This window comes from Empidonax traillii, unplaced genomic scaffold (assembly GCF_003031625.1).
Source record: "Empidonax traillii isolate 1590-97213 ecotype Southwest subspecies unplaced genomic scaffold, ASM303162v1 scaffold22:size5013007, whole genome shotgun sequence".
NCBI lineage: Eukaryota > Metazoa > Chordata > Aves > Passeriformes > Tyrannidae > Empidonax > Empidonax traillii.
This window is the reverse complement of record NW_020955215.1, coordinates 2,268,669-2,329,616: the sequence shown is the minus strand read 5'-3', so window position 1 is coordinate 2,329,616 and position 60,948 is coordinate 2,268,669. Positions and strand designations below refer to the sequence as shown.

The 60,948-nt window shown below is 43.9% G+C and overlaps 2 protein-coding genes across 6 annotated transcripts; one reads left to right on the top strand and one right to left on the bottom strand.

Moving 5' to 3' along the window:
- The first annotated feature begins 327 nt into the window (after positions 1-327).
- PWWP2A (PWWP domain containing 2A) lies at positions 328-35,882 on the top strand. 5 transcript variants are annotated; one of them, XR_003573254.1, is made up of 5 exons: positions 797-974; positions 13,035-14,002; positions 31,747-31,827; positions 32,443-32,611; positions 34,938-35,882. XR_003573254.1 is itself a non-coding variant. In XM_027901895.1 (3 exons), the coding sequence occupies exons 1-2, from the start codon at positions 328-330 to the stop codon at positions 14,713-14,715; spliced, it is 2,328 nt and encodes a 775-aa protein (XP_027757696.1). In that variant the 3' UTR covers positions 14,716-14,729; positions 31,747-31,768. The 5 variants fall into 5 exon arrangements, 4 of the variants coding, with proteins under 4 accessions (XP_027757696.1, XP_027757689.1, XP_027757680.1 ...); XM_027901895.1 differs by lacking the exons at positions 32,443-32,611; positions 34,938-35,882 and having other exon boundaries at positions 328-974; positions 13,035-14,729; positions 31,747-31,768; XM_027901888.1 differs by lacking the exons at positions 31,747-31,827; positions 32,443-32,611; positions 34,938-35,882 and adding an exon at positions 24,039-26,700 and having other exon boundaries at positions 328-974; positions 13,035-14,729.
- Positions 33,785-59,630, bottom strand: TTC1 (tetratricopeptide repeat domain 1). Its single transcript, XM_027901919.1, has 8 exons — positions 59,575-59,630; positions 58,397-58,726; positions 49,211-49,271; positions 47,860-47,972; positions 46,676-46,712; positions 44,783-44,931; positions 41,114-41,168; positions 33,785-34,981 (listed from the first exon to the last, which is right to left on the bottom strand). The coding sequence occupies exons 2-8, from the start codon at positions 58,715-58,717 to the stop codon at positions 34,848-34,850; spliced, it is 870 nt and encodes a 289-aa protein (XP_027757720.1). The 5' UTR covers positions 58,718-58,726; positions 59,575-59,630; the 3' UTR covers positions 33,785-34,847.
- Between the last annotated feature and the right edge of the window lie 1,318 nt (positions 59,631-60,948).

Below are 60,948 nucleotides of genomic sequence, written 5' to 3'. Positions count from 1 at the left end.
AATCACCGCCCTCCCTGGGGAGCGGCGCCTCCCTCCGCCAATGAGATGGCGCAGCAGCCCCCCGAGCCCCGCCTCCCCGCTCGGCGGCGGCCTATAAAAGGATAAGCCACGCCCTCCCGTTCCCTTCCCGACTCGGCGCTGAATGAAGCCCCCGCTGGCCAACGGGAAGTTCCCGCGGGGTTTGACGGACGGCTGTGCCGCCCAGTAGGAGCGCGGCGTTGCGGCACGCCCGCCAATCGGGCGCCGCCTGCGGGCTCGGGGGGCGGGCCCTCCCTCCCCGCGGGCCGTGGCCGTCGCTCCCGCGGCTGGAGGGAGGCGGCGGAGAAAATGGCGGCCATGGCTGCGGAGGCGGCGGCGACTGCGGCGGTGCCGGGGGACGGCGGGGCTGGCGAGGCCGAGCCCGAGATGGAGCCGATCCCGGGCAGCGAGGCCGGCGCGGACCCTCCGCCCGCCGTCAGCGAGGCCGTGGAGTCGGCGGTGCCGGATGGCGAGGAGGCCGACGGCGGCAAGGCCGAGGAGCCGCCGCCGGTGCAGCGCGCCCGGAGCCCCGGCGGGACTCGGGAGCCGGACGCGGGGAAGACGGAGGAGCCGCCCTGCAGCCCCGCGGTAGAATCGCCGCGGCCCGAGCCCCGCGCGGCGCCCAGTCCGGGGTGCTCGGAGCCGCCGCAGCCCTGCCCGCCGCCGGAGCCCGCCCGGGAGCCGCCGCAGCCCTGCCCGCCGGCTGCCGGGGGCTCCGCGGGGCCCGGGGAGGAGCCGTCCCGGCCGGAGGAGGAGGAGCCGGATGCTGCCGCCGCCGTGGAGCCCGATCCGCCGGTGCCCGCGGCCCCGGGCGCGGGGGAGGCGGAGGGGCCGGCGCTGCTGCCCGGCTCTGAGGTGCGGGTCACCCTGGACCACATCATCGAGGACGCCCTGGTGGTCTCGTTCCGACTGGGAGAGAAGCTTTTTTCCGGGGTCCTCATGGACCTCTCGAAGAGGTGAGAGCTCGGGGGGGAGCCGGCTGAGCCCCCCACCCAGCGCCGGGGCCGGCAGCCCGCCCGGAGCCCCCAGGGGCGGGATGAGGGGCGGCCCCCGGCACTCTCGGGGGCGCTGCCCGGGCAGGGGCCGAGGGGCGCGGCGGCTGCGGCCCCCCCTGCACTCCTTCCCTTCCCATCCCTTCCCCTCCACTCCCATCCCCTCCTTGGCCCCGGTCCGCCTGGGACCGATCGGCTCCTGCCCCCGGGGAGCGGAGCATCAGCTCCCGGGCATCCTCCTCCTCGACCCTTCCAGCCGAGGGTGGGAAGGGCCCGGGGAATGGGAATGGGAAGATGGGAGAGCTGGGAGAGGCGCGAGCACATGGGCACAGCCTTTGGGCTTGGCTGGGTTTCCACGGCGCCTGCAGCATCATCCCTGTGTGCCTGGGAAAAGGACCCGAGCTACAGATGTTGTACGAAACAGACGCAGAGATCTCTTTTCCCTGTTCGTTCTGGCTTACATTGCCTCGGTAACCTTATTTTTCAGTACTTACTTTTTTCAGAATAATGGTTTTCAAGCCAGGCTGTTGCAGTTATTAGTGCAGTTATTAATTAGTACTAATTGCTCCTTGTATGCAATGAATGAGTTGAAGTTTATTAGTTCTTAAATATCCTTTTGGATGGGGGGATTGTTATGTATCACCAAATAACTTATCAGACAGCGAGCTTTGGGGTTTGCTTCTTTTCATTGCCTTCCTATAGCAAGGGGTTCTTGGGAGACCAGAAATCCTTGTATCTTATAAACAATTTAACTGCCGTTTACAGGTGAAAATACCTCGTTTTGTAGACTTATAAGGACTATGCAAGTACATGAGAGAAGAGTGAAATCTGACCAAGGTTATTATTTAAAATAATCGGTATGCAAAACATGCAGTGCTTTTCTCCCCCGAATTTAAGTTGCATGTATGGACATATGTCTTTTATCACTCATTTTACATGTTTAATAACTTCATGTAATATAAAAAATCTCAAGGCTTCCTAGAAGAAAAGCATTGAGACCAGCATTGGGCCTCGCTATGTGGCTGGGTCTTGTCACACAAGGCCTTTTCTGAAACCCTGGTTTTGGATAATACCATGGAATTAAGTTTTAAATTTGTCAGTTGTTGAGGTATGAGATGCTAAGCTACCAATTTGCCTTTAGAAGCCAAGTACTAAAACGTGCTCTGCAAACTGCACTCACTTGGAGCGTGAAATAGCGTTTCAAGGCGGGGCAGGAGGTGATACAAATTAAGTTGTAATCCTGGGTAACACTGATTCTTTTGTAGGTTTGAAGTTGTACCAGCAACATGACATTGTTGCCTTGGTCAGGAGGGTGAGGCACTTGGTTCTGTGCTTTCAGGGGTGAAGGAAAATACCAGCTTCTCCCTTACTCCTGAGAGGGATTGGACCTTCCCAAACACATGTTGACCGCAAACATCCCCTCGTTTTTCAGAAGTTCTTGTGCACTCCGTGTCCTTCTGTCATGCAGCAGATCTGCAACCTTTTGCAGCAAAAGTCAATTTGCAGGGTGGCTCCTGCTCTTGTGCCTTGGTGGAAGCATCTCCATTCTCCCTGGTTCCATGCACAGCCCCTGGCACAAACCTTTGCAGTGAGAGCTGTGTAAAAGCCATAAGGAAAGGCTTGGGCTGTTCCTCCCAAATTCTCTTTGCAGTGGAGCCACTTATTCCTTTCTCTCCATTCATATGATCTTCCCATGTAACAGAGGTGCTTGTTACGTGGAAATCCAGGAGGTGAAACTTAAAGGCCAAGCTCTGCAGAGGGACTGGACAAGAAGAACTGAGTTTTGAGACATAAGGTCTGTAATGTTTGGCTGGTGACAAGTAAATATTGGTGGATAACAGGAGTCTCTGTTCAGATGCCTCAGAGCAGGAAATGCAGTGGAAAACGAGCTCTATTTCTACTGGTCTGTTTCTATAGTTCAAAATCTTGCTGTCTGTAATAAGTTGAAACATTATGAAAAACAAAGGTGTTACATGAAGGGCCGAATTTCAATCTTACCACTTCAGTGATGACTAAAGGGTATTACTGTTGAGGTCAGCTTTTTATTATATCTCTTTCTTTTTGTTTTGTGTAGCAGCACCTGGACTGGTAGATCATGAACATGTTTCAGGATCTTCTGTATCTGTGGCAGGTCCTGGAAATCTTGTAACAAGTTTTTCCCCTGGACGAAAAACTAAAAGAAGGCCAGGGTTAAATGAAAACCACCTAAATTTCAGCATGCATTTACAGGACAACCCTGGGATTTCCAGCATGGAAGATGGGTGGTTCCTGAAATCCATCTCATTCAAATTCTTGGGAATAATCTTACAAACTTTACTGATATCAAAGGGATCAAAATTGTGAGATTGACAGTTCTTATTAAGTAAAAGTGAAAATTTGTATTAGAATTTACTCATTCAGGAGCTTGAAAAAGTGGCTGATGTGTTCACTGCACATGCTAATAATGTTTGTATACTCAGAAGAAAATAATTCCTACTTCTTTTTGGATCTTACTTTCTCCTTCCCCTCCAGAGCAGTGAAGGTGCTTCTTCCATACACTAAGAAGAGCAGGTTTTAATGACTGTTTTAAAAACCTGTTCACTGCTCTTTTTAGTCTTTTCTGGTCATGTTCTGAATTACTTGAACTTCACAGTGAAAGAAAAGCAAAAATATCCCCATATATTTCTGGTTTTAAAGTTTTTTTGGCTGTTTTTGGGTTTTATTGTTTTTTCTCTTTAATTCCTTTTCCGTTGTTGAGATGATGCACTGACTCTGCATTTCATTCTTGTGGACTTGGATATGAAGTCACTGATATTTGTATCAAAACCCTAATCTTCTCTCCTACCCCCTGTAAATAGGATATCCATTTAGGAGTTTATAACATGAGCACTTTGGTGTTCAGTGGACTTTATTCCTACATTTATTTGAGTTAAGGAGATATTTTCTCTGCCTGTACTAATGGCAGTCTTGTGAACCTGCTGCACAGAAAGGTTTGAGAATCAGCAGAAAGGAGGAGAAGAGAAGGTTGAGTGGAAACCTCAGAGCCCTTCCCAGTATCTGAAGGGGCCTGTGAGGAAGCTGGAGAGGGATCTTTCATCAGGAACTGGAGTGACAGGACAAGGGGGAATGGCTTTGAACTGAAGGGGTGGATTTAGGTGGGATATTAGGAAGAAATCCTTTCCTGTGAGGGTGGGGAGGCCCTGGCACAGGTTGCCCAGAGAAGCTGCAGCTGCCCCATCTCTGGAAGTGTTAAGGCCAGGTTGGACAATGCTTGGAGCAACCTGGTCTAGTGGAAGGTGTCCCTGCCTGTGGCAGGGGGTTGGAACTGGATGAGCTTTAAGATCCCCTCCAACCCAAATCATTCCGCATTTTTATGGGATTTAAAAGTCCTTGTAACCTGCCTGTATCTGGCATTTGCCTGACGCTGTTTGCTTAGGGGACAGGAGAGGTTCATCCCACCTGCTGGCTTGGAATTAGTGCAAATCCTGCTCTGCACCTGGAGGAAGTAGGTGGTACGAAAATACCTGATGAGCGTAGCATTTGCAAATCTTAAAATGTAGGGTTTAGTTTTTGTTTTAGCTTCTTTTTCTGGAGAGAAGATAATTGTTTCTTCATGTTTTTTTGTTGGGTTTTTTTTTTCCCATCCCAAAGATTAGGGGAGGAGGGGGATTAAATTTATATTCTGTTGCTTTGGCAACAGTCAGGATTTGGATTTTTTATTGCTTTATTGTTTGACTTAAAATATTCCTTCTAATCCTAAAGGGGTGATAGACAATTTTCTTGTCTTTAAGCAAGTTCCCATCTGACTTTGTGTTCCTAATAGCTCTTGAGGGAGAAAGAATGAGCAAAAAGTTGTTTTGTGACCTAAAAGTTGTAGATTGCTAAAAGATGTCCAGTGTATTCCTAGTAGGCAGGTGTTTGAAATCATAGGTTTACTGGGGTTTGGTTGTGGAAGATAAGGAAAGGTTTCCTGCAGCAAGGTGTGCATGAACTGTATGATGAAAATAAACTTTTATAGGCAGCTTCCAATTCCTGCAATATTAGGAGCAGTTTTCAGTTACAGCATTCTCTCTTGGTGACTCCTGAATCCTGCTTGTAAGGGGTTCCCACAACTCACCACCTGCTCTCTTTTGTAACTTCTCCGAAGCATAAAGGAGCTGGATGAAATTCTGGCATTTAAGGAACATCCATAGCACTTCTTTGACATTTGTTTTCATTATCCCCAGGGCACCAGGAGCGTAGGTGTGATGTGTGTGTGTGTGGAGGGTTAACTGACTGATTTACATGTATTTTGCTTGTGGCTGACAGAGGTTTTATTGAACGACATAGTGTCAAATGTAGCCTCACTTAAATGATGGGGTTAGAATGAATCACAGAATGGTTGGGGTTGGAAGGGATCTTAAAGGGATTTTAAAGCTCATCCAGTCCTACCCCCTGCCCTGGGCGAGGACACCTTCCACTAGCCCAGGTTGCTCCAAGCCCCTTCCAACCTGGCCTTGAACACTTCCAGGGATTGAGCAGCCACAGCTTCTCTGGGCAACCTGTGCCAGGGCCTCACCACCCTCACAGGGAGGAATTTCTTCCCAATATCCCATCTGAACCTCTCTGTCAGTTTGAAGCCATTCCCCCTTGTCCTGTCACTCCAGTTCCTGATGCAGAGTCCCTCTCCAGCTTTCCTGCAGCCCCTTCAGACACTGGAAGGGGCTGTGAGGTCTCTACACAATCTTCTCCTCTCCAGCTGAACAGCCCCAACTTTTCTAGCCTGTCTCCATAGGGGAGGTGTTCCAGCCCCTCAGCAACTTCATGGCTTCATGAAGTGTTGGATGAGAAGATTTTGTGACATGTCTTTCATCATATCATTTTCTATGATTTTGTAGCTTTTCAGCTCCTCTATGAAAGTAGTATCTCTATCAACATCCGAAACTTTAAGTGTTATTTGTGGTCACTTATCAAATGCTTTTTGAAAGGCTTTCTCTTTTCCAGTTTTCCTCTTGGGAAGTGGAAATAGCTGAAAAAACTGGCCTAGCTTGTAGGATTTTGCTAGTATAGTTATAAAACACATTAATACTGCAAACACTTGCCAGTCTGCTTCTGATTTTGAGCCAGTACAAGGAGTGGTAAATTGGGTGTCTGGACTGTGCCTCAAACTTCTTTCCTGAGGTATCTGTAGCCTACAGCTGTTCTTTGTTGGACTGGGATGTAATACAGTGTTCCTCTGCATTCCAGCAGCGTGGCTTATCCTGCTTTCTAAGGGTTCCTTGGTTGACTTGGCTCAACGTGTTGAGAGATAGGTCAGAGGTGAAATTTTCAATCTGCTTTCAGTTTTATTTTCTTTTGTGGGACTGATGAATCTTGGCACTGAATTGGCTTAAAGTTCATCCATTAATCAGTGGTGTCTTTCTCTTCCGTGTTTTTGGGTCTGACTGGTGTGTGGATGAGGTGTATATTTAAGGTGTATATTGAAGTGTATATTCAACATATTTTATCTTACTAATAACGTTTTGCAATTGTGTAATACTTTAAAATATATCAACAAATTTATCAGCAAAGTGTCTACTCTTAAAAGATACTTTTGGTTTAAACAGACCTTCATCTTACAGGGTTGCCAGTAAAATTGTAGTAGTTAGTGGAAAGCCTAAACTTGAAGCATTTTATCTTTTGAAAGTTTACTTTTACGTCCTTGATAGAACTCTGGGTTATAAAAAACTGAAGGAAATTCTGTGAATGCACTTGTAAATCCTGTCTGATGGAAAGGTGTGTGTTGCCTTCCCACTCTGTGGGGACCACCTGTGTTGTGTTCAGCCTTATCAACTCAGAGCTTCTGTCTCCACTACGGATAATTCCTCAGAGCCTGCATCAGCATCCTGACTCCAGGGACTTCTGGGAGTCACTTTCTTGGAAGCTGAAGCCTTTCAAAGGGCTTCTAAGTCCGTGGAGAGGTGCACTGTGAGCTAATGCAGCCTTGGGGCTCTTTGCACAGTGTTTGGTGGCCATGTGTTGGTTTCTGCTTGGGCAGTGTTTGCAGCAGAGACTAAGGTTACAGCAATCAGGAGTAATTCAAGTCACCTGCTGCCTTGGATACTTCTCACCAGCTTTCTTGGGATACTTCTCAAACTCAACTCTGTGCATGCCCTGCTCTTGTCTTTCCTCTGTCCTGAAAGTGCCAGAAACAAGAGCTTGGGTTTCAGGCCAGAGCACCTGCTTCAAAACCACATTATTCCATAGGTGAGCTTCCCACTGGTGTGTTTGGATGTGGATTGTGACACGGCACTTAGTTTGAACCATCGTATCTTTAACCAAATTTTCCTCCGTGCTGAGGCAATGTCTCTTCTTTCTGTTGTGCTGTTTCCAAGAGTCCCTCACACTGCAATCCTTTGCCATGTTTTGAGAGCTCTAAGTGAAATATGTGTTTTCTAATCTGTTTAAGCTGGTGTTACATTGCTCAGGAGGTGAGTAAAATGTGGAGTTGATTGTTTGGCTTGTGGGAATGCTCTTTTCAGGAAACTGCCACTTAGAGCACTGTGTTCCATTGTTGTGCTTCATCACACCAAGTAGATCCTTCATTAAAAATAGGTTGTTGGATAATCTGTGTTTTGGATACAGATTATTTTGAGGAGCTCTGCAATACTTAAGTGTTCAAAGAGCTATGATCTAACTGCATATTACATTGAATATTATAATTTAAAGCCTCAGTTTAGATACCTGAAATATATACCCTCAGCTCAATATTATTTCAGCATATTATTATACTCCCAGCATTTGGGGTCTTAGAACTTTGATCCATGCAATAAAAATGGCCTCAGTTGTTGCTTGTCTTGGCTTTTGCAGAACACTGAGGATGGTACTGAGCACAAGAGCAATGCAGAAATAGGCAATAGGAGATTGCTGCAGTTCTGACTTAGTGCTGAAGATGAGTTTTGATCATAGTCATTCACAACAGACTTCATTTAACACTTGAACACTAGAAGTTACTGTGCTTTGTTGGCCTTAATTCAGTGTGTCCACAGACAAATGGGAAATAGTTCTGAACTGGTTCAGTGGGTTCTCTCCTTTGGCTCTTCTTGGCAGAACAAGGTGCTTTTTCATTTCTGTTTCTTTTAATAGAGAAGTAAAAGTCAGGCATTGGAGGCTGAAGATGGGAACTTAAGACTTACACATAGTAATGTAAAAACACTTTGCCCCAGGGTGTACTGTTTAGATGTTTATGTACATACAGCTTTAGATGGGATTTGTTCTTTAGCTCATGTTTATTTCTTAAAAAATACTCTTTAACTGTGCTGTTTTGCATACAAATTGAATAATAATGTGTATTCATTGTAGTAATTTTGTAGGATTTAGATTTGAAAAAAGTAGTTTTACTTTCCTTGAGGTACTTAAGCTTTAATGGCTGTAACACAAAACTATATGGCTTTAAATGACAGACTTCTGGGTTTGGTACCCAGACTGGCTTTTAGATGCCATGGCTACCTGTTAATTAACTTGCACTTGACAAGCTGTGAAAATAAAGCCTCATTTTATCATCTTTCTGTCTCTGCACATCCTGGTCAGTTGAATGCTCTTCTCACTGTAAATATCATTGAACTGCCAGAATTGATCTCCCTTACCCCATTAATCTCTTCCTTAAATATAGATCCTGGTATTCCTGTTGCTATTTATGTCTTTAATGAATATGTATATTGAAGGGATATCTATAGCAGAAATATGATTAGATCCTACTGATTGCCCTGGTTACTTGAAAAACCTCTCAGAGATAAGTTTGTTTTTTTTTTTTTTTTTACACCATCCTCTCTTAGAGGTGCATTTTCCAAGCTAAAAAGAGCTGGGACACTTTTACAGGAGAGGAACTGGCACCTTGGAAAACTGGTTCTGATTTTGCACAGGCAGCAGTGCATTGCTTTCCACAGCTGCCTAGAATTAGGTTGAAATACCTCTTTCTTAATTTGTTTCATGTTACACTTCAGTTTTAGATCCCCTGTCAATGAATCCTTCCTTCGAGTGTGATGGTCTGAGGTAGAAGTGTTATGTTAGTCAGGAGTGGGGCTGTTCAGGGGGCAGCTGGAACCTGGGCACTGGGGGATTTTTTTTAAGCCAACAGTAATTAAGTGTATATTTTCAAGAGTAGCCTTTTCTGGATAAAAATAATATTGTGGGGATAGATGAGACTTGGGATCAGTGTATTAAAACTTTGGTTTGTTTTAGAATAAAGAGAAGGCAGTTCCTTACGGTACTTTACCGTGCAACAGGTGACAAACAAAATAAGTGGGTCATCTCAGTGCTGTAGTAACTGAAATGGTTTCTCTTCAAAGGTGATCAGTCACTGACTGATGTGATGATCACTAAATGTCGTGGCACAACTGAGTTGTGTTGCTTGGATTTTTTTTTTAACACATTTTTTTTAGCCTTTTAGTCCTTTTTCATCTCTGTAGCAGATGAGCCAAGTACTTTTGCAGTTTTATGTCTAACCTGCCTACACACGGCATTACTGCCTATTTCAGCATTGTAGCTGGTGTAGCAAAATTTATTATTGTGGTTGTATGAGAAACGTTTGTCTTCAAGGCCCACGTACTAGACATGTGAAAATAGGGCCTGAAATCCCAGGACATGCAGTAAATACTTTTGCTTGCTGTTGAAGTAATTAGATGCTGTGTCACGCTTTGTCTTGAATAGGTTTAAGATCCTGTCTTCATTCTGCTGTTTCTCTTAAGAAAAACAAATTCTTCTTTTCTTGCCTTGTTCTTTGTCTTAATTCCCCCCTGTATCATTTACTGTTTAATTTGTAAGTTTTTCTGCCGTTGTTTTCTCTTCTTAATTTTCATGTCATTCTTCTAAGTTGCATAACTGGAGAACTTGATTCTCCAAGAAGGAAATCGAAAAACTGCATGTTTATGGATGCAGTCTGCTGTTGGCTGAGGCCAAAGAGAGGGCACCACACACTGAGCTGTTGGAAATGATACTCAGTCTCTTGGCCTTTACCACATCTGTCTCGTCCTGCAGGTGGACTGTCTTGGCTAGTTGTACCTGTATGTATTGACACACCCCTTACAGGAATAGGGTTGGGCATAACTGGCACTAAACAATATCCATGAATGTTCTCCAATTCCCCAGTTCACTCATTTTTAGGTAGGCAGGGATGGGAGATTCTAATTCATCTGTTAAAACAGTACCTTTTGTGAGGCACACTTTGCCTTCAGAGATTCAGTCTGGATTGGTTTTGTGTCTTACTAAAGCAGGTTTGCATCTTAGGTAAAAATTCCGCTTTGGCTGTCCTGTTCTTCAGCTTTGGCCTGTGTATTGTGCAGGTGCTTGAAGGAAAGGAGAGTCTATGGTGCAGTATTAATCTTTGACCTGATAGGAGCTGTCACATGCTGAGCTTTCCACCAGGCCTCTGGAGTGGTAATTGTGCTGACTGGGCTTGTGAGGCAGTAGAACAAAAACCTGAGAAAAGAGAATCGAAGTACTTAAAGGGGATCCTTCTGGAGAACCTTGCAGCCCTCCTCATCCAGTTCTTCCTAGTCACTGCTAATAATGTTTAATTTCCTAAATCAGAGTCAGCATAAATGCCCTCTGGGAGAAAGGCTTGTGCACTGGACTCTGGAAATGTCTTGCGAGGGCTCAGAAATGCAATTCCTGAGGCAGAAGTGAGAAGAGTGAGAAGAGTTGTAAGTGATGTTTCTCTGTGTGGGGTTTGCACATTTGATGTCCCACTCCTGTCTAGTTCTACTCTTGAGGTGTTTGTCTGGGCACAGCAGAGATCTTGCCCTACCTTGTTTTCAAGACTTACCATAGATTAACTTTTTCCCAAATCCTGTAATCTTTATCAGGTGATGAAAGATAGGATCTGGATCTGATCATATTTCCTCTTAGAAGCTGAAGGTCTTGATGCAAGGAACACTGAAAATATTGCTAATCTAATTATGGTCAGCTGATAGTTTCTTTTAAATCCCTCCTTGGAATTGAATAACTTGCTCACAATCCTTAGTGGAAGGAAAAGTGTTTGTGGAAAAGCAACTTCTTTACACTTGATGGACTTGTGGGACTTGGGGGAACTTAAAACTTAGTTATGAGTGAGTCCCTGGTGGTTTAATACCAGACTGTAGGCTGGAAAAATGTCTGGATGAGCTGCTGAATGTTTATAAGTTGCTGTAGCCCTCAATACTGCAGTGGACTGTGTTTAGTTCTGCTGCTCCTTTCTGGGAGATGTGTGGAATTCAACTGGAATGGGTCCCAACCTCAGAAACCAAGGGTTGGGGTAAAGAGCACTGGTCAGCCCATGGGCCAGGACGGAGCTGCTCTGTCTATCCCCTGGGCTCCTTCTTCTGTCTCCAGGGCTCAAAGGTGGGAATGTAACATGGAAAAACATGGGCATGTAAATTGTCTCGTGTTGAATGACCCTTCTCTTGATGACAACTTTGTTCGGGTGCCCTTTGCTTAGAGCTCTGCTATTTCTGTTCTCCTTCTGTAATGAAGTGCAAACTGGGTGGGTAGTTTAACCTTGGGTAGGTTGTTTGTTTCACTTAAAACTTTTAGATGTAAAAAGAGGCTTAAGAGATAAGCAGAAGGACAGACAAGTGATGGCTTTGGTTGGGGACAGCGTCAAGAACCTTCTAACGCATATGATGACTTTTTTCAAAACCAGTTTTGAGGGAGGCAACTTGGACAGAAAATATTTACAATAAACTTCAGTTCAATCAGTTGCAGTTGAGCAGCCACAGTGCAACAACACAAAGTAGTGTGAACCTGAGGACAGATCTTGAGGAATAACTTCATTCTCCTGCCAGGCAGGGTGGGATAAACGTTATGATGTTTTAGTGATTTTTAAGATGGAAGATTTGGCATTTGAGTTGCAATTCCTTGTCCACCGTGTTACTGCACTAAGGTCAAACTATTAAAATACCAACTAACAGGAACCACACACTTGGTGTGGGAGTGGGAGTTGGAGCTGGGCAGTGCTCGGAGCAGCACGGGGACAGCTCTGTGTGAGGCTGGGACCTCACTGGGAGATGTGGAGTGGAACCCAAGGGAGGTGAAATAACCTTTTATAACCCCCCCCACCCGGTTCTGTTGATTGAAAGTTACAATGTTGAAAAAGGAGTTTATTTTTAGTTTGCTCTCAGGAGAAGATCAGCATGATGTAGTGTAAATGGATAAAATGCACTGGCTTCCCTTGGAATTTCCCTCCTGGTACAGCCCTTTGCAGAAGGGTTGGTACCTGTTGGACTCCTAGGGGAAAGTTGAGCCAATGCCTAATTCCTGCTGGGATTTTTTATTCTCTTCTCCTCAAATCAGGATCGAGACAAGTTCTGTGTGAGTCAAATGGGGCAGGAAGGATCTGGGTCAGGAGTAATTCTAGTCTGGAGAAAAACAGAGAAAGGTTTTAAACCTTGTTTGCCTGCAGAACAGAGAGCAGTGGTTTGCACTGAGTTGCAGTAAGGGTGCTTTTGCTGGGAGAAACTCAGAACTGGTGGGCTGGCAAGTTTTGGGCTGTAATGCATCAGATGATCAAGTGCTGAGCTTTTGTGGATGAAGAGTGATGGCACTCTGTGTTCAGTGCAAGGATTTATACAGTGCAGATTTGTCTCACTTCAATCTGAAACATTCATCCTTTTCTGCTATGCTAAAAATGGAAGGATTTTGTAAAAGTCACTGAAGATGCCTTCACATAAAATTGACTTAGTATGGAAAATAATCTTGGGTAGATTTGGAGTTGATGGGATGAGTTTGTATGTTTGTGTTTTCTAAAGGGATAAAGTTAATTCTTTTACTGATGTAAAAGATATTTTTGATACATTATCAGGGCATCTTGTTGATGCAAGAGGAACTGATGATAAGTGAAGTTGTGTATTTCTAGTTCTCTACTGACTTTGCTTTAGTGTCCTGATTTTTGAAAGCTTCCCACAAGGCTGGATATGAAGCTTTTGATTTTCCTGGGACTCGTGTCTTTCAAATGCTGGCTACCCAATGCAGACAGGTTTTCGAATGCTGCGTAACAAATGCAGCAAAAGGTCCCTCAAAACATTCAATTTTATTTTTTTCTTCTCTTTAAAGGTTTGGACCCCATGGAATCCCTGTGACCATATTTCCTAAAAGGGAATACAAGGACAAACCTGAAGCCATGCAGCTCCAAAGTAAACCATTCCAAGACGAGGCACAGGTGAAGTGTGAGTCTGACGCTGCAGTCCCTGACGACTCTCCCCTCACACAACCATCAGAGCCCAGCATAGCTAAAAGCCTATGGACTTCTAAACCACCTCCCCTCTTTCACGAGGGAGCACCGTACCCTCCTCCTTTGTTTATCAGGGACACGTATAACCAGTCAATACCTCAACCTCCACCCCGGAAAATCAAGCGGCCCAAGCGTAAAATGTACAGGGAGGAACCCACTTCGATCATGAACGCGATCAAACTACGGCCCCGGCAGGTCTTGTGTGACAAGTGCAAAAACAGCGTTGTCGCTGAAAAAAAGGAAATCAAAAAAGGTGGCAACGCAAGTGACTCTTCAAAATACGAGGACAGTAAAAAGCGAAGAAACGAGAGCGTGACTACTGTGAATAAAAAACTTAAGACTGACCACAAGGTGGAGGGAAAAAGCCAAAACGAAAGCCAGAAAAGGAACGCTGTGGTCAAGGTTTCAAATATTGCCCACGGCAGAAGCAGAGTAGTTAAAGTTTCCGCACAAGCAAATACTTCAAAAGCGCAGTTAAATACAAAAAAAGTGCTCCAGAGCAAAAACATGGATCATGCAAAAGCTCGGGAAGTCTTGAAAATGGCCAAAGAAAAGGCACAAAAGAAGCAGAGTGCAACCTCCTCTTCCAAAAATGCACATTCTAAGGTCCACTTCACGCGGCGTCTCCAGAACACCAGCTCAGGTTCCCTCCCGCCCCGATTGCGTTTAAAGCCACAAAGGTATCGGAATGAAGAAAATGACTCTTCTCTCAAGACAGGACTTGAGAAAATACGGAGTGGCAAGATGGCAACTAAGCCCCAGTCTCGCTGCTCCTCCACCCGCTCAGCAGGTGAGGCCCCTTCAGAAAATCAGAGCCCCTCAGAAGGCCCCGAAGAGGCCAGCAGTGAGGTTCAGGACACGAGTGAAATGCATGTAACTGTTGATCAGGATGAACACCAGACACTGGGCAAGAGAGGCAGCAAAAGCAATATAACGGTTTACATGACCCTTAATCAAAAGAAATCTGACTCTTCCAGTGCGTCAGTTTGTAGTAGTGATAGCACAGATGATTTGAAATCCACCAACTCTGAGTGTAGCTCTACTGAAAGCTTTGATTTTCCTCCAGGCAGCATGCATGCACCTTCCTCCTCCTCCTCCTCTTCGAAGGAAGAGAAAAAGCTCAGTAATTCCTTGAAAACGGAAGTCTTTTCCAAAAACGTCTCTAAATGTGTCACACCAGATGGCAGGACCGTATGTGTAGGGGACATTGTTTGGGCCAAGATTTATGGCTTCCCTTGGTGGCCAGCCCGTATCCTTACCATAACTGTGAGCCGGAAAGATAACGGCCTTTTAGTTCGGCAGGAGGCTCGTATCTCGTGGTTCGGCTCCACTACAACATCTTTCCTTGCTCTTGCACAGCTCTCCCCCTTTTTAGAAAGCTTCCAGTTGCGCTTTAATAAGAAGAGAAAGGGTCTGTACCGCAAGGCCGTCACAGAGGCAGCCAAGGCTGCTAAGCAGCTCACCCCCGAGGTTCGGGCCCTGCTGACGCAGTTTGAAACGTGAACATGGAAAGTAAGGTAGGCAAGAAACCTGGAGGCTCCACAAAAATCCATAGCCTAGTTAGAGAACTACCGTGAAGGACTTGGCGAGTCAGAAGTTGCACTCGGTTGACTGCTCTTTTTATACTAAACTCGTTCCATTTGTAGCGGTTTCTTGACAGTGAAACAAATTGAACATGCAATCAAAATTAGCCTAAAGTGAGGACTTCAGTATTTTTCAAGTGAGAATTTTTTTTTAAAGAGAGAAAAAAAAAAAAAGAAAAAACAAACCTCCTCAACCACCTGATGCATAGGAGCCATAGCCTCAGCTGAAAGGCAGCTGATTTGCAGGGAATTTTGTAGTAGTTTCTACCCATTATATAACTAGTTGCTTTGTGGCAAAGGGTTGACACAAGAGATGAAAGTAGTAGCTGTGACTTTTTTGTTTTGTTTCATTAGGTGGCCCATCAGGGAAGTGTAGAAATGTAAGCCTTGTCTAAATGGTCTTTAAAGATTATTTTAACTAGTCTCTAATGGATTTAGTCTGGCCGCTCCAAGTGGGTTCAAAGCCCACTTTAAACATCTGGAGGCATGTCCTGATCCGCACAGGCCGGGTTAAATGGTGTTAGAGATGGGCTGAAACTTTTAAGGAAGAAGAATTCATGTGGCTTAAAGACCAGATTAAATGGGGTTTTATCGTAGTGACCACTTAAACACTCAACCTTTCTATGCACATGGGGGCACAACTAAATCACTTCAGGGTCGGAGAAGTCGAGGGATGCCTGTAGCTCTAAGACAAAGCTGAGGAGTCGCTCAGTGTTTGGGATCAAGGGCTGTTAATGCTGCATAGGTGTGAATCATACTGGTCTTTCTTCCTGAAGAAATCTTTCAGGCCATTTGCCTGGAGGTTTAGATTAAGAGAGGCTTTGTTTTGAATGTGTAAATATCAATTGCTGAAATTGGTCAGATTTTCTCCTGACTGGTTGTTCCTAAATTCTTAGGATACGTCCTAGTAAATTACACTTTGTGAATTGTTAGATGTGTAATTGTTGCATTTTGGATGTATCTAACTTCTTTTTTTTTTTTTTTTTTTTTTTTTTTTTTTTTTTTTTTTTTTTTTTTTTTTTTTTTTTTTTTTTTTTTTTTTTTTTTTTTTTTTAATTATTTCCATTTAAGGTATCTGTTTGCAGGTCAGAAAATGAGAATATGTAATTGTGTAATGCTCTGAAATGTAAAAAAAACAAACTGTAAATAAAATTGACTAAATCTCAATTATTTGTGTGTGTTTCTCAAAAAGCTTTGAAACAAATCCAGGATGTCAGAGTACTTTATCTGTATGCCGGATTTAGAGGACACTCTTAAAAAAGTAAATTGTCCTTTTTCATGCATTCTTAACGATAACTGCTTGATGTAAATACTATTGGTATACTTCAGTCTTAATTTGGAGATTGAGCAATTACCTGTCCCTTTTGTTTCAGAACCAGCTCTGTAGAGGGCTTTCTGTAAAGTTTATCAAATTTCCCCCTTAATTAGCTTTTAGTCCATTTGTTTGGACAGAGACTGTGGATAAGGTCACTTGTACAGTGGGGAAATGTTTTCAGTTTTCCATCTTTCTAACCCAGTCAGACCCACTCTCCACGGCCACCTCAGCTTTTCTTGCATGTTTTTTGCTCCATGTTGGGGCATTTTCATGCAACTGACTTGATTGTTAGTTTTTTTTTTTTCTTTGAGTTCTGGTCCTTATCTGACCATGTGAATTCCTGTCTCTCCTCCAACCCACTCCAGCTTCAGTCTTGCAGTGCCTCCTGAAGAGTCTCCCACCCTTCATCCCAAAGTAGTTTTCATCCTGGTTTTTCCATAACTGCCCATGTAGGCAATCATGACAGATGTAAAAATTTAAGCTGAAATTTAGGCTGAAATTAGATTTTTAACAGACATGAAAATGGGGGTAAGGATTTAATCATCAAACCCTTAAATATTTTTAACTTCATATGTTCATAATACTGTCTGGTCTTCCCAAAATATTAATTTTCTTTTTACTTTTTAAAATTATTTAATTATTCTGTTGTGCTCACAGAACTATTGGAAGTCTAAAGTGTTAAACATATGGCTGTTCAAATTTTCCTCAAGGTGACAGTCATTAGGTACTAATTAAGCTTCCAAATCTACCTTGGCATTCTAACAGTTCCCAAGAAACCCCACTGGTCAATGCTTTTTGAATGTGATAAACACACAATAAATTTCATAATGTTAAAAAAAAATAATTGGAAAAAAAAATCTGTTTCACTTTTATATATTCTCTCCTGCAAACAGAAACAGTTGATTTTAGTAAAGAAGCTGTATTTTGTTTTTAAAGCAAACTGCTCTTTGGATCCAGAGCCCATGCAAGGTGGGTCAGATGTCTACACCAGTTCCTTGAGGTTTAGAAGCTCAAGTGAACTGGTTTTAATTTTAGGTGTTCTGAGCCAAGTAGTGGTGAAATCAGTATTGATAGTGTTATTTTTTTCTTTAGAAGACCTGGAAGCTTTGTACTCTTATCTCTTAATTTATATAAAACTAGAGTAGCACTAAGAGCTTACATAGGCAAAGTTTGCTCAGGTGTTCACTGGGGTAGCAATAGGCATGAGAGGGCTTTCTTTAGATTGCTTTGTGTTCAAAAGAACTGTTTATGAAAGGCATTTAAAGAGGCAGCTTTGATTTGTAGTTGATCTGTTTGAAGTAGTCTTTCCTAAGTTCTATAGTGAATGTGCTGTGTCGCTCCAGACTTAACAGGTACCAAAACAAATAGATCCAATTTGTTGAAAAAAATTACCTCTTTTTACAGCATCATGTTACATTAGGCTGAAAATATCCTCTTCATACTCATCCATGATTTTCCTCTCACTCTGAATTAGCAAATCCTGTGAGGTAACAGTGTTTGCAGGGGATGAGGTGTTGGGTTTAATGTAAAGCCTGGTTGCAGTTCGTGTCTGTGCTTGTGGCAGGTGAGATGAGCCTCAAAGTCTTAGACAAAACATCCTGGTTTAGCTACAAACTGTGAAAACACTCCCCACTTTTATGTGCCTGCGTGCTCCCAGCAGTGCCCACGGGGTGTGGAATGCTGCTCCTGGAGCTGGGACACAGTTCTAAGTTGGAGTGATGTTTTAAATGACTTATCAATAACTTATCCATAATTCCCGCCAGGAGCTGCCCTGTGCCGGGATCAGGCATCTGTGTGAGGAAGCAATGGGTGCAAACAGCCTCAAGCTGTGCCAGGGGAGGTTCAGGCTGGACATCAGGAAGAATTTCCCCATGGAAAAGGTGGTCAGGTATTGGAAGGGGCTGCCCAGGAAGGTGGTGAAGTCCCTGCCCCTGGAGGTGTTCAAGGAATGACTGGAGGTGGCACTCAGTGCTCTGGTCTGGTTGATGAGGTGGTGATGGGTCACAGGTTGGACTTGATGATCTTGGAGGTCTTTTCCAGCCTAAATGATTCCATGATTCTGCCTTCAGAAGGTAAACAGCAGTAGAAAGGGTGGCTGTTACTTTTCTATCAGCTTAATAGAATAAATTGCACATGATGCCTTTTTGACTTAATGAAATTCCTCAGTGGAGCTGTTGAATATGTATGGCCTTTCAATTTAGGGGGAAAATGTGACAGGGGGTGATGAGTTCCTAGTACAAGAGTTCTCTTCTGAAGATCTTTAGCTTCAGTGAAAATGCTTTGGGAGAGAGTAGTTATTCTGAAACTTAGACAGATTTCCTTTCCCAGGAGTGTTTGAAGGTGTGAGCCCTTCAGGAGTAAAGCTGGAAGCAATGGCAGATGATTGTATGTCTCTGCAGAGGAGTCATACAGGAAATTGAACAAATATTTGTTATTTTTCTAATTAGAGTTGTAATTTTATGTCAACACTTCAATGAGATAATCATCTCTGATAATATTTAGTCTGAAACCTACAGAACCACCAGCTCCCTCCCCAGGAGGGGGGTTTATTGGGGGTGATTGAGGTCTGTGCAAGGCTGAAAAGACTTTTTTTTTTTTCAGAGTATGTTGTAAAATATTTTTTCCAAGTGGTTTCTAAGTGTGATTAGGATTAAGAATAGCACAAGGGAGGAAGAGATAAGGGTTGCTTTTTTGCATTGCTGGCCTTAGGCTTGGTTCTAGTTAACTCTCTTAAATCCTGAAACTGATTTCTATTCGTGTCCTCTAAGCTCTCAGAGTAGAATAAGAACATGAATTTTGTAAAATAAGTCTCAGTAGCTGCTTCTCAGCATTATCATCTGTCCTTATGCCTGTTCTGTGAAGTACAGTGAAAAAATAGAGCTGCCTCCTTGGCTGAGGAGTTCTGGAAAGGAGGAGACTGATCATCAGGGGAAGGCTGTTTTGGTCCATCTTTTTCATTATAATTGTATTCCAATAAATGCCTACAGGAATGATCAAATTCAGGCAGTGCAGGGGGATCACTGATCTGTAGGCACAGACTGAGCTGGAAGGTAAGTGGAGTGAGTTCATGCTTAAAGGGATGGCAGTGTTGTGTCATAATCCATTTGGTAAAATGACTTTGACCACTGAAAAAGGAAAGTTTTGTATAACTAACAAAACTTCTGAAATGGCTGGAGTGGTGAGGGATCACCCATGATTAACATCAGGACAGGCCTGTAACACTGGGAACTTCTGTAGCTGCAAATTACCTAAAGATCCAGGAGATCCAGGCTTGTGAGATGGGGATGTAATATCCACCTTCAAATTACTCTTAATCCCTAATGGAAAGAACCTGTTATGATCCATGTCCTTAACAATTAGGAGGGCAAATTCCTAATGAACATTTAAACCCCCTCAGCTGCTGTTCCCTGTTACAACTTTGTGTTTTGGTTTAAATAGATCCCTCCCACAGTGTCACCCTGTCAGTGCATTTATAGTCTGGATGTTTAGATAAATAAGATCCCTCTGTAAGGTGGCTTTCCCCTGCTTACCCTCCTGGCATTTCCAGGCATTTGTTCTAGTCTGAACTCAGCTGTTTCTGACCTCAGTGGCAAGAACTGTTCATGGTAATGTAGGTGGGTTTTACCAAACAGAAGCAATTCCTCCCTGTGTCAGAAATACCTCTGATTATTGGATTTTAATTGTTAGATCCTGATAGCAGGTTATAGTTTCCTATGATGTACTGATACATTTCAGTCTCCTGTAATACCTGGGATATGGATACCAATCCAGACTGTAATTTAAATTAATTTAGATTTTTTTTTTCCTAAATTTAACTGTGACAAAACTGCCCTTGTGTGAACACAAGGCGAAATAGTTCCCAGACGTGGCTGTGGTGACAGTGAATTGGTGACTGGCTTGTTATTGTGCTTTTTCCCTGCACAGCTTTGTTGTTGCTCCCAGAGTGGGCAGTTTGGGATAACTCCCTGGAGCAGCACTGGCACCTGTAGTGCCAGGTACTAATTGCTGAAGGGAACTCGGATCCACAGCTCCATGTTTTCCCCAAGAAAAAGCAGGTGGTGTTCTTGGTGTGAGGTAGGAATAGCAGGAGCTGGAAAATGGATGTTTTTGATAGCTCAGGGCTTTTGTACTTCAGAAGAGCTGAGCACATCCAAGAGGGAGGCAAATGGGAGCAGGAGACAGTCGTGCGTGTGGAATATCCTACCCAGGGCTGGGAACTGTGACTGCTGTGCTTGTGCCGATGGGATGTGTCATCTTTGATCTTCACTTCCTGCCACGGCCCGAGGGGATAATGTTAACAGCAGTCTGCAGGTAGGAGTTGGCTCAGGGAACGAATCAGGATCCCCTGGAGCGAGTTTAAATTCGGGCTTTGCTCGTTCAGTGCGTGAAGACAAACGGATCCGTGGGATTTATTTGGGCTGCGTTTGACAAGTTATTTCCCAAATCAGGACCAGACATATTTTGAAAAACTGTAATTCAGTTTCTATACCAGTGATTTCATTCCTCAGTCCAGAGGAGGAAGAGGGGACTCTGGGAACTGAGAATATTCCAGGTGTGTAAATACCTGTGGGATTGGTGCAGAGGGGAAACACGCTTCTGGTGAGTCACAGCTGGAACAGGAAATCTTACTGAAAATAAAGACAGGGAGTTAAAATTAAGCACTAGAATATTTATTGCATGTGTTATAGTGAAATCCTGAGTGCTGTTTCTGTAATTCCAGGTTTTCAAAAACAATGGATCAGGCTAAGCTCTGTCAGGAACAGGCTAAATGCAGCCAGCATTTCGGACTGGGAGAAAACAGATGATCTGTGTGATCCTGTCATTTTGTTATTAGCAATCTTGGTTTGGAAAAAACAGAATCTTCGTAGAATTATGCCTATAATGAAGGATTGTTCCCTGTCCCGATCACAGTCCTGCAGGAGTCACGCTTGGTGTAATGTAAATTGGAGTCTGAGGTTCCCCATGCAGGAACCTGCACTGCACCTCCTGCCAGGGGCCTCTGCAAACTCCTGCTTGGATGATGGAATTTATATAACAAAGCAACTTTAAATTAGATTTTTTTTTTTTTTTTTACAAAAATAGATCTAGGTCAGTTTTCATATTTTTTAGTGGTGGTTTTGATGTCAAATATACAATATGAATAGAAAATATCCTCATACATGCCAGGCATGTGCTGTGGATCCGTTGATTTAGAAGGCAAACTGGCGCTCACGAGCTTGTTACCACCACCAAGAGATTCTGTAATAAAGCACAGCACAATTCAGGTGGCAGAATTGTCCTTACCTTCTTCTAACACGTGCAAAATGGGAAAGAAGGTACTGGCTTTGCCAGCAAAGTAAGCAGATACAATTCTGAGCAAATATTTACTTAAATGCTAATTTTGCATCATTTTTTATTTAGCAACATGTAGGGGGTTTGTTTGGCTTTAGGAAACGCTCCTCTTTAATTCTACCTCCACAGTGGTTCAGGATTTTAAAGCATTTTAAAATGGTGGCAGTGCTGGTAATTAGTAGCTCTGGTGAAAAATAACTAAGTCCATGAAAACCGGATTTTTCAAAGAATTTCAGTTAGTTTAGTTAGAAGTTTAGTTAATGAAAAAAAAAACCTAAACCTTTTTCCTTGAGATTTCTCAAGTGTTGAGGGATTTGGGGATAATCTCTTCTGATACATTTATATGAAAAAGACTGGATTTGGCCACATTTTAGAAATTCTTGATACTGGGTTATATATTTATTTTTCAGGGAATTAGGCATGTACATGGAAGAATGTGTTGCTGCTCTTTCCTTGTAGCTGAGGCCCTGCTGTCGAAGGTTGTCTGGGGCTGTAAAAGAATGCAACAGTTCTGGTTGCTTTTAGCAGCTCATTATCCGGAAGAGAAGCCTGGTTAACTCCTCTCCACTGGTTACAGATGGAATCTGTAGCAGTGAAATAGCAGTTGGTGTTTCTTCTGTTCCATGGTTTTGATGCAGACACAGCATTAGTCCCGTAGGAAGATACACAGGTGTTACTGTAACTATTTAAATTGGGATCATGGTTTTGGGCTGTTGTCCTTCTGCTTCTCCTCTGGAGAGAAAAGCTAATACTTTCACAGGCAGTGCTTCTCTTTGGACAGCAGTAGATACATGGGATTGAGAAAATTTTCACGTTAAAAAATCAGAATCCCTGTTCCAGAACTGGCTCCTGGGGAAGTGGCTGTGAAATGAGTTCAGTGGGACATCGGCGGGGAAAGGCTGTAAGTCATGTCGGGGCTTGTCCTGACACACATATTTTTGCCTCTATTCCTGGAGGAAGATGACTCCGTAGAGAAGGGTCTGGAGAGTCATCCTATGAGGAGCAGCTGAGGGGGCTCAGCCTGGAGAAAAGGAGGCTCATGGGGGACCTTCTCGCTCTCCACAATTCCCTGATAGGAGAGGGGAGCCAGGCAGGGGTCAGGCTCTGCTCCCTGGGAACAAGGGACAGGACAAGAGGAAATGGTCTCAAGCTGTGCCAGGGGAGGTTCAGGTTGGACATCAGGAAGAATTTCTTCATGGAAAGGGTTGTCAGGCACTGGAAGGGGCTGCTCAGGGAGGTAGTGGAGTCCCCATCCCTAGAGGTGTCCAAGGAATAACTGGATGTGGCACTCAGTGCTCTGGGCTGGCTGACACAGTGGGGATCAGTCACAGGTTGGACTCGATGATCTTGGAGGTCTTTTCCAGCCTTAATGATTCTGTGATTCTGTCTCCAGCAACTGAATGAAACTGCCTGAAACCAGAGTCCAGACTGCTGAGAGCTCACTGTGCACATGGCAGAGCCGTGCCCTCAGAGTCAGGCTAAGCTGTCACTGCCCCACAAACCTGGGATTACATGATGGAGTGAATGACCCCATGGATTGATTGATGAAACAGACAACGTGCTGCATTCACGAGGGTCGGGGAATTTAGTGACACAGGTCGTGAGCTGACACCAGCAGCTTTGCAGGTGCAGCAGCACAGGCTGTGAGGACTCAGGGACTCTCCGGCTTTTGTGGGAACTCTGCTCTTTGTCCCTTTTGGTCTCTGGGTCACCAGTCCCTATGGCGTGTGGTTCCCACCAGGGATATCTGCAGGGTAAGAAATGTCCCTCCACAATACCAGGAGAACAAGACACGTAACTGCACGTGGACAGCTTGGATTTTAGTTATTACATCTCAGGAGTGTAATATTCATAAAATCAGAATGGTTTGGATTGGGAGGAACCTTAAAGCCCATCTTGCTCCACCCCCCTACCATGGGAAGGGACACCTTCCACTAGCCCAGGTTGCTCCAAGCCCTTTCCAGCCTGGCCTTGGACACTTCCAGGGATGGGGCAGCCACAGCTTCTCTGGGTAACCTGTGCCAGGGCCTCTCCTCTCTCCCAGTAAGAAGTGGTGGCTGACTGGTGGTTATCTCATGCAGTACATAATACTGGACTGTTCCCGTCTGCTTTGTCATCATTTATTCCAGTTCTGTGGAGTAAATGTGAAAACATAAGCAATCATGGAAAAGAAACACAATTAGCAGGTTTATACTTCAGTGCTCACACACACACTTGGGTCTTGCAGGGCACTGCAGGATCAGGTTTAGCTTTGTTGTGAACTAAACATCAATGTATAGATTTGGTGAATTAATCTCCCTCCCTCCTGAGCTGTCTTTAAGTGTCTTTATAATTGGAATTCTCTCTGGATGCTGAAACGGGGTGAGATTTAACACAGATTGGTACGGTCGCTCCCCCCCAAACTCCAGCCAACGGAGGAGTTTGTTCACTTGTGTATGTCTGGTGATAATGTAAACCTATTTTTTTTGTCTTCTGCACACAATGCACAAAGCAGGTGAACCAGTAACTTTTCTGGCCACCTCAGATTTTGCTTTACCTACTTTTGCAATATGTACTGGAAGACATTTAACCATTTTCCCTTTCTCTCCCCTTTTCAGCTCAGAGACACTAATCATCCGCTGTTTTTATGGAACCTCACTACACTGCCACGAAGAGCACCAGCTCATCAGGACTGAAAGAAATCTGAGACTGAGTTGTCCTATTTTTCCTCTGAAATCTTCACCAAGTAGTAAACATTTTTTGAAGGTGAAAGGGGGTAAAGATGTTAAAGCTCCCCCTCACACCCCGTTAGGGCACCTGTACCTAATGTACATTTTCCTTAAAGTTTAAAAAGATGTTAGGAGATATTTTATAAAACTTTTTTGCAATAAATGACGCATGAAATTATTAAAGACTATATGACACTTACATGCAAGGAACCACTTGAATTCTTAGTATGAAGACTCACTGCAGATAACTGGGGTTTTTGTAATGTGACAGTCACGTTTGTATGTTTTGAGAGGTGCCAGTGACGGAGCCAATTGCCTGGGAAGTTGACTGTAACTTTTGAACTTTTTTCTTTTAATTCTTGACTTTAGCATTGCAATTTTCCATTCTCTGAGGCTTAGTTAGTATTTAGTGCAGGTGTTAGCAGAGCTGTGATCTGTGATCAAAGCATGTCCAAACCCAGTTGTATTGTGAAATATGAACAGTCCTGCTATTTGAGACCAACATTTCCCATAGAGCTGATGGAAAGGACAGTGACCACAAACTCCATGGATCTCTGTTTTATGGGAAAGCTCCTTCTGTGTGAATATGGTTGCATTTTCTTTATGCTATTGTAACACTTAGGGAATTGAGGATTGTGGAATAACGTTGAGAGGGGCTACGAGGCAGAGAGCAGCTTATAATCCTTAAACAGGATGGGAATCATGAATGGAGAGTGATTAAATGGGATGGCATTTCTATTTCAGATCATGGGTTATTTTTTCCTTTTGACATAAATATTTTTCAGATAGGTAACTAGTAGAGAGCAAAGGTTTTATTAGTGTTTCTGATGGTTGTTGATCTGAGTTGCGTTGACTTCTTTGAAAAGCTGTAAATCAAAAAAAAAAGAAACCCAGTGGGTTTTATCCATTTTATTCCCCTCCCCCAAATGTCTTGGGTAAGGCTTACTTCAGTGGAGCTTGGGAATGCTGGACACGCTGCTGAAATCTTGAGTTATTAAATATTAATTTATTTGTCACTAATTATTTCCATTGTGTGCACACTGTCTCGGCAGAATCATTTCTTTAAAGTTCTTAGCAGGGGGTTTATTGTGTAACCTGGGAAAATAAATATTTGTTTTGAAGAAATGAAAATGTGCACGTAATCTACTAAAAGTCAAATTTTTTTTCTATAGAGATGAAAAGACTCATAGTAAACTCTTTTCCTCCTTACTAATATCCTGATTCAATTGGAGAAAATAAAGTGTCTTTGTCTTGATCGTTTAAAACCAGAGAGACCTTTTTGAGGGGCCTCTGGGTCAGCACAAAGACACTTTCTTTGTGTCTGGAGCCTGAATTAATCACATGGAATTTGAAGTTAGGATAACTCTATCATTGGCAACAGGTTTATACTTGTTAAACAATCGGAGAGGGGGAAGTGAGAGGCTGGGACAGGCACCCAAATCCCAGGCAGGCCCAGCAGGGATCCACACACTGAGTGTGTGTCAGCTCTTGCCTCAAGCTGGTTCAGTTTCTGCTTTTCAGAAGTAAATTCTTTATTTACAGATCCAGAAATTGGGTACTCACTACCTACTTTTTAAAAACTGGCTGTATAATGCTGTACAGTAGGTTCAAAATGTACCATTTTTCATAATAATTTCATCATAAACTATAAATTTGTTTTTTTAATTTGAGGTAAATGTTTCTCCTACAGTGCTTTTCCTTTTCACCAGTTGAAGAGGATCAGGTTCTGTTCCTGTTCAAGGCCTGAGATTTGGCTACAGCTGAAAAAGTAGGACGTGTGACACGAGGAAAGGGGAGATTTGGTGCCGGGTATGTGCCAGCCTTTCACCTCCAGAGACCCAGACCTGATTGGACTGACAAGGAATGGGGGGCCTTGGCCTAATCAAGTACATTTTTACCCACCCCCACAAAAACCAAACAGAAAAGAAGCCACCAAACATGGCACAAACCAGTTTCTGCTCAGGAAAAAGGCCCAGGACTGTCCCAGCAGGGTTATTGCACATTTGATGGAGAAGTGATTGATGTTGTAAGTGGAAGCCAGTAGTGCCTGTCTGTGTGACACCTGATCTCACCAGGGCTCTCGTTTCCTCCCCTCTGGGAGCACTTGGGCACAGCAGCTGAAATAGAAGAAATTCACTTGAGAGAGATGCAGGTCTGCATTGGAGAATATGGGTATATAGAAATAGCATCAAATAGACAAGGTAGCTGATGTGTCTGCGTTGGTTTTCACAGCAAGAATCGCAGCCATTGCGTTTGAAACCAGATTTTCATTTGGAAATGAAATTGTCAGGGATATTCTAATGATAGAGAATTACAGTAATGTATTGCTTTTCACTTTTTTGCTTTAGTTGCTTAATATTTAAGCTTTGCTCCGTGCTACCTTCTTGTCTGTATATTGAATGGTCACTATGCCTCTTTCATTTTGTAGACTTGAATGAGGAAAATATGATTCACCCTTTAAGGTTTGCTGAGAAGTAAATGATAAAGAATGTTGTGTAACATTTATTCAAATAAAGCCTTGATTTTTTTCCAGTGCTCTTTTAAAGGGAAATAATGTTTTGATGTCTTAACTTTCTTGCTTTATTAGTCATTGACCCCAAAGCCTTTGATTTATGTTAAAAGTGGTTTTTCTGGATTAAACAATGATTAAACTGAGTTTTCTGGTCCATGCTGGAAGTCCATCCTGTGGACAAGTCTCCTTTGACCACGGTGGCTTAAAGATCCCAAGTCGTGCTCAGCCAATTGGAAGATTCCCAAAAGCAATAGAAAAAATTGTAATTAGCAAGCAAAGATGAGTGTATGTGGTAAGGACAGATCCAAAGAAGCCCTGCTGGCTCTTTCCCATGGATGTGACTGCGGTGCACCCCAGGTCACATCCCAGGTGGAGGATGAGGGGGATGCCATGGGAAGGGGTTCCTGCCCTGGCACACGCAGTCCTTGGGCTGGTTTTTACAGATTACTCTGTTTCATACAAGTCTGGCCTTCTCAGGTAAGTGTAACGGGGTATTTCTCCATCCAGGGAGGAATTGCCTTGCCCTGAGCTGTGTTTCCTTGCCATGCTGCCCTGGAGCAGGTGGTGCTGGAGCAGGTAATTCCTGTTCCAGAGCTTCATCTTGGCACTGTGGCTGAAGGAGGGACACACCAGCAAGTGTTTCTTCAAAATATCTGGTGGTGGTGTGTTGATGGTTGGACTTGATGATCTTAAAGATCTTTTCCAGTCATAATGATTCCACGATTCTATTAAATGCCAGACTCTGTAGAATTCCACTTGCCCATTAAATAGAAGGCAGCATTTATACACGTTTTTTTTTTTCCACTTGCATTTTTGTTACTGTAAAGAAGACAATATAATTTGAGTTGAGCTCCTGGGTTAAACAAAAAAATATGCTGCTAGAGTAAACTTGTTTTTTAGGGTGTTCTTATTTCAAGGTAGCAATTTCTGGCACAGCCTGCCAGGAGCTGTGGGTGACACAGAGGCACTGACCCTGCTGGGAAGTGTTTTGTTGCAGTGACCTGTTGTTAATAGTCAGAAGTTTTCCCCCAAAATTGAATTAACTTCTGGAGTGAAGAGCTGGTGTAAGAGGACAGTGCCTGTAGGGACTTGACTTGGCCCTGGGCCTCTGGGATGCTTTTGGAACCCATTGGTGCCTCCTGTCACTGTGAAAAACACCCACATCTGGCCGTAGCTCGGAGCAGAGCTCCAGCATATGTTTTTCTTTTCCTTCACAGGGTTGTTTCTTATTCTGTGGGATTACAGAAACTCCCATCCCCTTTCTCTCATTATTCATTCATCCTCGCAGCAGTTCCTCTTGAATTGGTGATCCTCATTAGGCTGTGGTGGAGGGGAAATCCTGCTGCAATGTAATTGCTCACTAATGGCTTTTCCTTTGTGACTGGTGTTGGCAGCAGCGATGTGGAGGCTGCTGGGTTTGCTGGGGAGCCCGGGAGAGGTTGGCCAGGCAGATTTCAGAGCTCTGCAATTACTCCCTGGATTAATCTTCACTCCAGTGGTTCGGTGGCAAAAGGATAAAGGTGACCCAGCCTCCAGTGGGGAAGCCAAGCCCACACAATGCCCCGCTAATGGTGTTCGCTGCTGCCCCGGAGCATCAAAAGGGTGACACTTAATGAGGGCAAAAGTGCCTGGAGCAGCTCTGGAATGGGAGGTTTGGAGAGATTCCCAGCTGAAGTGTGAGGAATCGGTATGGAGAGTTTGGATCTTTTAGGGGGGAGGCCAACAGGCCCATTTCTGAAGGAAATCGTGGGCCAGTGCCAGAGATGTGAATTCAGGCACTGTTATTTTGAGGCATTGTGTGTGAGGCTGCTGGGCCTGAGGCCTCAGCTGTGGTTGAGGGAATCACAAAAGGGACTCCCCCATTCCATCTGGGAATGATTCCCCCTGGGATCATCTCCCGCCTCACGAGTCCTTCAGGACTGCTGAAAGTGTCAGGGGCTGCTGAGGTTTGCAAGGAGAGGCCCTTCTCCTGCTTTAGGACTTTATGGAAAGCTGGGAATGTCCCTGCCTGGGATGATTCTTTGATATCTGAGCTGTGATTGAACACTGTGAGGAGCACCTGTGGGTGCTCAGAGACCCTGAGGGTTTTGGGAAGAGCTCATCCCTCTGCTCCATGTGAGGCAGTGCCAGTGCCGAGCACATGGAAAGCAGAAACAAGCCCTGTGCATGTGGCCTTGGCATCAACCACCACTGACTGCCATAATTTCGTTCTCTTCCTCACTCGTCCTTGCTCAAGTTGCTGCAGTGGATTTGTCATTCTCCCTGTCCCTGCTGGGAGGGAACGTGGAGGCCACGTGTTCTGCAGGGAGTGCAGGGTGGCAATAGGAAAAGGATTGTGTTGTTTGGTGGTTCATACAGTGGGGTTTGTTTATATTCTGTATATATATTGTTTTCATGGTTCTGCTGCTTTTCTTCTGTGGTCTTTGTTCTTCCTTCCTTGCTGGGTTTGGAGCACAAGCTGTGGGTGCTCCACGATGGGCAGATTGGACATCCCTGCAGATGCTTTTGGCTTGTGCTGAATTTGGGGTAAATATTCCGTGCCACAGGAAGGGTAGTTCTAATTTTGAAATCCAGATTTTCAGCTGAGCTTAGGGAATGGAATTTCCAAGTGTGGCTGTTCTTGGTCATTAAATATTAAAGCGAGGCTGTGCCTGCTGGAGGGCTCAGCCAAACACTGAAGACTCTGAGCTGTCAGAGGAAGGGGCTGGGGACTCCAGAGAGTACAGGGATGATACTGGACCATGTTAAGGGTAAGATCCCAGAAATACTAATGCTGCTCAGATGGATGTGGATAATCCCTCTGTGATACGCTCACTTTGCTCTGTTTGCCTTTAAAAAGACAATACTCGGGATGAGCTGTGAGAGTAGGACTGGGGTGGCCAGACCTCACACACCTCTGCATTAACACTGCAAAATCAAACCAGGAGCCATCAGCTGCATCTTGGCTTAGAAAACTTGCTGCTGGCTGCAGGTTCCGTGGCCTCAGCTGCATTCCAGCTTGGAGCAGGGACACAAACATACATCGAGGCACAGCAAGAACTGTCACTTCAAGTGCAGGTCAGGGCTGGAGCCATAAGCAGTAAATCTGTGAGCTTCGAGCCTCCTTCTTTCCCAAAGTTCCCAAACACTGCAATCCTTCCTTCCTCAGACAGAAAAGCCCCACAATGGAGGTTCCCAGCCAAACGAGCTCATGGAAATATGACAAATGCAATTAGGTGAGCTGAGCTCCCAGCCCCCCTCACCCCCTGCCTCTCCAGGGACCTGCTGCAGCGTTGGGCACTCGCCAGCAGCACTCAGGAATACATTGAGGAAGCTGTTCCAGCAGCCACCGCCCAGACTAGATAAGAACATTTCCCCCCTCTTCCTGCCATCTCTCTTCCTGCCCTCGCTCTCCGCAATGTGTCTGCAGGGAGGGTGTTGTGCAGCAGCACCGGCCACATTTAGGGTTCTGCCAGGGACACACTGCAGTTCACACACCAGAGTTAGAAACAGAAAATCCTGTGGCCACTGTGTGCTTATCCCAGAGGAACAGGCACAGCTCATGCCTGGATCCTGCCAGTCTCCTTTGTCGTGGCTGGGTGGGGGTTCAGGTCCCCGGGCAGCTGTGGGGGCCCCATTTGTGCTCCCAGAGACCAGTGCCTACTCAATCACTGTCTGGAGCCAGGCAGTCCTGGGAGCCAGGACCAGAGCACTGCTCCCAGCCAGGCCGGGAAACACAAATCCCTTTCTGTTGTGTCCGCTTTGGGAATGCTGGATTTGTAAATTGTCCTCTGCAGAACTGGCGGGTGAGAAATGCGCAGTTCTCAGGACTGCAGGCTGGAGCTGCAGATGGTTTCCACCTGGGGGATTCCTACTGAACATGCAGAATCAGGCAAAAGGTGGTTTATTTTAGTTTTCAGTTGATTTAGGACCTTTAATCTCTGCCAGGGTAGGTGGTGATGACTCTGCCTTAATGCCACGACTCCCAGCGCCTCTGCCCAGGGCCCCCTGACAGCAGGGACTGCCCAGCAGTTACAGCCCTGCACAGGTTTGAAAGAATGAAGCTGCTGAACAAGAAAATGCTGGGATTCTTCCAAACAGGGAAAGCTTGTGAATGAGCAACGTATTAATGCTGCACATTAAATGTACCCCGACACATCTTTACCCCCTGTTAGAGAGAGGAGGCACTTGGACATAATTGGTTCTTGGCTGCAGCAGAGCTTGGCTGGCACAGTAATCCCTTGGGAATAACAGAGCTAATTAAAGCCTAGGAGCTGGTGACCAGCAGTTTCTCCTTTCTCCCCGGCTGTGTCTGTGCTAATCAGAGGAAGGGAGATCTCCTGGACGTTTTGTGCTGAAATGTGCTAATCAAGGAGGGAAGGATTCAGCTTCAGAGCTTGGTGCTCTGCTCATCGCAATATCCTATTGCGATGAGCTGAGGGTATTTTGGATCCTGCTGGGTGGGAGGGGATCAGCGTTGTCAGTCCCAGGCCTCTTCCCAAGTCCTGGATTGTGGCCTGCTGCTGCCTCACTTGGGGCTGGTGTTTTGGGAGACAGATTGTAAGATGTGAATTGGAGAGAGACCTTTTTTTTTAATTCTTTAAGAGATGTTAAATCCCCCAAATCTTTGGTGAGACTGGGGAACTGCAGGTGTTCAGCTCCTCTGAGGGCCAGGTCTTGGGACTCTCAGAGAGTCCAGAATTAGCTGTTCAAGGCCAGGTTGGACGGGGCTTGGAGCAACCTGGGATAGTGGAGGGTATCCCTGCTCATGGCAGGGGATGGGACTGGATGATCTCAATGTCCCTTCCAACTCAAACCATTCTGGGATTCTGTGAGGTCTAAACCCCAGCCCTTCTGCAGCCAAAAGGACTAAGCCAGTCTCTGAGGGTACAGAGGGCAGACAAATCCCAGTGTCAATTCTGATGTCAAAAATGGAAGGTCTGAGCCACGAGCATTATGAAAATCCTGGAGAAAGTTGTTTATAGGGAGAGACTTAACCCAGCCCTGTCTGTCCAGCTCATGGACAAGACCAACAGGTCTCCTTATTTCTGGGCAATCACATTCAGGGGGGAAAGCCTGGGTACTAAAAGGTTTTGTATTTGGCAGGCAAAGGAAGAAGGAACAAAGGTGGGAGCTGAGCACGGACAACTCCAAGTGAAAAAGAGGAACATGCTGGTTACAAAGAGGGTGAGTAACTATTGGAACAAATTAGCAACGGACTTGTGGGTTTAAGAATGCTTATATTTAAAAGATTACATTTCATAAACCATTTTTTTCCTTTTAGAGGTTGTAAGTCCAACACATGTTGACTCACAACTCCCTGGCACTGAGCTGGAGTTGTGGCCAGGGGCACCAGGAGGAAGTACCCGTTACTTTACTGGTGGGAGCTCTGAGGACTAGTTTAGACATAAAGAAAAACCTTAAAAAGCAAAAGCAAAACACATGCACCTGTTCAGGATTTGGACAATGCAAGAGGACTTTCAGGCAATTAATTGGAATTTTACCTAGAGGAGAACTTGCTGTGGTGGCAGATAACACGTCAGAGGTTTCTGGTCCAGCTGGAGAGTGGCACTGAGCAGGGATGACCTGGAGGTTTGAGCCCTCAGTAACCATGTGCCCAATTCCCAGTGAGTCTTTCACACAATCCAATCAACTACAAACACAAGTGTGGAAGCAAATCAGCTGCAATCCTGCTTCCTTGGAAAACTACAGGGGCACATCAGGCAGGGAAGTTGCACTGACTGAGGATGTGTTTGTAGAGCAGGTAGGAATTTCAAGTTTTGTTCTGCTTTTATTTTCCAGAAGTTACCCAGCCTCCAGCCAAGAAGGGATATTTGCAGCCCTCCAGCCCTTTAAAGAAGTGAAGCAGGAACAGGATGGAAGGAACAGAATCTGTCACTGAACTCATTTGTAAGAGAAGCAGGAGGTTGCTAAAAGCCAACTTGTAACTTGGCACAGCAGCCACACAGGGGTGAGTAACAGCTGCACACACAGTGTGGGTAAAGATAGAAACTCATTGGTCATAACAACGAGATAAGAAAATTTGAAATATTCAGAGTAGTTCCAAAGTGGCTCCATTTTCATTTGTTCCAAAGGTGTGTACTGATGTTGCAGGGGAGGGAAACCCAGGGCCCAGACTTGCCCTGCTCAGTCAGGGGTGCAGGACTGGGGCTGGGACCTGGCAAAGTCCAGCGGACCCCTCTGCCCCCTCCAGCCCTGTGGGCTGCCAGGCTCCAGGGACAGACTGAGCTGCTGCCAGGGCCAGCTGCTTCCCCACTCTGGGGAAAGCAGGAACAGACATCCCTGCCCTGCCCTGCTGCCCCAGGAGCTCGGGGGAAGCTCATTCACACATCCCTGAGTGCCTCAGGCTGGGCACAAGCCAAGCTTAGGAGTCTCAGCCCAGCCCAGCTCTGCCCAGGTCTCCATTGAAGCAGCTTGGACACCTTTGCTTTGTGGTGTTCCAGGCTTTAGGGAAGATTATCAAACATTTATACTGATCCCAAGCCTCTAAGCCTTCCCTTAAGCTGAAGAGCTCAGCTTAGGCAGCAGTGGTTCCACAGCTGATCAGCCCCCCTCGCCCTGCACAGGCCTGGCCCCGTGAGCCTCTGCCTGGCAACTCCCTCTCCAGCAGCTCTGAGGGGCAAAATCTTTCTATAAATCCTCCCATCCACACACCAAACCCCTTTTCCCAACTTCACCACTGCAGGAAATTCAGCCTTGCACAGAAACTTTACTCCAGTAAAGTCTCAGTCTCAGTTGCAGCACAGGGAAATCCCAGAGGCCGGTGGTTGTTATTTACTTAAGTGACATTTTAATTATGCAGAAGATGTTGGAGGATGCACAGGCTGCAAATGAGGGCTTCTCTCCTCTTCTGACAATGACATTTTAATTCCCACAGACTTAATACTCACTGCAGACTTGAGATGGTTCATAAGCAGGTACTAAACTAAAAATGAAGCAGGACAGAATTAAACAATGAAAAGAAATCCTCCATAACAAACAAATAAATAAATAAATAAAGCACCAAACCCACTGTAGCTGGAAAGGCTTTTCCTTTCAGGCTTGTTAGTGAAAGGCGGGAGCTCCTTAATTTCAGACACACAGAGAGACTTTCTGAAATGAATTCAAGATGACACCCAATAGTCAAGACAGCCACTGCTAATTATTTAATTAAATCATGTACTGAAACCTGCATGGAGACAACTGAAGAATCTGCCTCCAATGTAAACACTTCAGCATTGATAAAACCCAGAAAGCAGGAATTACAAAAGGCACCTTCTCCAAAATCTGAATGAGCCACCTCAGCAGAAACCATTTACGTAACACAGACTGGTTTGGGTTGGAAGGGACCTCAAAGATCATCTCGGTCTGTAAATACTTCAAACTATTCAAGGTCCAGGATGCTGTGAAGACCTTTTGCAATCAACTCATGTTTGCCACTGTGGATATCTGCAACATGAATGAATCTCACACAAGCAAATTTCATTTGATGGTACCATGACAAAGTGTGTAGGTGGAAAGAGGCACGAAATTTTATTGTTGCCTTCAGAAAAATTAATAACAAGTACACAAAGTGTGCTGTGAGGGTGGCCTGAGGTTAAATTACCAATATTGCTTTAAGCAAGGCCAAAAAATCAAATGCTTCCAATTATTGTCTTGCAAGTGTGTTATTTGTGGGTGGCTGGAAGCACTTTTAACAACAAAACCACCCTGAGAAGGACTCAGACAAGGCCAGAACCTCACAAACCAAACCACCACCAAGCCTTTATTCCAAAGAACCAGGATTCCAGAGCTTGTGTCCATGGTGCTGCCAGTCACACCCACCTGCTGAGTGGATTCCCTAACTCCCAGGACACCATGAGCCTTTGTTCCTGGCCTCAGGTGGGTGAGTCTTTGGATTCACCTGAACTGCTTCCTAGAATTCTGTTGCCAGCACTGAGTGGGCCAAAACAAGGAACCTCCCTTTTGGATGAGCCAAACACCGCAGGGGAAGGGAAAAAATATTTAAAAAAATAATAAATCACACGCTGGACACAGTTATCACTACGAGAAGTCAAATGACTTGCTTTACATCCACATTGCAAATAATTTCACAAGCAGGAAAATGAATAGACTGAGTCTCATCTCCCCCTGGGGAGGGTGAAGGGTGTTTGGGGTCCTGTCGCTGGGACGTGCAAGAACACGGGCAGAGCCAGACTGAATCCATGTTATCTGTTGTTGTTTGGGTTTTGAACAAAATTGATGGAGTATGAGCCAGTTGATGAATCCTGTTTTATCTGGAAGTTTTCTGTTGACAGGCCGAAGGGGCGGAGAACCAAATTCCCAAGATCCTTCAGTTTGCCTGCAATGAAAATCCAAGAGAACATGGTGAGAACTGAGCAAAAAGAAAACTCCCACTGAATTATGGACAACTACAGTCCAGCTCTACTGATTTACCTATCGATTTCAGGTAAATGCTGTGGAAATTTCTGCATTTTGGTAATATTTAGGCTCTTAACAGGAATTAGAAGTCATTGTTAAATATCCACAGGGTATGACAGTTAATAAAATCTAAAGACTTCTGTCAACATATATGCATCATACAGGCTTTCTCACTCTAGAAAATGAATCTTGCTACACCTATAAAAGGGGAAGGACAACAAAAGGGCATATTTAAAAAAAAACCATATAATGATCGAATAGATGAAATGAAAGAAGAAGCAGAGGTAACAACTTCACTGTTGGCTGAACACAGGTTGACTGAGCCCCTGGCATGACAAGACAGAGGAAGAAGATGGTCAGTTTTCCAAGAAAAACATTTTCCTCCTGGCTTCACTGATGAACTGTAGACTGATTTCCCAAAGAATAAACAAGAGAAGTCTGGACAAGTTGAAGCCTAACCTGGGTTTGCATCCCCAGGCTACACCCCACCTTCCCAAAGCCTTCCACCTGCACTGATCCCTCAGGGCAGCGAATGGATTTTGTTTCGCTGGGAGTTGAACGTGACAACAGCAATAGCTGACATGGAAAATCCACCTGAGCAGCTGCAGCAGCCTCAGTCCTGTAAGAAAACAGGCAAATGCCACACCTATTCCTACCTGAGGTGCTTCCAGTCATGGGAAACACCTGTCACTGTGGTCACTCACCTGGGTTCTGTTTGGTGCCAGGCCAGACTGGAGCAGTAGAATCATGGAATAGTTTGGGTTGGAAGGGACCTTGAAACTCATCTTGTTCCACCCCCTGCCATGGGCAGGGACACCTTCCACTAGCCCAGGTTGCTCCAAGCCCCACTCAACCTGGCCCTGGACACTTCCAGGGATGGGGCAGCCACAGCTTCTCTGGGTAACCTGTGCCAGGGCCTCACCACCCTCACAGGGAAGAATTTCTTCCCTATATCTGATCTAAATCTTCCCTCTGTCAGTTTGAACCCATTTCCCCTTGTTCTGGCCCTACAGTTCCTGATGGAGAGTCCCTCTCCAGCCTCCCTGTAGCCCCTTCAGATACTGGAAGGGGCTCTGAGGTCTCCACACAACCTTCTCTTCTCTGGGCTGAACAGCCCCAACTCTCCTGACCTGTCTCCATGTGGGAGGTGCTCTATCCCCTTATCAACCTCGTGGCCTCCTCTGAACTTCACAGCAGGGAAGAAAGAAGTACAGAAACATGAGCAGGGAAGTCCTATGTCAGTTCTTTGCAGAAAGATCAAGATCTGTGCTTTGCTTGTGACTGTGCTCAAAACAGAACACATCCAAGCATCAAAAAAGAGCCAACCTTACCCCTGACCCTACCAAAGCAGCTGGGTGGTGAGACACAATTTTTCTTCAATTTGATTTTTTTTTAATGTGAGGATTAACAGGAGATGGTTCAGAGATCTGGTCAAAGTCACTCCAGGGAGCAGCTCACATAGGATTAACTTCTTTGTACTGGTGGTGGGTTTTTTTAAGGTACACTCTGTCTAAGGTAAGTTAACTATTAACCGCCTACCTTTATGCTGCACCCTAAAAGCATTTTGGTTATAAAACCATCAAGTAGTTTGGCACCATCTCTGTGAGTGACATGAATAGTTGCTATTGTACTTCTGGGCAAACATTTTGGTCATTGCTGAGCTTCAGGTTTGGGGTGAGACGTGTCTTTGTGTGGTGGGAGAATCCTGGCAGAGTCTGGCATGGCTGGAGTCCCCCAGGCCCTGCAGCTGGTTTGCCTGTGGCAGGAAACTGTGAAAGGTCTTTTCTAATTGCAGGGAGCACGATGCTCTTTTCCAGGCACTCCAGAGCCAATAAACACAGCCCAGATGCCTCAGGATCCTGCAGCTGGGGCAGCTCTCGGGGAGAACCGAGACCATATGATAGATTTAGTACTTTATTCTTCATCTCACTGCAACTGAATAATTCAAACAACACAGTCACAGGTCACCTTCCTGTTCTATCACTTCATTCCACAGACAGCAATGGCTCTGGGGCAGCCACACTGAGTATAAATTGTTAATGAGGCAGAAGAAAGCCTTGGCTTTTCCGGGAACTCCAGCCCAGAGCTGCTCCTGCTGTCCTGGCACACATAAACCCATCATTGTAGGGAGGCAGTGTTTCCTCCTCCCCCACCTCCTTTCATCCCTAAATTAGGATCTGCAGTTAAGAAAAGCTCTCTCAGCACAGAGCCTGTGCTTGGAGGAAGGAAAAGGCACGTGGGGCTGGGACTCAGCTGCAGAGAGTTCCCAGCCATCACACACTCCTTGTCCCCAAGCAGGGTCACACTCTCCTCTCTGAGACCTGATTTTCCTAGATTTTGTTCTTTCTATTTCAGAGAGACCATGTGTATTTCTCACCTGCAACTCCAGCACATTAAGTTTCTTCAACAAAGCGATATTGAGGGGTTAACAAGAAAACTTACTGGTAAAAATCAATTTAGGCCTCAGAAGTCTGTGATTCATCACTCACCTAAATTGCAATTTAACACCCTATTGAGAAAGGCAAATGCAGGAAAAGATTCCTCACAATTTACATTAGGATGTAACAGCCAAAATTAATTCCTATTCAGTCTTTCTGGCAATAATTCTGGTTTAGTTGCTGGTGTTAACGTGGTGTTTGGAAGTTGAAAAACTACATATTGTTTGTGTTAAGATTCTTTTTTGGATAAAAGACAGATTTCTTGATGAGGTCTCCTCTCTGTGTAACTTTCTGTATTATCAGCATTTATAAAGCAATTAAAAGAGCAAAGGCAAATCTTTCTCCTTTCCATAAAATGCTGAGGACTGAACTGTAGGAAAATGTATCTTAGCTCTGGTTTAACTGTTTAAAGTGACCTCCCTATATGCACTATTGGGATTTAGCAGCTTAGCTGCAAATACAACATAACCTTCAGTGTCCAAAAAAAAAAAAAAAACCCAGAAAACATAATTCTTTAGATATGAAGCCTTAAAAATATTTTTTTGCTGATCTCAGGTAGCTGGGATTTGTCTCTCTTTGTCAGGAAGGCCCAGCTGATGTGCTCTGAGAGCCTTCCCAGTAATACACTGATAATCCAGTACAGTTCCCTATTTTCTGCAAGGCACTAATTTATAACTCCAGTTTTTAATTTGATTTGATGAACTGTGTGTGTGTAAGATGGGCTGCACACACCGGGAAGTTCCATCCCAGGTTTTTGTATTTAATATCCTTGGCTCCCCTGGAGCTGTATCATTGTCACAGCCCCCAAGCTCCTCTAACTATTCCAAACTTCCCCTCTCCTCACACCCTCTCCCCAGAGGAGTGGTCCTGGTTATCACAATAATTATAATTTCTCTAAACAAGACTGGCTTGTTGCACAAGAGCTGGAAATCGTTGGCTTTGAGGTCAGAAGAAAAATACAAAAGAAGAGAGAAAATGGGCACTGTGTGTTCACATCCTTGGACAGACACTGAGGCACAGGATGCTCATGCTATGAAAGCATAAAGGGAAAGATCCAAGTGGATTTCAAAGCTACTTCCCAAATGTGTTTTAGGTTAAGCTTTCTTTGATGTGGAACTCAGAGGTCACTTCAGCCCGAGCAAACTTCAGTGACAAAAGAATTGACCTGCAAAGGCTGAATGGAAAACATGAAAATAACTTATAAATACAAACATCAGCTCTGGAAAAGTAAGGTCCTTGCAGAACACACAGCTCAAATGGACTTGGTTTGGCCACAAAATAGGATTTTTCTAGTGACATCGACTTCATCAGTCACATGCAGCGCCACTTGCACACAAGAATTCCTCCTTAGGTAGTCAGGAAAGAAAATCTAGCCAAGAATGTGTACTCTGACTTATTTACACACAATCACTTCAGAAGTGGTTTCAGCTTCTGACAAACTATGTGGTAATGAGCTGTAGCACTGGAAAACAGGAAACACACTTGGGGAGGGAGGAAGATGCACTCCATTTGTTTTGGTTTGTTTATATACAGCTCCAGTTTTCAGGACAGTGGGAGTTAGTTGGGTACCTCTGGATTTGTTTTAGTGAAAGAATAAAAGCTTAGCATTTATTTGGCTGATTCATTGACCAAGACAAGGATCAACTCAATATCCAAACTTCAAAGGAGCCAAAGCATGAACTGGGACATTCTTTCTGAAGATTCTGTTGGTAATTTCAATTTAGTCTCAGTGCTCCTGGAGCAGGCCTAGCCTGGAACTATTAGGATGCATCTGACTTGCTCTCCTTGGAACCAAAATATCTGGAGTACAACCGAGATACCTGAGCTGACCCTGTGAGAAGGTAAGAATGCACCTGGCACTGCTGAACCCTCAGTCAGACCATCTCCTGACAGATTGCCACAAGCCACTGTCTATCCTGACCCAGGACTCCCTCGGGAAACAGCATTAACAAAGCTCTGGAAAAAGACAAGTGGAAACAGCTCAGAACAAATACTCTGTACAACAAAAACAATCCAAAGGGATCTCATAACCACCACACTGGATGAAGTCTGTCATCTTCCAGAATTCCCATCTAACTCTCCTTCTTCCTTGTAAGGGTTTTTCCCTGACCTCAGACAGAACAGGAGCAGGTTGTCAACCTTAGGAAGTACTTCATTCCCAGGCCCCCATGGGTAGCTCCATGACATCACCACTGTCTCTCACACCAACAAGATACAGGGAATTTTACAGCACTTAAGAAAATGAGCTGCCCATATTTCTGACTTAATTTCAAGTGTTCTATTCAGAAACTAAATTATAGGAAAAAATTGAACAAAAATATCAGCTTCAGCACAAGCCCTTGAAACAGTCTCTTCTTCCTAAATGTATTAAGAATCAGTGTCAGAGTTAGACAGGCTGAGTTTATTTAACCTGATTCTCTGCAGAACAGCAAAACCCTGCCTTCCCCTTCCCATCACAAACCCTCCAAGCCTGCTCATCTCAGAGCAGCATTTCATCTCCTGCCTGTCACACTCAGAATGAGCAGAGAGCTCCTGAGAGCTATTTCTGAAGCAGGGCAGGTACAGTCTCTCTTACACTGTCACTGGTCCTTGCTCTTTTGTGTGGCTTTTCTAAAAAGTGCAAATGAAAAACTTATATTAAAAAACCCCCTCACTTGAAAAAGCACAAGGATGGCCGAACCTGTAAGAATTAACTCACCCTGTTAATGAGGAGACAACGTTGACAGCAGCTTTTTTTTTGGCAAGAGGTTCCCTTCAAAAGTGTTAATTTAACCATACAATTCTTTTACATATATATCTCTGTAAACCAACCAACCTTGCTTGGGAACTCTAAGTATTTATCCTTCTCAAATACATCAGTCCAGTTAAGATGCCATCCAAGCAATACCACAAAACAAGGTGATGGGGGCACAGACATTCAGACAAGTTGCATTAATTAAATTATCTTTTCTACCAACAAGTCCTTTATTACAGAATTGTAAAGAATCAAGACACAACGAACTGTGCCGTTAGGAAATGTAATCACCCTCCTAACAAGGCCTGTTTGTAACACTGGGTAGGTCTAATTCAGACTCCAAACAAACAGTCCTGAAATACTGTATAAATCAAGGTAAACATGAAGACTTGGAGGTCTGTAGGTTGGAAGTGCCACAGAAAGAATCCGATTTATTTCTTCAGACACAAGATCAAACATCCTCAGTTATTACAGCTGGGCGACTTCTTTTACATAAGGGTTTGGTGAAACCCCTGGTTTATCCCTGCCACGGGAATGTTTGCTTTGAAGGTTTATTGCAGGGAAAGGGCAGAGCAGTTGGTCTGTTTCAAACCATTTTCCCCAGCTTTTACATACTCCAATATTAAATTGTTTTAGAAGGTCTTAAGTATCCTTTCTTTGAATGCAATTTTCTTTCTGGGAGAATTATTTGGCCAGCACTTACTGTAGGTGACACCAAGAAACAGAGAACTACAAAGAAATCAGGAGTTTTGTTTAACACAGATATTTCCTTTAAGATTTACCTTCTTAAATTTTATACAGGAGATTATATTCATGCATCTTTTTTTCCCCCAGTAGACTATGAAGGTTATTATGGAAGTTATATGTGCATGCTACTTACCCAACATTTCTTTCTTTAATTTTTCATTCCTCTCTTCAATTTGTCTTGGTAATCGCTGTGGAGAGAGAGAGAAAAGCTGGAATCAGACCCTGCTTTCAATAATGCTGTAGGGCAGGATGATGGGATTTTTATACACATATCCAGGATACATTTCTCACCCCAGAAATGTATTTGTATGTGCTTATGAACACCTGTTTATCTGGTGCCTGTGATACTTATCTCAAAGTACAGCTCCTGGTAAAGCAGTTTATCTGCCCTGCCAATCCCTCAGAAACTGTGTGGAAGCTAAAAATTCACACAGCACTTACACACCTGTTAAAAACAAACCCCAAACACCAACTCCATATAATTAAACTTTCAGGAAAGCAGCAATAGGGATTATTTGCCCATGAAACATGATCATTTCAAACTGGTTAGTTTGGCACTGAAGGTTCAAAAGTAACTGAAGTGGTGAAATGAGGGTTTAAATCAGAAAAGCAGTACTGCACTCCTGAAATATAAACAGAGCTAAAATACCAGAGCAGGTACCAAATCAGCAGTCAAAGCAAAGAACTACTGTGTATTTAATATTTTAAAACTGTCGTTTAACAAGGTCATGACACTCCCTAAAGCATAAAGGATATGAAATCATTTCTAGGTACAGAAAGGAGGAATTTTTGCTGTAATGACGAGTGGGGCAAATTTGCAGATTCTCTTGCTGCATCATCTTCATTGCCAGCGAGGGGGAAAACCTGCTGTGATATTTCTGCAAAGCAGTGGCACTTTTACCTTCCAATAAAGCGAAGCTCCTACATGTCAGATACATTAACCACATATGTGGGGCCAACATTACAGATGAAATTGGTTTATGATGAAATTTAGAGATTTATGATGAATATTTTAAGAAGTGTAAAACTGTCAGGATTTCCCTAATGATTTTTCAAGAGGGGAGCTTTAAGCTTCAGCCTCAGTAGACTCATTCTCCCCTGAAACTTGACTAAGAGCAGGACCAGCTTGGAGCAGAACATCCTAAATCCCACTGCAGTGTAAATTGAGGGCATTTTGTACAAAGTGTTCTGCACCACACGTGAGCCCAAAGCCTCTGCCTGGAAAAACGAGGTCAAGGAGCAGAAGGTACGTGTATCAGTCAACCTCTGCACTTCCAGCCACAAAAAATTAAAAATAAATCAGTGATTATTCTAAAATATTCCTGGAAGATGGCCAGGAGGAACAGCAGCACTTATGATTCACTGGGGACTGAGCAAGGGCTCTTTGTGAGATTATCAGAGGCAGAGTCTCTGAGAAAAAATGATGGGTTTGCCTGAGGTATAAAGGGCAGTGTCTGTACTTTGAGGGGGTTCCAACCAGCCTAAACAGATCCAGCCAGTCCTGAGGGTCAGACAGAGTATCCTGAGCTGGAAAGGACCCACAGGGATCAACTCCTGGCCCTGCCCAGGACACCCCAGCAATCCCAGCAGTATCCTGAGAGCGTTGTCCAAACACTCCCGGAGCTCTGGCAGCCCTGGGGCCGTGCCCACCGCCCTGGGAGCCTGTTCAGCCTTCAGCTGGTCCCACCCTGGCACAGGGGAGGCCCCTGCACAGCCCTGCAGGCACCAAAGGTTTGGGGGTCAGCTCAGCTGCTCTGTGCAATCACACCCTTCCCCAGAACAGCAGTTACACAGTTAAGCAGCACATTTTTCTGCCATCAGTGCAACTGATCCAGTCCCAAAGGAAATCATTTCAGGCAAGATTTCTTGCCTAATATGCCATAAAGGCCGTTTCTAATCTGTCACTTACAACATCACAGTGTGGGGAAAGGGTGAGGGAGAATCACTACTAATGATTTATTTTCCCAACTGGAATGTTAAAACAATTAAGCCTTTCAAAAAGATTTTTGTAACAACACATTCAAAGAGGATTTAGAATCAAATTTGCAGGAGATGCAAATGTTTTTTTTTTTTTCTTTCTGGGATAGAATTCATTGCAGGTTCACTGATGTGAAGCTGAACTAAAAAAATGGTGCTTTCTGAAAATTTAACCAGCTATAAATAAAGTCGAGTATTGGCACAGATTTGGGTGCCCAACTAAGAATTACATTTTCAAATTGCATCCATTTATCTTTACTGGGCTTTTTTCTTTTTTTAACATTTACATTTACAGAAGTAAGGAATAGTTTGGTTGTTGTTTTCCCTGCTCAGCTCTTCCCAGGCTCTCTGGTGTCCACAAACCATTCCCCTGCCATGCTTTGCAGCTCCCACTTGGATAAAAAGTGGCAACCCCTGCATTTTTTAGAGTGGCTGCCTTTCATCAGCACGTGTTCCTTCAAACCCACACCTGTCTGGCTGCACCTCTACCACATTTGTCCTGTCAACACAGCCTCCATAACCTCTTTCCAAAAACAAGAACAGCAGCCTCTAAGAGGTGTCTGCAGAGAACAGACTTCCCTTCTTGCTACCCTTGCGAAAAGCCCCTCTGAACTTGTCAAATCCAGAGCTACTTCCCCACTGAATATCACCAGAAAAATCACTTCCTGCTGGTGCTTTGCACAAAGAGTTACTTAAAGCTCAGATCAGCAGGTTGTGGCAGTGACTTCAAATCCCCACTGAGGAGGGATTATTTACATGTTAGGCTGGGGTTTCAGGAAGTGCCAGGGGTTTGTCTTTTTTTCATCCAAGCTGACACAACCTAAAAGCCAAGGAAGCTTTTAAAGCAATTCCTTACACGTGCAGAGATATGGCCAAGATTTTGCAAGAAATGTTTCATTCTGAAGTATTTGTAATTTGACTGAAAGTGGTGAAAGTGGACACTGGAACGCAGCACTGACCTGAAGAATTAGTAAGCTGCAGAATTCTTTTATATTAGAAGAAAGGAACTGAATCAGAAGAGGCTGTTTGCTAGTCACAAAGTGCCTTTCCCTGCAGGAAAAGGCTGAGGTTTTGAAGATTATTAGCAGATTTCAGTCACCATTAATAAAATAACTCAAGACTGCCCAATCCACACAGAAGGCACAGCAGAGAACAAGAAGAGAAAACAGTTGAACAGAGAAACAAAATACCAACATTTTAAAGTATACACAAACCTACAGACTGAGAGAATCCTGTCTTTTTTTTCCATTCTCAAAATTATATAATCAAATAGTAAATAAAAATGCCATAAAGGCATTTGACTGCAAATTAACCAACCAGAAAAATAATCCTGAAAGACAGACACTCAGTTCTGAACCAGCCAGTTCTCAGCTGCATCACAGGGTACTTCTGATCTCCAAATTGCAGATCTGTATTGAAACGCTGGCACTAATATGCAGCATGTTCAGGCACCCTCTTCTAGCACACACAGAAACACAATTAACAGCCTTGATCAGAGAGTGTAAATTGTGTGTGTGAGCTGTTCAACAGCTCAACAGGTCATTAGATGCTCAGAGCTCAGAACACACATTTACTTTCACTCATTTTACAAAGGTAAAAGGAGGATCCTGCTTTATGGAGCAGAGACTTGTCATGGAATTTGTGGCAGATCATTCAATCTTCCTTATATAAAGCCAGGTGAGAAAACCACTACTCTTAAAGAGACTTGAAAAAAAACGTTATACCACTGCATAGGAAGGTGATTAAATAAACAGCATTGAATATTTAGAATAGGAAAGGAAGTCAAAATGAGGTTTAAAGTTAGGCCAAAGTACACAAGGCTTACCATGCAAGCTTCTCGGGCTTGATGAACTGATGGGTCTTTTTCTAGGATTGCCTTATAATCTTCCAGAGCTTCATCTAGTTTTTCTGTTTTTTCATATAGTTCTGCTCTCCTCAGCAAAGCTCTAATATAGTGAGGGTCTAATTCCACAGCTGGAAAACAAAACCAAAGCACAGTATTTTACTTGAGACATTTCTGCACCCCTTAAATGAATTCTTAAGTGTGTATTAAATTCTTAAGTTACCTTTATAATGTAACTTAGAATCAAGCAGAGCTTAAAAGCTAAGTCAGAATTCAGAAAGGCAAACAGCTGCCTGGGAAAGTCTCATGCAAATGATCATATTTCACTTAATGTCCATAATCTATCACAGATGGAAGTGATTTATAATGTACAAACATTTAATTTTGCAATACTATATATGCAGAGATTCTAAGTGATGCTTCAGAAAGTTTAAGGACCTGTAAGATATTTCAGCTTCTGTGTATTTAACGAGTGTATATTATTCGATCACAGATATAGTTAAAAATGCCTAAAGATACACATAGCAGGGAAAATATGCATTTCCACGCTTAGTTTGAGTCAAGACAAACTCCAGGAGAATCACTGGTGCTGTTCTGAATTTAGTATCAAACTGTCAAAATTGGGTTGGGAATCCACAGTTATTTTAGCTTTACAAGTCAGCAGAGGGGCATCCTAACTGGATTTAAGCTCTTCCTCTCCTTGTTCCCATGGCAGCCATGACTGTTGTCAGTTCAGACTGAACGCTAAACTTAACAGACACCTCCAAATGGTAATTCCTCAAGAACTCCTTAATCCATTTTTCATCAGAAAAAAGAGGGAGTATGAAAGATTTTTTCATCACAGAAAGAGGGACTATGAAAGGTCTGTCCATTTTGTAATTACTAACCCATTAAAATGGTTCTAGGGACAATTAAATCCAGGATTATCTAACTAAACATTCTGGCTTATTTCCTCTGGAAGGACAAAGGCAATGCTACAGTCAGCAAGTGCAGGCTAGTGTGAATTGCTCTGCTGTGCTCCAAGTGTTGCACTGCAGTCTGTAAGTCCCTGGGGAAGTCAGGCACTGGCAGTTTAAGTCTCTCTGCCGCAGAGCAGATTGATTCCCCTTCAGCCACTACAAAAGTAAAAGTGTTTTTCAAACTGCACCACCACCAAAGCAAGTCAACCCCCCCCCCTCCCAGTGACAGAGGCCAGCTGGGATTTGGTACCTTCAAGAGTACTTTTAGCATGTACAAACTCATATTTACTGTACAAGCAGTACTGGCACACAGCCACTGGATTAGTTTTCTGATTGGTAATTTGGGCTTTTTTCCCCAGCTGTCATGGGGAGTTTAACAAACACTCGAGTGTGGGTGAGTGGGTGGAAGCAATAAAGCAAAGCACAGCTGAAATGATCCCACCAGAAGGTGCAGAGAGAAAACTATGCAGGGCAAGAACGGGAGAGCACAAGCCCTTGTGACAAAGCAAGAGCTGTGCAGGAAAGGGACTTGATAATGCTTTTAACTCCATAAGGCCCCACAGTTCTTTGGAATCTGGGATTAAACCAAGATTTGGCAGGGAATGGCAGGTGGAAGTGGGTTTAAAATAGTAGGTGTAAGGAAACAGTTTCCATAGTAAAATGACTTCCCTATTCAAAAGAAGTACAAAGAGCAGCATTATTGGTACAAGAGAATTATTCCAGACAGGAAAAGTTTGATAGACATTTTACAAAAGAAATAATACAAATCAGGTATCTTCCATCACAGCTTTCCATTAAATTCTTTAAACACCCTTATGCCCAAAATTATAGCTCTGCAAGAAGGCTCTAACAGGCATAATTTATGCAGGAGAGATCTGGCAGAAGTGCAGCACACAGAGGAAGGAAAAAGTGGTACCTTTGGTGCAGTCACTCAGGGCAGCTTCTGTCTTGTCCTACAAAGAGCACAACAGAGTTTTGTTACATTTAAGTCATATTTCTTCATGGTGGTGGTGGAGCCCCCATCCCTGGAGGTGTTCAAGGAATGACTGGATGTGGCACTCAGTGCTCTGGTCTGGTTGGCAACTTGGGGATGGGCCACAGGTTGGACTCGATGATCTTGGAGGTCTTTTCCAACCTCAGTGATTCTGTGATTCTTGGGAAACAGATTATTTACAACTGCAAGTAAACAGGTTTGTGTGGCATTCCAAGGAACTGGGATATTTGTGTAATCAGGGATCCTGTTTTCACCTAAACTGTAAGGTTTTAAATAAATCAGGCAGTTCTGAGCTTGTACTGTTGATCTGAGTAGTAGGAATCTTTCTACTCTCAATATTTTCTCCTCCCTGAACAGAAGCTGTCTCAGGGAAGAATGCCTCACAAGCTAAAATGGGAGCACAAGCTAAAATGGGAGCAGCAGGTACGGAAGAACAAATTTATGGGGAAGTTATTAATAATATGAATCAGTTTTCAGAGTAAAGTGTGGGTCTGTTGGGTTCCACTGATCTATACTGGTAAGAGACTCTAGTCCTTGTATCATCCTGGGCTCCTTTGGGGACCGCTGGATTAGTTTCCCATGGATACAAATAGTTAACATTTGGATCAGTTTTTCAGTTTACAGCTCTCATATTTGAAAGATACACCAGCATCTTTTAATACAGATTCTATTCTATTTTTTTTCTTGCCTGCTCAAACAGTTCAGTATCCCAACGGCAAATCAGATAATTCCAGCCAAACAGGAATATTCTATGCTGAGTAAGAATTTATTTATTTATTTATGTCTAAGTATGGCTGCAAGGTACATTTCTAAGCAGAGCTACATCTCTCAATCCTGGAGGAACACTGCAAGAAAGTTCCTTTTCCAGGAGGGTAAACTGAGAACAGGAGTTACTGTGCTATTTTTCTGTTCCAAGTGCAACCTCCAGGTTTATATTCATCTGCAGTAAAAACAAGTGTACCAGGAATTCTGCTGGGAGGACAGACTGAGCAAAACCTGCCAACAGCTTTATCCTTTGCCCTCCTTTCTGCACCCCTAATCACTTCATTATTGCCTCTGCCATAGAATCAATACACAGTGTTGCACAGAATAAGAAGAACACTCACCTGTTTCATTTTTGCAGCAGCTCTGTTTGAAAACAGAACAGCCCTGTCTTTCTGGAAGCAGGCTGGACAAATCTGCAGAGCCTTTGTGTAAGAGTCTTCTGCCTCTCCATAATCTGCAGGTGCAACAGGAAAAAACCAAAACAAACCCCAAACCAAACCATTTATTTCAAATCCATGAACCACATGGCTGAGATTTCTTTGGAAACATTTCCCCATGTATGATGCAGTATTAAACCAGAATCAGTAGCTGCTCTCTAAGCACATTACTAAGTAGTACATAGATCAAACACAATTATTTTAAAATTCACACCCTTATAAAAGCAGTAATATAGTCCTGAGGTCAATATGACAAGTGCAGCATGATGTGTGTGTAATTCTCATCCCTGAAATTATTTCCTTCTGTTTGAGTCTCGGCCTTACAGGCAGAATCTCCTTACATTAAGTGTATCCTTGATCCGAAGGGAAGCGTGTGCTGAAACGTGTCACTGCCCTGATACCTGTTCAAAGCAGCTGCAGAGAGATTTTACTGCCACACAGGTGCTTCAAAGGCTGTGTGTTTGTGATGAGGAAGCACTATGGCAGGCACAGGCACACTGAAAAAATGTGCCAAAGAATTTATCAAGCAGAGGCCGTGGATGAGCCCTCACAAGATGACTCGGCCAGCACTGCAGGCTTGGGGCTTTCATGGGCTGGGCAGTTTCCCTCTGCCGCTCTGATGCTTCCCGGAACTGGTAAATCATTCCCCAGGAATCCTTTTCTCTCAGCACACAATAAGAGACCTCCACAGGAAGGCCACTGTCTGGTTATCAGGGTACACCAGTTCCTTGGTTGTGTCCCTGCTGACTGAGGAAAGTAGGAATCTGCATTTCCCGGTTGCTTTGTAAATCCTCCACCCACAAAACATTAAATGAAAGGCTGGTGGCAGAACCACACCCCCCTTTATGTTTTTCTAATAAAAAGCAATGTACAAAGGTACAAGAGAGCTACAGACCCCCAAGTCCTGCATCACTTCCAAGCATGTGCATTAGCCGAACTCAGAGCCCTTTTCTGGTTAGTAAAAGAAACCCCAGCCCTTGGAAGGCAGTTCTGTACCATGTTCCTGGATTAAACACTCAGCTTTCATGGGAATCCTCCTTTAGTAATCCAAGTCTTTGTGATTCAAACAACTCTAAAGGAGGTCTGGTATCTCTTTCTTTTCTCTAGAGCTGGATGAAAAATGAATGATGTGATAAAACTGAACAAGGATAGGTGTGAAATCTTCCTATGGGTTTCCCGCAACATCACTGTGATGGCTGACTATTAATCTAAGCTTCTCTAACATCCATGAGGTGTTAAAAGATTATCAACCCACCTCCTTTCTTGAACTGCTCATTTCCTTTCTCCTTCAGCATTGTGCTCTCCTTTCTTCTTCTCTACAAAAGAAAAGACAATGTCTCAAAGTATTTAATTGAAATGAACAAGTAGGTCAGCTGTAGTTCCAAATAAAGTATGAATGGAAATCAGAATAAAACACAACCTGAAGAATTTTAAGTAGTACCAAGCTTGCTTGCTTGTAGCCACTGTGCCGTGATATACTTTAGATATCCATGAAACACTGGTGTGTAACAACAAGGCAATTAAAAAGCTCCAGTTCATGGACACCAGTGTGCAGGAACAGCATCCACAGTGAATTACATGGTTTAAACCAATCTGTTAACATTTTAGCTGACTGTTTGCTTCTCCTTTCCAAGTAAATTGAATTCAATCACTGCAGGTCAACTATGTAGAATATCTTTTAAGTGTAAAGTTTTCCTTGAAATAATTCCACCTCAGCAATTCCCAGTTACTTTCAGGGAAGTACAAAGCATGTTCAGTCGACTGCATTAGAAAAGGTCCATGGTTGATACTGCCCTGAAAGATTTCTTATGCAGAGAGTGACTGAACCATCAGAACCAGAGACAAGATGATTGTTCTGTGGTACAGTGAGAATTGCACAAGCTGAGCAGAGTTGTGTTTCCAACCATGAATATCTTGGCACAAGTGGAGTTGACACGGGGGCTCTTTGCCTTTGACACAGAAAACACAGGATGTCACCGAGCCACCCCTTCAACCCACTGACAGTGGAAGTGTTTCACAGGCAGACATTCCTCTCACCAGTGAAAACAAAGCAGTGTAAGACTCAGGAACACCAAAAAGTGATGCTTGAGTTCGTGAGTCGTTTCTATGGTAGAAAACTGATCATTTGACCACTGATTTTCCTCCCAGCACACAAAGGACTTAAATCAAGGTGTCTGTAAATTACAGATCACTGAGCAATTAAAAAGCCAACACTAGGGAAAGGAGCAGTTTCCTTTCCTGCAGATTGTGTGAATCAAGGATTAATGCAATTATCAATATCGCACAGAACATCTCCTTGGAAACAGCTAAATATAGTCCTGTGTGTGGAGCACTGCACCACTCACAGCTCTGCCAAGGAGCTGACAAACAATGCAAAAGCAGAGCTTCTCTGCTCCAGCTTTTATTGGTTTGGGGAATTAATTCACCTGACCATTGTCACCACCTTGGTAGTAACAGATCGCAATGCTCTGCAAACCAGGCTCAGTGCAAGAGCACTCAGTTGTGACACACAAAATTACACAGCAAAATCTCATCTCACCCTTTCCATACGTGCCAGATAATGAAATTTGTTCCTACTGCCCATTAAATATGTTTTAAATATGCTCCTCACATTTAAAAAAGAACCCCACAAAACAAAGGGCAGACAAAAACATGCCCCACTATTCAGAAAATGCCTTTCCTCAGGGTGGGCTGAGAAATCCACCCAAACCCTTCCACAATGCACCAATGGCCATGGGCTTTCTAAATACGAGCACACAAATTCAACCCTTCAGGCTCAGGCTGCATTAAAATCCCAAACTCTTTGTATGTGTTCAGCACAGGGAGTATGGAACTGCTACACCTGAATTTTCAAAGAACAGACAGAACAGCTCCAGCAAAGTCACTGTCACACACAGCTGGGCCTGCACAGAAAGGGGTTTTCAAACCATCTTCAGTGCACACAAAGTGGAAGTTGGCACAACATTTTCGTACCAGTGAACAAAGCAGCCAGATCCCAGCACAGAACAGGTCTGGAGATGATGATCCTACTGGAAAGATCTCCATAGACAACCCTCATTCAAGAGCAGAAATGCCTGAAACACAAGCCCTACTGACTTCATTGCTCATGACCTATTTAGAAGTGGCCTTTCAGTGCCATTAGCTGATTCACTGCTGCACAGGGTTGAGTTACAGCTCTACAAGAATGAAAGAATTTTTTTTTTTATAAACAGAACTGCAGCATGGTCACACTATTCCTGAGGGAGAAAGCCTAAACCCAAGGAATACTGGATGAAAAGTTTTACCTGTATTATCATTATTTCGTTCCCTTTTATTAAAATTATGACAAAATTTTCACTCTAGTTATGTATTAAATGCTAATATAAACAGTGATTTGCAGCAAGAAAGATTCAGACGAATAAGCTTAATATTAAAAAAGAAGAGCAATAGGAACAACAACAAAGAAACAAAGCAGCATTTTTAAGAGCACTATGTATGGTTTTGCTACTTACTCAGCTCCCTGCAAAGCAGCAATGCAGTCCTAGCTCAAAACCTGTATTTCTGTTACAGCCTTACCAACATTTTCAAGATATTCCTGTATTATGGGTTTCAGTTCCAAACTGTCTAAGTTTTCAAAGTATCTTTAAAAAAGGTGAAGTCTATAGGGTACCTCATGAACCACTCTGGGTCTGCATTTGAAGTATGACTGACCAATAAGCAATATGTAACAGCAAATTCCTCTGGCTTTTCCACAAAATGTAAAACCATAAAAAATGTATCAGCCCTGACATCCTAAAGGCATTGCCCTCAAAAGCAGGTTGTGTGATTGTGAAATAAATACATTATTTATTCCTCCACATATACATGTCTTTTACAGAAAATTCTAACACATAACAGTATAAAGTCAACTCTTCTGCTGAATTTACATTTAAGCTGAAAGGGCTGCTCAGGGGAGAACCTGTGTTCTATTTAAATTCAGGGTAAAAAAACCCAAGCAACCAAACCACTGTGAGAAGACACGACTCCTTACTCAGGATGTTAAATTTCCAGCTTCCACGGACAACTGCAGAGTGACTGGTCATCAGTTTACTGTGATCACATCAGTCCAGAGGGAAAAAATTGCAAGTGACTTGTCCCTGGGACAAATTTTGCACAATGTCACTTCAGTGTCCCCACCCACTCGTTTTTCAGGAGAAGATTTCAGTAGCTGCAGGGCAGGCTGCCCTTTGCTCAGCAGGGAAGTAGGTCAGCCTGAACTCCTGGAATGCTCTGCCTAAGGAAAAGCCATCTCCCTACTCCATTCCCTGAGGCTGCTCATGTACACATTGGGGTCAGGCACAACTTCCCCAATTTACACTCCACTCTGTGATTTTCTGCTATTCAAAATCAGGAAAATCTAAACGTTTGTGGATTTTTTTTTCAAATTTTATTAACGCAAAGATGACAAATTCCAAGTGGCAGTTTGTATAAAGTAAAAAAGAAAAAACCAACCAAAAACAAACCACCTAATCTTTAGAGGATCTAATTAGAAATGTTTAGATTTGGATACTGACTTACAATCCCATACTCAGAAGAAATTAGTATGTTAGCACAAACCTGCCTGGCAAGCCAGAGGCACTGAAGGAAGGTCTGATCTGAAGTCATGACAAAGGACACCTTGGCCTAGTGACAATAAAGTGCAATTCCAAAGTAAAGCCATCACATACAGTGCCTGCACCTCAGCTACTCTGCCAGGGTTAAAAATAAAAGCATTTAAAGCATTATTCTGCTGGGAGAGAAGAAAGCAACCTACACGTTTTCCCTGTTTGGATGGGAAATAACCAATACAATAAAAGTGCTGGAAGTGAAATCCTTAATCAGAGCCAGTGGGAGTTGAAGGACAAACACCCTTAGGTTATAACAATTCCAACTATTGTTCCTCTGGCTGTTCCTATGCATTTTGTTTGATCCATTGATTCACCTTTGCCAGGGAACTGTTCTTGGCTCCAAATCAGGCAGGAGCAGCAAACTGTGCTCTCTCTCCTCTATTTCCACAGTGACAATGCACACCTGCCCCTCACACTCCCTTCTGGAAGGTCGCCAAGAAGCAGCGAATTTAAAATTACTGGAGCTCAAGTGGGGCACAGAAACAAGGAATTTAAACAGACAAGGAATATACTTTTCAGCTGCAAATACCAATTCTAAGTCATTCATTAGTAGTCATCTGCTTCCCCCTGCAGTTTTGGGAAGCTACTGCTGTATCCTGCAGATTCAAGAATCTGAATTTCATTTTAAGGTTGGAGTCACCCAAAAAACCTCCTTTTTTCACATCTTGAAAAGTGCCAAACCTGCCCTGGACACTTCAAAGGTCACAGAGCAATGAGCCCTGACAGACCTGGCCTATCCCTGCTCCCTGTAATCCGTGGGAAAGACACATCAGCCTTTCTACTGCCAAATCACCATCTTTTCCCAAAATTGAAACCAACCCTTCCAGACACAAAGAAGGAGGTCAAAGCCCTCCCTGACAGCTTAAGTTAACATGCCAGACTAGCTGACTATTCCTGAGTGACAATATGTGCCGTTCACTCATCCTGCTCCAGAGGCAACAGCCTCAGGGAGGAAAAGTGGAGCTGACCACTGAACCCATCACCTCAAGTGGAAAAGGGCTCAATTTGACAGGAAAATGCAAAACTGAATATAGCACTAAAATCAGATAGCAGCACTCAAAGGAAGATAATTATATACTTTTTCACTCTTTCTATTAAATTGCCATCCATCAAAAGACTTCCGTGTTTACTTAACAAGTTAACTCTAAGAGTTATAAATGACATAGGGAGATTATAATTCCAGATTTTATTAAAATTCTTCTTACAAGCTCTTGGAATTAATTACTCTAGCAATACAGATATACTTCTCAAATGTTCTTCTCCAAGCTTGGATTAACTCAGAAAATATAACAGGATGTTTTATTCTATTTTGCAAACCATAGGACAGGGGCAGGTTTAGTCCAGCAATCAATCTTTTCTTCCAATTTGACCAAAACAATAAATATTTAGTGTAGGTGCTCTAGTGTCTACTGGATTCAGGTTATTAAAGCAGGTAATTTGAATAAGGGGATCACCTTTTATGATATTTCAGAAGACTGCACTGTGACACCTTCAAAACCTAATTGCCTTGCTAGCTTTATTGCTATACAAAATAACTGTGAGTGCTGATGAGAATTGTTAACAAAATATATATTCCTTGTTGGTATTTATCATCAATTTATGTAATAAGTTTTACATAGTCACTTGGATTGTCTTATGCATTAATAATCTGGGTTTTTTTGGTCCAACCACATAATGCTTCCTGGAAAGAACTCTGAAACTATCTCCAGGTGATCAACACCTGAGGACTGTTCCAAAATACAACTTGCAGTGCTATATCTTGGGGTTTATTTTGTAAACTACAGAAAAAAAACAGCAACTCAAACACAATCAAGGTTATATTATATTAGATAGATGGAACTAAGAAAACACCAAATGCTGAAATGAATGACTACACCTATATTGGAGAAGAAATCCCAGGACAGTTGTTCAACCCCTGGAAAAGCCAATTCTATAGAGACCCTTCTATTTATGGAGAACAATGGAATCAACCTGAAGGCAGAGGGAAGAAAGAAAGGGTGAGGAAGGGGGCAGCTTAAAGGGAATTTCTTAAGACAATGTTCTCTAAATGTATCCTTGAGCTTCTGCACAAAACAGGGAAAAAAAAAGAGAAATTTTACTGCTTAGCCCAGAAAGAATCTCAGGGTTAACTCGAAAATGCTACTTCTCACAATCAGTTTCACTTGAAATTCTTACAGAGTGGCTGACAAGACACTAATGAAGAATCTCCCCTAGCAGAGCTGTGTTCTCTGTCCTGCTGACACATTTCCCACTGTTAGAACAGACATGGACTGTGATTCCAGCCAGCTGTATGTCAGTGGCCATGGAACAGCCCAGAGAAGGGAACTGCTTTGGAGGAATATTAGATATTTATTGCAATGTACTACATCCAAAAGAAAAAGCTTCCTGGGCCGGGTGCATAAGTCCTTGCCAGACAAGGCCCAAAGAACAAGACAACATCTGTGACGCTGGAAGAGCACGAGGGATTCAGAATGAGGGATTCACATTTGCACTGGATAAACTCCTAATTAATGGGTGTCCCTCCAGAAGAGGATGGGGCAGGCTGGAACAATTACCATGGAACAGCTGTTGGGTGTCCTTGGATTAATCCTGCAGACCAGACCAACGTCAAAGCCATCACTGTCAGTGGCAACTAACCAGAAAAATCTGTTTGTAATGCATCAAAAGCAATTTACTGCTCAGTGCCTCTGCTGAGGCAGCAATCAGAATGCTTTGGAAACAGCAACAAAACCTTATAAAAGCCAATTTTGGTTTTAATTCTTAAAAAGCTCAGAGCTGCAAGCTCAGCCAAATAACCAGGCACAGTGATGCCTCTGTTTTTAAGAATACTTCTTCCAGGTTTGAGTCTTAATATCCTTTCAAGCTCTTATTTTGCTTCATTGTGCAGAGATTTCTTATGGTATCGGTACTGTTTCTCTGGGAGGAATTCCTGGTGCTTAAAATTAGAAATCTCACTGTAAGGGGCTCTTGAAATATAACTGGAGAAAATATACAAAAACTGCTCCTTCACTCTGCAGCAGCTTCTGCACACGAGTGTTTCTACTCAGAGCTGCTGCTGTGGAAGTTTGCACACCAGGATACACATAAATACACAGAACAAGGATCAGAATCTGCCTTTGCACTTCCAGCATAAATTAGAGACCTAAATTAGAGCCTATTATTGGGGAACAACACTTGACAGAACTCCTTTGTTACAGCTGCTGAAACACAGCCTTGGTCTCAGTTTATAAAAAGCCCAACAATCCATTAAGGTGCAGCTCCCTAAATTTGACAGGGCAGGGCCAACATCCAGCTCTCCTCATGACCCGAGCCCACAGTTTATGGCTGGGGCTGCAACAACACTTCACAGGGAGTTTTTCTTATTCAGACAAGCACTCTAATGGAATCCATCTCCCCCTGTGCCAACACGAGGCTGCTGTTTGATGTCTGCTTTTACCAGCCCTGCCCTTGATCTAAAAATACAGCTTTATTTTTCATGTGAATCACTCCCCTGAGTGGTTCAGTGCACATTCACACAGAGGTGGGCCAGCACAACACAGGAGGCCGTGGAGGGATGAGAATAACCCATCAAGGACTGCCTGAGGAGCAAACACAGCACTGCTCAGTGTCTGCTCACAACCTCAGCAGCCAAATAAACACTCCTGAATATTTCTGCCTCATTTTCTGCAGCTGCAATTTAAAGAAAACAAACACATTGCCCTTTTTCTCAAAAAAAAAAAAAAAATCTTTTGAGTAACTAGGAGGTTTAAAAGCTCAGAATAAAAGAATGTTCAGTACTGTTTTCAGACTGTGCAGTATTTTTCTTAAAAGCTGCAGATTCTTTTAATAATCAGAATATATAGATAATGTTTCACTTTTAAAAATAAATTTGGAGCCATTAATACCAAGTACAATGAGAAGAGCAGAAGCAGCAATTCAGGAATAGCCCATTCCCATGGTTTTACTACACAGAGATGCAAGGTGGTACAGGGCAAGATAGTTGTACCAGCTGTGTAAGCTTTGAATTCTTCTCTGGATTCAGGATTTCTCAAGCTCTGCTTGTAAGAAATACCAACAGTATTTGTTACAGAAAAAACCAGCTACATTTGAAAGACTGTTCATATAATCAGAAAGCTCTTTATGGAACATAAACAAAGAACTGCCAATCCAATACTTATGGTGATAGTGAGAGACAGAATCCCTCTGTTTAATCAGACAAGCCATGCTGAAGGGCAGAATTGCTCAATACCACTGGAAATAAACCTACAGAAAGATGAGAGCTGCAGCTGCCTCAACACTTTCTCCAAGGAAATCTTTCCAGCTTTCATCAGTTGCTATTTTGCACTCCCATAGCACCTTTCAGTGGAGTTCCACAAAGCTGAATGCAAAGATTCAACAGTCCCAATTCTTTTGCTCCTTTGACAGAAGGCAAAGCTCGAGGTGCAAAATTAAATGATTATCCAACAACACAATGGAAACAAGAGCAACATGAAAATTAAGACACCCAATTTCCAGGCCTGCTGCTGGAGAATTTCTGGGGTTTAATTCTATGACATAATTTCCCCCAAGTTTTTAGCATTTTTTTCTATGAAACTCTCGAGCTGCCTTCAAGTTCCAGGCTGCTGCAGCAGCCCCAGCGTGACTCATGATGACAGTGCTCCTTGTGCAAGCAATAAGTACAAGGAGAAAAAAGGGACTCTTCAGTCTAAACTGGAAAAGACACAAGAGCAAGGAGATGTTTTTTGTGTGATGAGCAGTTCAAGGATTATTGTCCCCTGTTCAGCACCTGAGAGCTGCATTTGGAGAGTGCCCTATTTTGGTGTGTCCTCTTTGCACAAAAAAAAATCTCAAAATAAAACAAACTCTCTCCTACAACAACAAGCCATTGACTTCCCAGAGGGTCCCAAGATGGTCAGGAGCCTGGAGTTGCAATAAAAGAAATTCTGATCAAATACAGGACAAATGTTTCCAGTATGAGTGTAGTTAAACACCAGGACAGGGAGCCAGAGGGGAGTTCTATGTTAGGACAAGGTTTTAATGTAGCATCTTTACTCTCCCAATATTTGCCAACTGAAGTTGAAAAAAAACCAGAAAAAAATCCATAAATCAGTAGAAAGCCTTCCACCACCTGCCACAAGAAATAACCACCAGAAATTCACTGGATTTTTCATGTCAATAGTCTAATCCTGAAAGTGATTTAACAAGTTTTATCAAAGTCAGAACAAAAAAAGTTCTTTTTTTCTAACTACTTGATGACCATATCTTAGAACCCTGAAAACCAACTATTGTCAAGTGACACCGACTGAGAGTCAAAAAACTGGTTCACACAGACTCACAGGAGAGTAAACACCATTCCAAAGGCTGGTGGGCTTCCCCTAAGACATAATTCCTTCCTCCCCACAACATTATCCATGTTACCTAAACATTTTGCCCAATGTAACTGCACTGAAAGTAAACAAACCCACACATTTAACGTGTTTTGTTTGATCAAAGCTCAAGGAATCCGTAGTGATACATTCTAATTTCATCCCAGTTAGCTGGATTCCATAAACCAGCCTTCCAGGAAAACTATCCCGAAACCTGCTGTGAGTTCTGGCAAAGCACCTTGCAGCTGATTGGGGACACAATGGAGGCACACACCCTAAGTTCCATGGAACAGGGAGATGTTTGTCTCTTGTCATCTCTGAGTCACAGTCACTTCACTCACTGCTCAAAGCAGACAAAAATCTGCAATGGAATGTGAGGATTAACACCATTCTGGTGTCAGTCACAGATCATTTGAAAACACTGCACTGAAAATCTCCCTGTTTATGTTCAGCACTGGTGCTCTGGGTTACCTGTTTCTCTTCCTCTGGCATATCTTTCTCTAGTTCTAGTAAGTATTCTTCATCCAGTTCTGTCTGCTTCCTTGAGCTGCTCCCACCATTCTGCACATTCCCTTCATCATCCAGCACAGGTTCCTTGGCCTCAAAGGAGTCCTGACAGTCATGGAAACACTCATCTGCTGGGGGATCGTGGCCTGGGGATGGGGCACATCCACTGCCAGTGGTCTGGGGGTTCTGGGCATCTCTGGGGTCAGTCTCTGCAGATTTCTGGTCAGAAAGCTTTAAGTGACCGAGCAGCTCTTCAGGTGGACTTGCATCTTTAAATTCTTCCATGCTGGACTCCTGGGAGGGGATTTAGAGGTGAGAAAGGAATAACCCTCAATAAGCATCATATAAAATACTTGTCAGCAAACAAATCACAGTGTGGGTCAGATTGGAAGGGACCACAGAGGCTCATCTGGTCCCACCGCCCTGCTCAAGCAGGGCCATCCCAGAGCACAGGACTGTGTCCAGATGGTTCTGGAATATCTCCAGTGGGGGAGATTCACACCCTCTCTGGGCAATCTGTTCCAGTGCTCAGTCACTGCACAGGAAAGAAGTTCTTCCCTATGTTCAGGTGGAACTTCCTGGGCATCAGTTCCTGCCCGTTGCCTCCTGCCCCATTGCTGGGCACCCCCAAGCAGAGCCTGCTCTATCCTGACACCTCCCGTTTAGATATTTACACACATATTCAGCTTACTTAACTCAATTATTTATTTTATATATGTTTATAAGCCTCTAAAGTACTTAAAAGTACTTTTGGCATCCCTCGAGGGAAACTGTGACCCTCCAGGGAGGGAGCAACTCATCCACGATTCCACGCACTGCAGCGACACGCGGGCCGGGACACTGCGGCCATGAGTAAGTGAATTCCGGAGCTGAAATTCCCAAACCAGGCCCAGCACCGAGAGGCTGAGCCCACACACAGCCCCCAGCGCTCGTCGCCCACTCCGACCCCCGCCCGCCCCGCGGCCCCTCCGCCCCACCACCGCCCACCGGGGGGTGCCGTGGCGGCTCCCGGGTGCACCGGGGCGCTGTCCCGGCGCTGGGGAGCGGGGCGGACCCGCCGCCCCCACCCCCGGCCCCGCCGCCCCCACCCCCGGCCCCGCCGGGCCCCCCGAACACCCCTCGGGCCCCCGGCCCGCACTCACCTGCGCCGGCCGCGCTTCCGGCTTCCGGCCCCCGCCCCGCCCCCTGCTCCAGCCGGCCCCGCTTCCGGTCGGGACAACCAATGGGCGAGGAGGCGGCGCGCGGGGGCTGCTGGGAATTGTAGTCAGGTGGGGCGGAGGGCGGGAAGGGGCTGAGGGGGCGTGAGGGGAGCGCAGGGAAGGGTGGTGGGAGTGACATAACTTGCTTTTGTTTTTAATTAATAGCAACAGGTGGCTGGGTTTCTCTTTCTCGGTTTGATCTTTAAGCCACCGAAGCTTTGAGTTTCTCTGGACTGGCTCTGGTGAGCTTCGGTAAACGCAGCTTGATGGGGTGGAATGTTGGACAGCTGGGATCTTAAATGCACGGTCCTTCAAAGGCATAGCCAGAAGGTGCAGAGGGGATTGACAGCCTGAAAGCTGGACACTCTCTGCCTAAGGATGAACGATAAGAGGACCAAAGAATGGGGACTAGGTTAACTAATAAAGAATGGAACAATTAAACGAATTAGATGAATTATGAAATGATGAATTAAATGAAGCGAATTGTGTACTTCGAACCAGTGAACGGTAATTTCTTTGTTTCAATTTGTAATTTGTAACAATTTGTGTTGCTAAAACTCGGCGTTCTGAAAAATAGCTATTATTATTATTGTTATTATTATTATTGTTATTATTAAACTAATGTGTTTTGCAGAAGAGGTGAGTTATTTTGGAAATGAAGACTGAGTTGCCTGAACAGCATTTTGCCTCTTCTTGTTTAAAAACAAAGCAGAACAAAACTTCAAGACAAATTAATTTCAGTGGAAACCAAATTGCCACTTTAGCATTTGCAAGTTTAAGGAGGGGAGTTTTAAAGGCAGCAGCAGAGTACAGCTGCTTAACCTGCTTTTTTGTAAACTTGCCAGTTGGCTTTACTGTAAAAACCTAATGTTTTAACAAAACAAATCGAGCTTTGGGGATGCGTCACTTCTGGACGAGACAATAGAAATCCAAGGAGATCCAAGTTCTCTTGCTGCCTTAGGGAAAAGTCTTGCTGTTTAAGAGATTGGATTTGTGGTGTGTAAAATCCAGGGAACCCTTCGCTGGATTAGAGTATTTGTGACTCTCCCGTGCAATAGCAATCCAATAGATGGCGATGTTGGATTTTCCAATTTCCCTGTAAACTGGATCCAGTTTAGTGAATTCAGGGCTGAATCTCTGCTGTGTTACAGTGCTGTGGGACTGGACTCTGAGCTGACCAGGAGAGGGAGGAACTGTTGCACAATCACATCAGGCTCCAGACCATATGTTAAATTTACTTCTTGGGACAGCTTTTTTGATCTTCACAGTGCAGAAACCAAAGCTCAACAAATCAAGCACAGAAAAAATAATTACCAT

Coding starts and splice junctions, on each gene's coding strand:
- PWWP2A (XM_027901895.1), top strand. CDS start 328: ATGGCGGCCATGGCTGCGGAGGCGGCGGCGACTGCGGCGGTGCCGGGG. Junction 975..13,034: donor CTCATGGACCTCTCGAAGAG/GTGAGAGCTCGG, acceptor TTCTCTTTAAAG/GTTTGGACCCCATGGAATCC.
- TTC1 (XM_027901919.1), bottom strand. CDS start 58,717: ATGGAAGAATTTAAAGATGCAAGTCCACCTGAAGAGCTGCTCGGTCAC. Junction 47,973..49,210: donor TGAGCAGTTCAAGAAAGGAG/GTGGGTTGATAA, acceptor TTGCACCTGCAG/ATTATGGAGAGGCAGAAGAC. Junction 41,169..44,782: donor AAGCCCGAGAAGCTTGCATG/GTAAGCCTTGTG, acceptor CTCTCTCCACAG/CGATTACCAAGACAAATTGA.